At 35.7% G+C, this 72089-nt stretch overlaps 2 protein-coding genes across 3 annotated transcripts; both read left to right on the forward strand.

The window, feature by feature from the left end:
- The first annotated feature begins 9070 nt into the window (after positions 1 to 9070).
- On the forward strand, positions 9071 to 10328 carry LOC131160545 (alpha/beta hydrolase domain-containing protein VTE7-like). The gene is made up of 4 exons (XM_058116347.1): positions 9071 to 9158; positions 9309 to 9404; positions 9871 to 9936; positions 10063 to 10328. Exons 1-4 carry the CDS (start codon positions 9126 to 9128, stop codon positions 10189 to 10191), a joined length of 324 nt encoding a protein of 107 aa, XP_057972330.1. The 5' UTR covers positions 9071 to 9125; the 3' UTR covers positions 10192 to 10328.
- An 18272-nt stretch (positions 10329 to 28600) lies between these two features.
- LOC131160551 (alpha/beta hydrolase domain-containing protein VTE7-like) lies at positions 28601 to 53875 on the forward strand. Of its 2 annotated transcripts, XM_058116361.1 has the most exons (10): positions 28601 to 29077; positions 41052 to 41146; positions 41223 to 41320; positions 41407 to 41456; positions 41725 to 41820; positions 43837 to 43926; positions 52407 to 52499; positions 52651 to 52746; positions 53300 to 53365; positions 53492 to 53875. In XM_058116361.1, exons 1-10 carry the CDS (start codon positions 28838 to 28840, stop codon positions 53618 to 53620), a joined length of 1053 nt encoding a protein of 350 aa, XP_057972344.1. In that variant the 5' UTR covers positions 28601 to 28837; the 3' UTR covers positions 53621 to 53875. The 2 variants fall into 2 exon arrangements, with proteins under 2 accessions (XP_057972344.1, XP_057972353.1); XM_058116370.1 differs by lacking the exon at positions 43837 to 43926 and having other exon boundaries at positions 28610 to 29077.
- The last annotated feature ends 18214 nt before the right edge of the window (positions 53876 to 72089 follow it).

Consider the following 72089-nt stretch of genomic DNA (forward strand, 5'->3'; position numbering starts at 1 on the left):
TATTAACATGACAGATATGAGTATGAAATAGCCATGTATCATTATTTGGAAATATGTCATATGTTATCAGAACCTGGTTGGCTTGGTTTAGGCTTTCACGAAGCACGGTACCGTAGCTATATGATCACGATCATGTTTATGTTAGTGCTACCGCTTGCCATACGAGGCAGTGGGAGATCGGTAGTCGATGTGGTTTACTGTAGCGTAGAAGTCCCTCTGGTGTCCAGACCGGGAGGGGCAAACCCATCATACTTACAGACTTATGTTGATCTAGCGTGATTGGCCAGCCATTGCTAGGTCCCGCCTTTGGGCCGCACAACCCAGTCATGTGGGGGTAAGACATGACATCAGCCAACTAACCATCCAGGATGTTTTCTATGTACAGTTATATGAGATGATTTATGTGTATAGAAATTCAGTATGTTATACCATGATATGATAAAACATGTTTCTCTTAAATATGATACAGACAATTTTATCAAGTATGTTTATGTACTGTTATATGTATAATACGAAAACACTCATGTTGTCACACACTGATATTAGTTTATTTCCCTTACTGAGAGGTGTCTCATCCCAAATTATATAAACATTTAAGGAGCCCCAGATAAAAGAGTCGATAGAGCTCTGCAGCGTTAGGATTCAACTGTTCTACCTTGATTAAAGGGTAAGTCTTTTGCTAGGATCAAACGGATTTTTGGGTGACAACCCTAGGACTTGTTTTTGGATATTTTGGGTTATGTGTAATCATATGAAGGATGTAGTAAACTCTGGTATTGTGTTGAATGATAATTTGATATGTATATGTTATTATGTTTCTGGCTGCTTAAGTATCAGTATTGTATTTCAGGTATACCCCTAGTGCCCTTGGGTTCAGGTGGATTATGATTTACCAGGTTGATTATGATTTGCCAAGGTTATTATATAGAATATTATTATGGAAAAAAAAATAATTTGTAAAATAAGCAGGTCGTTATAGAGTAGGCTACTGTAGTGGAGAACAGTTCGTCAGTTTTTGATGGGGATCTTTTGGCTGTTACTACAGATTCCAATTACTTAGTCGATATTTGCACTTTGGATTCGGCGTGCTCATATCATATGTGTCCATACAGGGACTGGTTTGACCCCTATGAACCAATCTTTGGAGGGACGGTGTTGATGGGTAATGATGCTTCCTGTGGTATTCTTGGTATTGGAACGGCTAGAATCAAGATGTTTGATGGTGTGGTTAGAACCATCAGGGATGTGAGGCATGTTCCAGATTTGAGAAAAGAATCTGATTTCCTTGGGCTCTTTGGACAGTAATGGTTTCTCTTTTTGAGTTAGGGATGGCGTGTCGAAAGTGGCTAGAGGTTCACTGGTAGTAATGAAGGGTCATTTGAGGAACAATTTGTACACTCTAGTGAGTAGCACAGTGACAGGTGGAGCTGCAGCTAGTACCTCTTCAAATACAGATACAGATGATACTACTCTGAGGCATATGAGGCTGGGTCAAATGAGTGAGCGTGGTTTGCAGGAGCTACACAGGCGAAACTTACTAGGAGGTAATTTTTGTTGTAAGCTTAAGTTCTGTAAATACTGTTTGTTTGGTAAACAGCACAAGGTGAGTTTCAGAACAGGAAAGCATTCGAGCAAGGAGGTACTGGAGTACATTCATTCAGATGTATGGGGTCCAATACAGGTACAGTCTCACAGTGGTGCTATTTATTTTGTCTCATTTATTGATGACTTTTCCAATAAAGTCTGGGTTTATTTTATGAAGCATAGGAGTGAGGTACTCAGTAAGTTTAAGGAATGGAAAGCTCAAGTAGAGAAGAAAACAAGGAAACAGGTGAAGTTTCTGAGATCTGACAATGGAATGGAGTACAAAAACAGCCAGTTCATTGACTTCTGTAAGGAAAAGGGGATCATTAGGCATTATATAGTTCCACATGGACCATAGTAGAATGGGGTGGCTGAAAGGATGAACAGAACATTACTAGAGAGGGCAAGGTGTATGAGGAATCCGGCTAATCTGCTTAAGTCATTCTGGGCAGAAACAAAGATTATGGCATGCTACCTGGTAAACAGGTCTCCTTTTGCAGCTATTGACACAAAGGTTCCTAAGGAGGTATGGATAGGTAAGCCAATAAATTACTTTGTGTTGAGAATATTTGGTTATCCATCGTATGTGCATGTGCAGGAACAGGACAAATCAAAGTTGGACTCTAAGACAAAACCGTGCGTATTTCTTGGTCTCCAAGAATGAGTAAAGGGATACTGGTTGTGGGACCCTATAGCACGAAAGGTGGTCATTAGCAGGGATGTGGTCTTTGATGAGGAATCCATGTTAAAGGAGAATGCTGATACGAAGGTGGAGTCTAATTTAGCGGGAGTACCTATTTAGGTGGAGCTGGACAGTATTCAGAATTCAAGTATGGGTAATACTCAGACTACTGTTGTTGATTCTATTGCACAAGATACAGTGAGACATGCTACATTTCCTCAGGAAATTCCTCAGACAGGTGATAGACATAAGCCTATAGGGCTAACCACCGGCAAAGAAAGGAGGAATGTTAAGCCTCCGGTCAAGCATGGGTTTGAGGACTTAGTTGCATTTGCTCTGATTACTAGTAGTGCAGATCCTTTTGATTTTTAGGAAGTAGTTCAGATTTTTGAACGAGATAGTTAGCTTGGAGCCATGGTTGAGGAAAATGGAGTCTCTTTGTAAGAATGGCACTTGGGTGTTGGTTCAAAAGTCCAAGGATAGGAAGTTGATTGGTTGTAAATGGGTTTTCAAAAAGAAAGAACCTACTTCAGAATCAGAAGGAATAAAATATAAGGCCAAGTTAGTAGTAAAAGGATATAAACAGGAAGAAGGTATAGATTATAATGAAATCTTTTCTCCTGTTGTTAAACATACTTCTATTAGATCCATGTTAGCATTGGTTGTCGTGCATGATTTAGATCTGGAACAAATGGATGTAAAGACAGCTTTCCTTCATGGTGAGTTGGAGGAAGATATCTTTATGGAGCAACCAAAGGGGTTTGTGGAACAAGGTAAAGAACACCTGGTATGTAAGTTGAATAGGTCTCTTTATGGTTTAAAGCAATCCCCTAGGCAATGGTATAAGAGGTTTGATTCTTATATGTTGAGGATTGGGTATGTTAGAAGCAATTATGACAATTATGTTTACTTCAGATTGCTTAACAGTGGTGTACATATGATCCTTATGTTATACGTGGATGACATGTTAATTGCCTCTAAGAGTACTGATGGGTTGAATGTGTTGAAAGCCAAGTTACAGGATGAGTTTGAGATGAAGGATCTTGGTGCAGCTAAAAAAATCCTTGGCATGGAAATCTGGAGGGACAGACAACAGAAGAAGCTGTGGTTGTCACAGGGTAAGTATATTGAGAAGGTGTTGGAAAGGTTTAACATCGATAAGGCTAAGCTGGTAAGTACACCTCTAGCTGCTCATTTTCAGTTGTCTGCTAAACTATGTCCTTCTATGGATGAGGATAAGTTGGATATGGCTAGTGTGCCTCATGCCAGTGCAATAGGGAGTCTGATGTATGCTATGGTATGTAGTAGACTAGACTTGTCATATGCAGTTAGTTTGGTAAGCAAATATATGACTAATCTAGGTAGACTGCATTGGAATGCGACGAAATGGATTTTCAGATATTTGCATGACAATTCTAATTATGGTATCCTATTTGAAAGTATTGATGATTGTAATGTTCAGGGTTTTGTGGACTCCGATTATGCAAGTGATTTGGATAAGAGGAGGTCTACTTCTGGCTTCATTTTTACCATGGCTGGTGGTTCCATGAGTTGAAAGGTTATGTTGTAACCTACTACAGTTTTGTCTACTATATAAGTTGAATACATAACTTTGGCAGAGGTAGGTAAGAAGGCTTTGTGGTTAGCTGGATTGATTCAGGAACTTGGTTTTATGCAGGATAGGTTACACGTATTCTGTGATAGTCAGAGTGCAATCCACTTGGCAAGGAATCAGGTCTACAACTCTCGTACGAAGCATATTGACGTGTGGTACCATGCAGTTAGAGGTTGGATTGAAAGTGGTAAGTTCCAGTTATTGAAGATCCACACAGATGGAAATGTTGTAGATATGCTCATGAAGCCTGTTACATTAGCTAAGTTCAAGCGTTGTCTAGACTTAGTTAACGTAGTCTCTTGTTGATTGTTGACAGAGCATCCTAGAGCGTGGGAATGGAATGTTGTGCTTAACTGTGATTAAAAGCCAAGATGGAGATTATTAAAAAATATGTTTATTTGTATTTATTTGTTGTGGCTTTTATCACAGCCGTTGGATTGTCTCTAAATCCAACGGTTGTGTGGTGTCATATATATGTTTATAAGTCATGGAATAATATAGGGATTGCTTGTCATTTTGTGAAAGGAGGGCTAGAGAGGGGTTCTCTCTAGGAAGAACTTTTCTCCAATAGGTTGAAGGTGAAGGGGTGTACAGGGGATCTGGGATCGAGGAGAGACTGGTCAGATCTTGTATTGCCATCATTTCATGGTGAATTTTTCTCCAGGTGCACGCTCCGTGGAAGTAGGCAACTTTGCCAAACCACATAAAATCTCTCGTCTCCATTTTTCTGTGAATGTTCTTTGTGTGATTTATTTTGTTGATCAGAAGATTAAAATCGCTGCGCATCAACAAAGTTGTAATAAAATATTAAAAAAGCGAGGAAGCATCAGAGAAAAGAAAAAGAAAGACTTGAAGAGAGAGTAGAGAAAAAAAGAAGATAATTGGAGGTTGGAGAAAGAGGATTCCTAAAGGTTTTCTGCTAACCTTCACCAAACTCATTCTCCTTCTTTGTGTAAAAGAGGACTGCCTCCTAACCTTTGACCTTTGAAGTCCTTCAATATTGGAGAAAATGCTAAATTGAATTGTTGAAATTATATGCATGCATAGGTTTTTTAATAATGTGATGTTCTTAGATTTTAATTATTCTTTGATTATTATATGAATTACATATGCATCTTGAATTAATTTAGATAAGGATGTGTTAAGAATATAAATAGAACAGAGAGAGAGAGAGAGAGAGAGAGAGAGAGAGAGAGATATGCATCTTGAATTAATTTAGATAAGGATGTGTTAAGAGTATAAATAGAATAGAATAAGGGAAGAAGGGGGAGAGAGAATTACATAAAACCCCAATATAACAGGAAATTACACCACCAAAAAAGTCTAATACGAGCACCAATTTCCTAAATCTATGCCAAAAATAAGTATGCAGAATAAGCAGCCTGAATGATAGAGGCGATCCTCCATCAGAATATATTGTTGCATCCTGCATGCTTATATCAAATGATAATGTGTGAATTTCATGTGCATGTGCATATTCATGACTAATGTGCACGTTCTGGTCACCCTTTTCATCGAGGACCATGAACTATTAGAAACTTGATTCCTGTCAAGAGGGGGATAAGAAGGTAACTTGGGATTTTTTTACCCTAGGTACAAATCTAGGGCCAAAACATTTTTGTGTGTTTTCTTGTTTCTTGGATTGGTTTTATTTTCCCCGCTTTACTATTAGTGTAAGGACTATAGATGGAGAAACTAGAGAATTTCCAATCACCCTAAGTGTACATCAAGGATCTACTTTGAGCCCTTATCTTTTTGTTTTAGTGATTGACCAACTGACTAAGAGTATTCAAAAGGAGATCCATGGTGTATGTTGTTTGCAGATGATATTGTATTAATTGATGAAACTAGGGTTGGAGTAGAGGCTGAGGTAGAGTTATGAAGAGAAGCTTTGGAATCTAGAGGCTTTAGGATAAGTAGAAATAAGACATAATATATGAAATGTAATTCAGTAATGGTAGGAGAAATATTGGAGACAAAGTTAAATTTTGGGTCTATTGCGCAAGCTGAAGGAAAAATTGAAGATGATTTAATGCATCGAGTTAAAGGAGGTTGGGTAAAATGGAGAAGTGCTTCAAGTGTGCTTTGTGATCGTAGAATACCCTTAAAATTAAAAGGGAAGTTTTATAGGACAGCTATAAGACCAGCTATGCTATATGGATTAGAATGTTGGGCGACAAAGAAACAGAATATCCAAAAAGTAAAAGTTGTTGAGATGAAAATGCTTAAATGGATAAGTGGTATGACACTGAAAGATAAATTAAGGAATGAACATATTCATGGTAAGTTGGTGTAGCTCCTATAGAAGATAAGATAAGGGAGGGACGACTCAGATGGTATGGGCACTTGCAAAATAGGTCACATAGTGCGCCAGTGAGGAAGAGTGAGTTACTTACTATGGGGGCAGTAGAAGGGGTAGGGATAGACCTAAAATAACTTGGAAGGAGATAGTGAGTAAGGATTTAATATCCTTAAATCTGTCAAAAGAAATGGTCCATAATCATATAAATTGGTGAAGAAAGATTTATATATCCGACCCCACCTAATGGGACTTAGGGCGTGGTTTTGTTGTTGTTATTGATGTGTTAAGAATATAAATATAATATAATAAGGGAAGAAGGGAGAGAGAGATACATAAAACCCCAATATAACAGGAAATTACACCACCAAAAAAGTCTAATACGAGCACCAATTTCCTAAATCTATGCCAAAAATAAGTATGCAGAATAAGCAGCCTGAATGATACAGGCGATCCTCCATCAGAATATATTGTTGCATCCTGCATGCTTATATCAAATGATAATGTGTGAACTTCATGTGCATGTGCATATACATGACTGATGTGCACGTTCTGGTCACCCTTTTCATCAAGGACCATGAACTACTAGGGACTTGATTCCTGTCAAGAGGGGGATAAGAAGGTAACTTGGGATTTTTACCCTAGGCACAAATCCAGGGCCATAAAATTTTTATGTGTTTTACTGTTTCTTGGATTGGTTTTTTTTTTTTTTCCCTCGCTTTACGATTAAGTTTCTTTAATCATTTGTTTGCTTCTATTCCCATGGCTTTTGCAACTTAAGCTTTTTCAAATAGGTCTAAGCATGAGTAGGGGTTCAGATATGTTATGTACATTGTTTGTTTTATGAAAATTGACGTTAAAGTTTGCATTTTCATTGCTTCTCCACCGATTAGTTATGCTCGGAAGCACAGGATATGTCAGGCACTTCTATTTTATCTTTTTAATGGTATTGATCTCTTTGAATGGTGGAATGTTTGATTTAGTGGATGATTGTGTTCTTAACTTCTTGTTTATTTTCTTATATGTGATGGGTGACTTAAACCGAAGCTTGGATTTGTTATTTTTTAAAAGATCTTTAGATTATCAATTTTCCAATAAGTAGACTGAAAACACAAATTGGGGAGTGGGCCTTTCATGAGACCCATAAACTTTCCTAATTTATAACTTAATTCCGGAACCCTATTTATGATAGATCTGATTCCTATTATTCAAAAATGTCTAAGTTCGAGTTATGGCCCTATTGAGTGGGGGTGTTTTTTTTTTTGGGGTGGGGGTGTGGGTGGGTGGGGCGATGATGGTGCATTAGGATTCCTACAACCTAGAAAAGGGCTTGTGATCCCAACGTTAGGGTGAGTCCCAATTACTCCAAATTTGACCAACTAAGAAGCAGTGATTAAAGCTTCAAAGGCTCTTGGGCCCTTGAATAAAGGTTGATACAACTTGTGCAATTTAGGTAGAGAACTTGCAAGGGAGTGAAAATTTGTTCTCAACCCCAAAAAACATCAATAGAAGGAAAATTTCCAAAAATTTAAAATGAAAATAGCACTTCTATTTTATTAGCAGTCCGAGGGCAGGGTTTGACAAGTAGTACAAGATAGGATTTTCTATTTAGCATTTTGCTATGCAAATCAGCTAGATGCAGGAATGGAAATATGAAGCTTGATATCATATAAGATAATATAGAAAAGCCTAGAATCCACTAGGAAAAAATGTCTAGAATACACCAAAGAATATTAAAGTTGAGAGAAATTTATTTAATAAAGGCTTTGCTGATTACAATATGTTCCTATTTATAGGGAAAAGGAAGTGCAAAAATTCAAGCCTTACTAGGAAATGTTGAAAAATTACAAAAAATTAATTAACATTCTATAACTATGATACTATTCCCGAACCCGTGTTTAACTAGAAAATGATCTATCAAATCCAAAACTCACAGAAAATGGTGGAATTCGACTCCAAAAATGGAACCCGATGTGCTATCTCATATGAGCTTGTTGTAGAGTTCGGAAACCCCTTTTCGTTGATATCCTATCATGTATTGTAACTGATCCTGGATCAGAAGTTACATATGCTTGAAATTTTATCATATTTCTTATGCATTTTTTGTATTTTCCCTTGCTTACCCTCTTGGTACGTCTGGAACTGCTCTGCATGTCAGCCTACAACTTAACAAAAAGAATCCCACAAGCCATTAGACTACTTGAGGGATCAACTTGGCTTGGAGAAGGATTTTAAATTTTCTTTCCATTTGTTGCAAGGTACCAGAGCTCTGCCCCTCCATTGTTGTGTTCTGCTGTTAAGAAACTAAGATTTGAATGGAGAAGTAGCTTGCTAGTGTGAGTCCCCAGAATAAGCATAATAGATATAAATAAAGTAAGCTATCATAGTGATATTGCTGTTTAACTATTTGTTAATTTAGGAATGCTTTCAACCTGCAAGTTGTAGTTCTGCTGAGGAGCAGTCATTAGCATAAGGGGGTTGGAGACTACTTGCATGTTACTTCTGTTTTCTGAAATGTCTGTTCCAGCGAATAGTATGATCTTAGTATAAGTATTTGATAGTTTACAAAAAAATTATATAAAATAATATCTTCACAAAGTTAGTGCCAGTGCAAAATTTTTATGAATCCATGACGCAAAATAACCAAGGAATTGCTATTTTTAAAATTTTCCATAGGAATATCTATTCTTATCCTGTTCCATGTCAGATGGGAACTACACAAACTTCTGCAGGAGTGATTTTTAGCAAATTATTACATCCCTCTACATTTTCTACTCCATTCTGTGAAGGCGTGAACCAAACATAAGCTCGGTTGCTCAGCTTCTTCTTCAAGCTGCAACTCCTCCATTTCAGTTACTAATTGAAATTGTTGTTCTTTGAAACAGGTTTCATTGTTAAAGAGTATCCCAGTACGACTCTTTGCAAGTTTTCTGGCTTTCAATGGTATGCCAGTATCTACAATCATAGACTGGACTAATGTGAGCACATAAATTACTCGTCTTTTATGGTTCACTGTTGCAAGTTGAAGGCTAATGAATGTAAAAATTTCAAACTGGCTAATTTAAAATTTATATAAAGTGCAACATGGATATATATAATGGCAGCTTATTTCTCATTTTGCCATTTAGATTGGCCGCTTACACTGTCTACTGCCTCGATGGAATGATGCAATGGTTAATTTTATGTTCAGTGGGGGCTACAATGTTGCTGCTCAAATAAAACAGGTATAATAGAAATTATAATTGTAATTTTCGTCAGTATTTGCATACATATAATCATCAAAGGAAGTGCGAAGAGCCTATACTAAAGAATTAGGCTGTTTGTCTCTTTTTATTTGATTTCATTTTAATTTTGTATAAGTTGCTATTCCTTACCTTTCACAGGTACAATAGTTCAAAATATTGGATTACTTAATAGAGGAAAGGGGAATATAGAATTAGGGGCTTTGGATTTGGACTTGTCCGGAACTGGGCGAAAGCCTTTTTTTTTTTTTAAATTAATCACTCAGAACCCCAAATCGGGGGAGGCCATGAACGGCCTCACGGCTCCCTCCTGATAAATTGGAATTGGACGAAAACTGGATGCAGTTTAAAGGCCCTAATTCCATGTTCCCTAAAACATAACTGTAATCAAGTTGCGTGATGTTTGTTTGTTTCCATTGAGCTGGAGCTGTTATATTTTGTTCCACAGGTAAAACAGAGAACTCTTGTCATCTCAAGCGAGCATGACCAAATCGTCAGCCATAAACTGGCTGTGGTGAGTTTTGACATTCTACTTAGCAAGATCATAGTCTAATACTACAGATGCACATGCACTTTAAAAAGTGCTACAGCATTTTAAATTCAGGGTTGAATTGATGCCTTCCTGTTTAACATGGTGCAGAGATTATATTCAGAACTGCCAAATGCCATTACGCGTCGCGTGCCAGATTGTGGTCATCTTCCACATGTCGAGAAGCCCCGGATTATTGCAAAGTTAATCTCAGATTTTGCTCGAAGTGATCACTGCTAGGTGCAAAGGTTGTCCATTTGCTTCACCTATACCGATGGGTTTTATTTTGGAGTTGGACAATGAGAGTTTTAATTTACCATTTGTCAAATTATCTAGCTAAGAATTCTGGTGTGACATAGCTTTTTATACGAAAAGACATTGCTACTAGTGCAATTTTAAAGAAAACTTGGTCATTGTTTATAGAAACCCCTTTATTGAATGGATAGGAATATAAAAATTGGGAAGGAAAAACCAAGGACTATGTCCAGATTGTGAGATATATCAGACAGAAAATGGACGACTGTTGTCTAATTGGGAAGATGCCATTAGTATAAACACAACAGGAAGCACAAATGTGAAGAAGATTTGTTATGCAAGGAGAGAATTAACACAAGAAGGGAGAGAAGAGATTAAATAAAGGAGAAAGAAAGCCTATGAAGAAAATCTGAAAGAACAAGATAAGAAAAGAATTTCACTAATGTAAGGAGGAAAAGGAAGAAGATGGTTGTGGGCTAGGGAGTATTTGGTAATTAAGGGGCTTCTTTGTATCATTTATTGTTTTTGTTTTTTGTTTTCATTTCAATATGTTGAAAAAAATAAATTATGACAGCACATTTGTTTACCTTAGTTTTTTTATTTTTCATTTTTTGTTGTTCATTTTCAACTATTTAAAAAAAAAAAAAATACAAAGTAGATTGTATGATTTTTAATTATTTAGGTTTAATTATTTTGACAATTTGTACTTCTACATCAAAACTAACTTTTGTGCTTCAAATAATTCAATTTATGCACTTTCAGTTTATTATTTTTGTTTCTGATTTTTAGTTTTCTTTTTTGGTATTTTTTTTCATAATTTTTTGCAATAAAGACCAAATGACTCTTGTGGTTAGGTTTAATTTATGGAATCTCAATTCTTTGGAATAAAATGGAATCAAATGAGAATGAAAAAAAATAATAAAAATATATAAAAATTTATAAAGGAGGTAACTTTTGCAAAAAATTATATTATCACATCAAACATGGAACATGATATGAATAGACATCCTCATATTAATTCCTTATCTATTTTTTGTTACAGATTCATAAAAATATTTTTTATTGTCATTTACTTTTTGATGATAATGCAATTTCTTATATAAGCTATGAAATCCTTAAATTATGTATGTTTTATTTACAAGAATAAATATTTTGTGAACCAAGTCTTATTTAAGGGGTTGAGATAAAAAATATATCATTATCGATTTGGGGAAATCTCCTCGCTACATTCCATCCATCCTATTTAAATGGGTGGACACTTACTTTTTGTCCAACTTAATAAGAACTAAATCTTCCAATTGATAAATATTCAATATCTAATAAATCATGGTTTAATCTTTTAAGCAAGGGATGTCATGAAAAAAAGTTCAGGAGTCTTGATCTTTAATCACTTCTATTCGTTATCCTATTTAAAAATCTTAATTTTGTTTGCCTTACCTCTTTTCCTTAATTTTGAAGGGGATATTTTCTAACAAAGCTTTTAAACAAGTCAATTTTGATATCAAGCTAACTTAATAGATGTTGGTTGAGTGGTCAGGCTCTCTCCATAGAGCACATTCGTCAAGGCATCTATGTCAAGGTCATTGATTGTTTTGTGCCAACAACCATGTCCCCTACATCTTGTCAATGAAATGTTTGAAGACGAATGTACGAGTAGAAATGTGTTTAACAAAGCATGTAATGTTTGGTTGCCAATTTTACATGTGTGATTTGTCTAACTATCATCAATCATCTTATTTTAAAATAGTAGGGCTAAGCTAGTTGCTAGTAATTATGCATATTTGAAACAGTAGACTTGTATAATGTCAACCACAATGACCCTGCTTATTCCTATTTTGAGGATACTAAATTGACAACAAGTAGGTATAAAATGGTCATCTTCAACCTTCTACTTCATAGTTAATATATAGGGCTCCCTCTTTCTTGCTACAAAGTTCCCTTTTCTATGTTCACCCTTTATTACTTCTTGCCAATTTATCTTTTCCTCTTAAGTGATGCTTAGTGACTCTTATCATTATCTGAGGAACTGTCTAATACACCTCCTTTTTTAGTTTAATAATTCTCAAAACTCTCTCTCTCTCTCTCTCTCTCTCTCTCTCTCTCTCTCTCTCTCTCTCTCTCTCTCTCTCTCTCTCTCTCTCAATAGGGTTTCCTTTCCTTTGCTCTTATTTTCATCCTTGGTATAAGCACTATAGAAATGGATAAGAAGGAAGCTATCCTCTAATAGCCAAAGCCAAAGCCCTTTATTCACAAGAGCGAAAATAAGGTTATGGCAGTCAATGTCATTGATATGTAGGCAAAAAACAAGGTCGAGAATTATGTCACTAGAGAACCTAGACAAGAATCTTATGAAATTTCCTTTCCTCAAGGTGGCAATGGCATCCTTGTCCCAATGATTTTTGATCATGTAGTCTATCTATTTGGGAAACTAATCCCAAAACATTATTATAAGATCCTACTGTCAAATGTGATAATCGTAATACAAACATTTTAAAAAGTGGCAACTCCATGTGTTCGTCGATAGGCATCCTTATAAATTAATGTTTAGCGATTTGACTAAGTTTAGGAAATTGACAACTTATGGAATGAGTATATTTTTATAGTCCTCTAGCTATCCTAAGTTGAGTTCTTGCTACAACTTTTTTTTTTTTAGTGTAACAAGCATATTATAGGCTATAAGTGCCAATGCATTTATCATGACGTTTGGCAATATTTATCCAACTTTGTTTAATATTTGATCCTATGAAGAAGAGGTCTACATAACCATGCCCCTACTTACACTCCTTCCAACAATTAGGGAACCTTGCCATATTTTTTCACTCCATAACTAGGTCATAAGAAATGTAATAGGGTTAGCAATCACCTTGGTGGAACAAAATGACCATTTCTATTTAAATGTGATCACATACTTGGCTAACAGAAGGAAGCTAGCATTAGGGCCTCAAGTCATTTCCTATGTACATCGAGGATTTTTGTGGTTTGGTCTTCCCTTCTAATGGTGAGAAACTCTTTAGTTTCATAGAAAACCTTCTATATATAACATGTTGTTATATAACTATTTTTTGGAGCTCGTGAGGAAACCCACCACCCCTCATCAATAAATTTTTTGCCTCTTCCTATTGCTAGCTCCTCCTTTCTTGCTCTATTTTATTTCTAACTTTGAGAGAACTTCTCAAGGTTATGTTCTATAGAGACCAAAAGTATTAAAATCTCTTGTTTTCTCCCTCTTAATGATCCATGTTGGCTTTGAGATTACAATCTTGCTATGTGGATGAGCATTTTGATCAATAGCATCTTTATTGCCTAAGGAACAACAAGTGTGGAGTTGAAATATATAATATATTTTCATTACTGCACTTACTAGTTTGGCCTTTCTCAAGCAATGCCCTTTTCATATGCACTACCTTTTTCAAGAACTTGATTTAATTGACCACTTTCCTACATCTCATAATAGTTGAGTTGTTCACAAAGATATTTAGAGAGCTAAGGGCTTAATTTGGCTCTAAATTATTTAACTATGAACCCATAAATACTCTTATATTCCAAATGAACAATGTGGGCGAGTCACGTGCCAAAGATTTCCACTCCCCCTTTTAAAGACATTTATCACCTCACCAATTATGAGGCTTAACCTAGCATCAAATATTGACTCAAGAAATTTGTGAATGAATTTGGCCCTAATTCTACCACTTCAATGGCTATCTTGACCACTCTTGTTGGTCAAAAGCTATGAATTGACTATTAAGCAATCTGAAGTAAACACAAATGTCATAACTGCTTCTAATATACCCAATCCTCAACATATAAGAATCAAACCTCTTATACCACTGCCTAGAGGATTGTTTTAAACCATAAAAGGCATATTCAACTTACATACCAGGTGTTCTTTACCTTGTTCCACAAAGCCCTCCAGTTGCTCCATAAAGATATCTTCCTCCAACTCACCATGAAGGAAAACTATCTTTACATCCATTTGTTCCAGATCTAAATGAAGCATGGCAACCAATGCTAACAAGGATCTAATAGAAGCATGCTTAACAACAGGAGAAAAGATTTCATTATAATCAATACTTTCTTCCTATTTGTATCCTTTTGCTACTAACGTGGCCTTATTTTTATCCCTTCTGATTCTAAAGTAGGTTCTTTTCTTTTTGAAAACCCACTTACAGTCAATCAACTTCCTGTCCTCGGGCTTCTGAACCAACACTCAAGTGCCATTCTTATAAAGGGACTCCATCTCCTCAACCATGGCTCTAAGCGCACTGTCTATTTCAAAACTCCGAACTGCTTCAAGAAAATCTAAAGGATCTTCACTACTAGTAGTCAGAGCAAATGCAACTAAGTCCTCAAACTCATACCTAACTAGAGGCTTAACATTCCTCCTTTCTCTGCCCGTGGCTAGCCTTGCAGAATCATGTCTATCACCTGTCTGAGGAATTTCATGAGGAACTGTAGTTTGTCTCATTGTATCTTGTGCAACAAAATCAACAATTTTAGTCTGAGTATTACTCATACCTGAATTCTGAATACTGTCCAGCTCCAATAGGTACTCCCACTGAATCAAACTCCACCTTCTTATCAGCATTCTCCTTCAACATGGCTTCCTCATCGAAGACCACATCCCTATTAATCACCACCTTCCGTGCTATAGGGACCCACAACTAGTATCCCTTCACTTCTTCTTGGAAACCAAGAAATACGCACAGTTTGGACTTAGAGTCCAACTTTGATCTATCCTATCCCTGCACATGCACATATGATGGACAACCATATATTCTCAACACAGAGTAATTTGTTGTCTTACCTGTCCATACCTCCTCAGGAACCTTTGCGTTAATAGTTGCAGAAGGAGACTTGTTTACCAGGTAGCATGTCATACTCACTGCTTCTGCCTAGAATGACTTAGGCAGATTAACCTGAATCCTCATACACCTTGCCCTCTCTAGTAATGTTCTGTGCATCCTTTCAGCCACCTATGGCCCATTCAGAACTGTATAGTGCCTAGTGATCCCCTTTTCCTTACAGAAGTCAATGAATTGGCTATTTTTATACTCCGGTCCATTGTCAAATCTCAGAAACTTCACCTGTTTCCCTGTTTGCTTCTCTACCTGAGCTTTTTATTCCCTGAACTCACTGAATACCTCACTCATGTGCTTCATAAAATACACCCAGACTTTCTTGGAAAAGTCATCAATAAATGAGACAAAATAAATAGCACCACTATGATATTGTACCTGTACTGGACCCCATACATCTGAATGAATGTACTCCAGCACCTCCTTGCTCATATGCTTTCCTGTTTTGAAACTCAACCTGTGTTGTTTACCAAACAAACAGTATTTACAGAACTTAAGCTTACAATAAGAATTACCTACCAGTAAGTTTCGCTTGTGCAGTTCCTGCAAACCATGCTCACTCATGTGACCCAGCCTCATATGCGACAGAGTAATATCATCTGTTTCTGTATCTAAAGAGGTACTAATTGCAGCTCCACCTGTCACTGTGCTACCCACTAGAGTGTACAAATTGTTCCTAAGATGACCCTTCATTACTACCAGTGAACCTCTAACCACTTTCAACACATCATCCCTAGCTGAAAAATAAAAATCATTACAGTCCAAAGAGCCCAAGGAAATCAGATTCTTTTTCAGATCTGGAATATGCTTTACATCCCTAATGGTTCTATTCACACCATGAAACATCCTGATTCTAACCGTTTCAATACCAAGAATACCACAGGAAGCATCATTACCCATCAACACCGTCCCTCTAGAGATTGGTTTAGAGGAGTCAAAACAGTCCCTGTATGGACACATATGATATGAGCATGTCGAATGCAAAGTACAGGTATCGACTATGTAACGACCCGAAGAATAATGGTATTTATATAATAAAAGAAAGGAAAATGGAAATAGGAACAGAAGTAGGTAGTCAACTTCGTCGACGACATTGCATTTTGGATGGCACAATCCCGAAGAATTTTTTAGCTCCTCTTCGATGAACATAGGGGACCCGTTGATGAGGGTATAGGAGGAGCTCGTCGACAAGGACAAGATTCGTCGACGAGAAGATACCGAGAAAGAATTTGTGGAAACCTGAAATTTGTCGACGAGGGTTGAAGTTCGTCGACGAACTTTCTATAAGACTCATCAACGAGGTGACGTGGCTCATCGACGAATCCCGAAGTATAAATAGGGTTAAACAAGAATTTTCAGTCATTTTCTTGCGCTGAATCTCTCTCTCTCTCTCTCTCTCTCTCCTCATACGGTTTCTCCTCCTTCTCACTAAGATTTTGGGCTAGATTTCCGTCGGTTCGACGATCTGAAGCCACCACGACGCTCTTGGGAAAGTTCTCTGCAAGTCTACCGGAGCGGATCGTCGGTGAGGCTGAGTTGGATACCATCCCAAGTCTAGGGTAAGACTTTCTACTCAGTATTTGGTTATTTGACAGTTGTAGGAAGTGTTATACACGTAGAAATACTGAACTTTAGTTTTGGGGAATGTTGTTTCCAGGGTGTTGAGTTGGAAACCCTTCGAGTGTGGGACAAATTTTCTTAGGGCTTTTCAAGAATCAGGTAAGGGGATAAACTAAGATAGTATTTTATGAAAATATATATATTGTTATAGCATTCGATTTCAGAAAATAAATATATTTATATATGATTTATATATTTGGAAAAATACTGTTGAAAATGATGGTACGTTGAATATGCGAAAAACCTGTTAGTGTGGCATGAGTAGAAATTGTTATGAAATACTGTTTTCTAGGTGTGCGTTAATGATACATATTTTTATAATGAAAAACCGGCATACGGGCGGAGATTTTTATATGTTTTGCTGGCGTACGGGCCGTGCTATGTGTATGATTTGCCAGCGTACGAGCTGAGCTATGGATATATTTTGCTGGCATACGGGCGGTGTTATGGATGTGATTTGCCAGCGTATGGGCTGAGCTATGTATATGATTTGCCAACGTACGGGTTGAGCTATGGATGTGATTTGCCAGCATACGGGTTGTGCTATGATATGATTTGCCAGCGTATGGGCTGAGCTATGGTAAAATGTGTAATACCGACATATGGGCCAATGATTTTCATGATATACGTATATATGCAAAATGATATGATTAATTTGATAATTAACGATATGAAATATCCATGTATCATAGTTTCAATATATGTTATATGATATCATAACCTGGTTGACTTGGTCTAGACTAGCACTTGCACGGTACCGTTGCTGTCCATGGTCATCATGATCATGATATCTGTGCTAATGCCACTGTATGGAGTGGTGTGAGATTGGATGGTCGATGTGATTTTTAAGAAGTGTGTGAGCACCCCTGGTGTACGGACCAGGTCTGGCAGACCCATCAGACTTACAGACTATACTTTTGACTTGTCAGTGGTCGGCCAACCATAGTCAGGTCTCGCCTTCTGGCCACACAACCCAGTCATGTGGGGGTAATACATTACAAGAGCCAGCTAACCTACCAGGAATGTTTTTGTATTATTATTATATGAGATGAAATATGTTAATGAAAATGTAGTATGTTCTGCCATGTTTTGATGATATATATGTTTTCCTAGATTTGACAAAACAATTACTGAATATATTATGTATGGTATATGTATAACATGGAATACTTATGTTGCCACACAATGATATTAGTTTATTTTCCTTACTGAGAGGTGTCTCACCTCAAAATTATATAAACTTTTTAGGAGCCCCAGATAGGAGAGCTAGAAAAGCCCCGCTGATCTAGTGCTGTTTCTCTGCCCTCTTTGAAGGGTAAGTTTTAGTAGGGACAATTGGATTTTGTGGGAAATGTCCCTAGATCTTGTTTTTGAGATGTATATACTGAAATACAATGGATATAGTGACTCTGGTATTTATGGTAATGTGATGGATGTTTTCGTATTGATAATACCGTGATTGTATGTTTCCTGCTGCTTAGGCTTCCGTTATGTATTCTGATGTATCCCTGGTACCCACGGGTCCAGGTGGATTATGATCTGCTGAGTTGAGGGTTGTGATTTTGTAATTTGGGAAAAAAAATATGGAAATTAAATAAGTCATCACAGGCTAAGTAATTGGAACCTATAGTAATAGCCAAAAGATCCCCATCAAAAACTGATACAGTGCTCTCCACTATAGTAGTCTGCTCATTTTTCTTCCTGTTTGTTTCCTTTAAATCTCTTTTCCTCCTTAGACAGTCCATCTTCATATGCCTTTCTTTCTCACAATAAAAACAACCAATCCTCCATTTCCCACTCTTACCCCTGGACTTAGATCGAGATTTTTCTCAATTCCAATTACCCCTACTAGAACTCATGCCCCCTTATTGACTAGACTCACCCTTAGCCCCCAACCCTTCTCCATGTCCTGGATGATTTGGTTTGTAAAAATTCTCACTCTCCAAAATGGTAGTAGTCACCTCATCAACTATAAGAGCCTCCTTACCTTGCATTTGTGTGGTTTTCAAAGTATCAAGTGATCTGGGAAGCGGATACAACAAAATCAGTGCTTTATCTTCCTCCTCAATTTTTACCTCAATACGTAGCAACTGCGTAATTATCTTATTGAAATAATTGAGGTGGTCTCTAACTTCTGTCCCCTTAATTATCCTAAAATGATACAACTGTTTCTTCAAATATAGTCTATTAACTAGGGACTTGGATATATAAATATTCTCCAATTTTTTCCAAAGCTCAGCTAGTGATGTTTCATTCAACACACTGTATTTAATTTCCAGAGCTAAACTTAAGCGAATGGTACTTACCACTTTCATTTCCAACTCCTCCTACTGATCATCTAACATGGTCTCTGGCTTATTGTCTTTCTCATACAGTGCCTTAATCAATCTCTGTTGGACCAACACATCCTTCATAGTGTTTTCCCATTAAAGGGCTCCACCTCGAACTTGGTCGTCGAAGTACTAGCCATTTAAAAAAAAAAATTATTTTTTTTTCTTCTCTCCTCTGACGTCAGCACCTGTCAGGATGACGTTAGCAACGATGCTTGCATCAACTTCTACATCAGAGTGACGTCAGAGCTCCATGCGGAGGATCCGCGCCTCAACCTGCGCTTTGACCGATTCTGAATTCTGGTCTGTCACCCAATTCTAGCACTGTTCATCATGTTCTTCATCTGTGAAAAATTTTTATTTTCACACCTTTAATTGAAAAATGATCCTCCTTCCATTAAAAAATTCCAAAATAATTTTTCGGCTTCTGATCTGAATCTTTGCATACCTCAATCTGATCTGAACGAACCGCTCTGATCTTGAGCACTCTCACGAAAAAACTTCAGATCCAAAAAATTTCTTTTGATTTGATCTAACAGATCTGCACCCAATCGAAATCGTGCTCTGATACCACTTGTTGACGTGTAGCAATTTTAATCTTCCAATCAAAAAAATAAATCACTCAAAGAATATTCACCAAAAAATGGAGACGAGGGATTTTACGTGGTTCAGCAAGGTTGCCTATTTCCATGAAGCGTGCACTTGGAGAAAAATTCACCATGAAATGATGGTAGTATAAGATCTGATCAGTCTCTCCTCGATCCCAAATCCTCTATACACCCCTTCACCTTCAACCCATTGAAGAAAAGTTCTTGCTACATAGAACCCCTCTCGAGCTCTCCTTGCACAAAATGACAAGCAATACCTATATTTTCTCATGGCTTACAAACATTTATATGACACCACACAACCATTGGATTTAGAGACTATCCAATGACTGTGATAAAACTCACAATAAATAAAGAAAAACAAACATATTTTTTAACAATTTGCAATTTGAAAACTTTCTAGATACACAAGTAATCCTAGTGCTAGTCATTGGAAAGGAATTTGAAGCATCCTTGGTTATCTTAAAAATAAAATTACTTCAGGATTATTTTATAACCAATTTCCTAGAGCACTAAAAGCTTATACTAATGCTAGTTAAACGACTAGTATAAGTAGTAATAAGCCTATATATAGTTGGGTGTTACACTAGGAGGAGAACAATTTCGTAGGCTTTTAAGAAACAAACGCATATTACACATTCAACAATGGATATAAATTTGTGGCATTGGCTTTATAAGGTAAAGAAGCATAGTGGTTAAGAAATTTGTTGGCTTTAATGTATTCCCAAGGGTGGGGGTGAATTGGGTATTTAAAATTTTGTCATAAGTTTACTAACCTAATAGGGTCTATTTATGCAATTATAAAGCCAATCATTCACAATAGTAAAATATAAACATTTATGTGCTGGAATTTAAAATGCGGAAATTAAAAGCATGCACAAGAAATGTTATCGGGGTTAAGCCAAAATGCCTACGTCCCCACCTTAGCTCTCTAGCACAAGAATTCCACTATGACTCACTTAACGGGTGGAGCAGCACCGTTTACAACCAGGTCAATTAGCGGGACTAACCTCAACCTATACCTTACCAGGATGGTGTACTTAAATTTCCTAATAGGATCTAAGTCAATCCGAAACTATTCAATAGGGCTAGTCTCCCTCTTCAAGCCCATGTCTGGATTTCAACGAATATAAATATATTAAATTTTTGAGTCTGATTCCTATTTTGATGCTGAGAAAGCCATCAGTATCTTATATGTACATTTAGTGTGTGAACATGTTTTCATTTCAACACGAACGTAAGATACCAAAAAATGGATGCCAGCAAGAACATAAAGCTCACACTCTCCTGGTGTTTTCCATGAAGATTTAAGAGTAAAGAAAATAAATAAGAAATTTTTTTTTATTTGTATATGCATTTATTTTTATATTTGGTCTGTAATAATGCATACATCTTGCATGATATGTTTTAAATGCTCAGATGACTGTAGAATGACCATAGGGACCGACTAACCTTAGGATCCTAAATATTGCATAAAAATGTCCCCATAGTCTTGAAAATAAATATTATATAATTAGGGACAATTTAATAAAGGAAAAAAGACTGAAATGCCCAAGGATGGCATGTTCGGTTGACCGAACCCCCATCGAGTCAAAATGTTGACAGCTCGGTCAACCGACCAAAAGTATATAGGTAAGACCTGGTCAACCGAACTTCCCTGGGTCAACAAATTGACCTCCCAGTTGACCAACCAGAATTAAATGGACAACGACCAAATCGACCGAACCCCCACATGGGAATTGCCAACCGCTAGGTCGATCGAACCACCTAGTTCAAATTGATTTAGTCGATTGAACCACGTGGAATTGGAAAATCGCACTTGAACCTTGCAAGTCTGGTCGACTAGCCTTCCAATTCAAATTTCTCTCGGTCGACCGAACCCCGCCACTCGGTCAACCGATCCTTATGTACAGTAGACCAAGCCTCTCGGGTTGTTGAATTTTTTACTGCCGATAAACGAGGTTATTTTTAATTAAACATCATTAATTTTTTCTAAAAAGACCTCCGTGTCCCTAACGATCATAATTTTTAGAAAATCTATAAATACCCCTTCATTTGCTTTGATTAGTAATTTTGACTAACCCAAATCCTTTCTCTAATCCATTGTTAATCAAAGTTCCACCAAAATATTTTTTTATTGTTTAAATCATTCTTTTGGAGCAAAATATTTTAAACAAATCTCTCCAACTCTCTTTCACTTATTTATCTCCAAATCATTTTTAAAGAGAGTATTTTATTTTGAGCATTTTATTTGTATTTACATGCATATACTCTCACTTGTTATTTATCTTTTGAAAATAAATTTTCGAGCATATTGCTTGCATTTCTCTTGGTTATTTAGTTGATAAATATTTTGGGAGAAATTATTTAAAGCACAAATATTTTATTGAGTTTAAATTCCTAGATTCTCCAAATGTTCTTTATTTGCAAAAATATTTATAGGAGAACATAATACTCATATTTTCATACATATTTTTTTGCATTGATTATTTAGAAAACGCACCCTTTACTCTACTGAGCTCAAATCGTATCATAAGAGAGTGCATACATTTTAGAACTTTATTGTGTATATTTATGCTTGTATTTTAGAAGCATTATTATATGTACAAAATGTTTTATTGTATGATTGAGTTCATCCCGTTAATTGAATTAGGGAGTCTCATCCCCGTAAATGAGACCAGTTGGGTTCAACCTGTAATTGAACTGGGGAGTCTCAGTCTCGTAAGTGAGACCGGTTGGGTTCAACCTGAGAAATTGAATTGGGATTTTCCTCACCCGGTAAGGAGAGGATATAAATGGCTTCTGCTCTGCCCATTGAAGTGAGTAGGTTTAGTGGAATCCTTGGGAGGTATGCCCAAGGTAGGGATGTAAGCTAGTTTGGCCGAACCTCGATAACAAATTCGGTGTCGTTCTCTCTATCTTATTTAAATTCCTATACTTTAATTTCACTATGTGTATGAATGTTTATTTAATGTCTTAATTATTTGCATACACACATTTGATTTAAATAAGATATTGCATACGTCTAAGCTTGCTTTTAGTGTTAAACTCATTTTTCATACACGTGCATATGTTGAATGGGATATGATACGTGGTGAATCGGTGAAATGTTTAAATTAGTTGAATTTTTTTTTTTTAAGACCCAATTCACGCCCCCTCTTGGGATCACACCAATTCCAACAAAAATTTACGTACACAGAAATGCTTCTTACACAAGCCGATATGTACCAATATAATCAACACACTACCAAATGATAAGATATGATAAGCTCAATGTAGTTTTAATGTCTACTCTCAAAGATTAATGCAAATATGACAATCAGTTTGTGAGAGTGTATGTGAAAAGATCTGTGTCAAAATAACAGTATCAATCAGAATGCAGCAACAAAGATCTCAAACACACTTCAAATATCCTCAACAAATATTTTTCTCAAAATAAATCACAAGAGATATTTGAAATTGATTTGTAAAATAGTATTTATCTTCAAGCACACTTCAAATACCTTCAACAAATATTTTTCTCAGAATAAACCAAACAAGATATTTGAAATCGGTTTGTAAAATAGTATTTCACAAACAAAACGCAATATGAACTCTTGAGTATTGTAATGAATATGCAAAACTCAGAAATTCTAAGAAATTTTCCTACAAAAAACTTATTTACAAAGCCCCCCTAGAAAAACTAGAAGCTTACTCTCAAAGAAAAATTAATCTCAATCAAAATGAGTAAGTGAGAGTTTAAGCTTTGTGAGATGAACACAAGAGCACTCTTACTAAGTGGTATTTGCAATATGGAAGAGTAAGAATGAGAGTATGAAACTTGAGTATGAAAAATATGCTATTTGAAATTCAGAAGATATTTGCTAGTTATGTTTGCTAATCTCACACTAATTTTTGCAAATGAAGGGGTATATATAGAATTCCCCAAAATTATAACCGTTTGGGACATATATGTCATTTTTGCAAAAGTTTAAGTGAGGTTAATTATATTTAACAATGTTTTAACCTCGGTAAATTCAAAGCAACCCGAGAGGGTCGGTTGATCATTTTCTTGGTTCGGTCGACAGGGTTGCCAGGTTCGGTCGCCTAGGACAATTTTGAACTGAAAAGATGATCGACTAATTAAAGGAAATTCTGAACCCTCTGAGGTTCGGTCGACCGAACTTAGTTTGATTGACTGAACTTCATCTACTTTGGTCGACCAAGTCATTTTGAACTTGGTGGTTCGGTCAATTAGGGTGTTGGGACTTCCCCTGAGGTGGTTCGGTCGACCAGAGCGTTGCAGCTCATTTCTGGTTAGTTGACCGAAGAGTCAACTTGTTGACCTCAGGGAGGTTCAATCGACCAAAGATCTACGCATGTTCTGGTTTGGTTGACCAAGTGGTCAACAGTCAACCCTAGTGAGGTTCGGTCGACCGAAAGTGTTCTGTATGTTTTGGTTCGGTCGACCGAATATACAAAAACTATGCATTTAAGTTTTGATTTCTATATAAAGTCACCCCTTCTCACATAATTCTCATTTCTAAGTTATAGGGGACTTTTCATGTGATATTTTGGGGTCCTAAAGTCAATCAATGGTCTTTGAGAGATAACTCCAAAAATCTTGCGCCGGTCGACCGAAGGCTGCCCTAAGGTCATTCATATCCTTATGGTCATTTGAGCTTATCAGTCCCATCATGCATGCAATGTATTAATTATTACAGACCATTTCTTATTTACTATTACAGACCTGAATAGAGCAATAATTTAAATTACAACAAAGGAAAAGCTTCAAGGTCTTTACACTTTGAGTCCTCATATGCCATCAATTGATCAACTAATATAGAACTGCACACAAACTTGATAACCATCAATTACCAGTATTTGTCATTATCAAAATCGGGGTTTGACCTATAAGGTCAACAAAATTTGCTATTGGGAATTGAGTTGTGGCCACAACTGATGCCAACCATTTATTTGCATTTTGATAGTGAAGCAAGTATGCCTAAAGCATTTAATAAAACCTATAATAGAAAATCTAGACATACTAGTTTGAGACATGAACATATTAGACAACTAATCTCGGAAGGTATAATTAACATTGTATATATATATATATATATATGATAGGTCAAGTAATAATTTGGCAGATCCATTCACTAGTAAAGGCCTCTAAAGGGATTTGATAAAAATCACAATAATTGGAATGAGTTGAAACCCTTTTAAAATCACAAGTAACAAGAACCCAAACTTTTATTGTTTATATTACTTGTTAAATGGTTTAATAGGTAACAAGAAGTTATTGACATGCCACTATGAATTGTAATGTTAATAAGAGAACAAGTGATTTTCTCTTCATGAAATTCATAATTATAATGTGTCTACAATAATGAGTTCATAATGAAAATTTCATCTTTCTAAACATGAGAAGTGGTGCCGCTTCTAGCAAAAAATTGGGTCGATTTTTATAAATGTTCATGAAATGCCGGTGGTAGCACAAGACTATGATAGAGTTAAAATATTGTTCATTGAACTTCTCACAAAAGCATGGCAAATTATAAAGAAATCTTGGTTTAAACTTAAGACACCATTGATTTCATTAGAATTTTAAAATATTTACAATAACATAAAAGTTTAAGTCGGAAGATACCAACTTGTAAGCATGACTCAATAACTACTTTATTTAATATTTATATTACAATCTAAGTGGAGGATTATTGGATAAATTGGAATAAAAAGGGAGATAAATATTACATTGTAAGTGGGGGATTGTTGGAGTTTTCAAGTTTTAGATGGTAATATAAGATTGTCCCTGTAATGACCCGCTTAATTTTCACACATTTTTTTTCCATAATATAATAAAACCAATATCACAAAACTCAGCAGATCATACTTCACCTGGACCTGTGGGTACCAGGGATATAACAGTAACACAATGCGGAAGCCTAAGTAGCAGTAAACATAAAATCATAATATCATAATCACAAGATCATCCATCTCATTACCAGAGTTACTACATCCACTGTATTTAAGTATATACACAATACACAACCCAAAAGATGCCCTAGGATCAGTTCTCAAAAGTCCATCCGACCCTATCAAAGTACTTACCCCTTTAGGAAGGGCAGATCGACAATAACTACCTCAGCGGAGCTTTATCCGCTCTTCTATCTGGGGCTCTTGAAATGTTTATGAAATTGTGGGGTGAGACACCTCTCAGTAAGGGAAATAAACTAATATTAGTGTGTGACAACATGAGTATTTTCGTGTTCTATATATATATAATCATATATAAACATATCAGTATAACTGTCTGTATCATATCTGGGAAACATATAGTCTCATATCATGGCAGAACATACATGATTTTCATAAACATAATTCATCTCATATAATAATAATAATACAAAAACAATCTTGGTAGGTTAATTGATTGTTGTCATATGTTACCCCCATATGACTAGGTTGTGTGGCTCGAAGGTGGGACCTGACAATGGTTGGTTGACCACTGCCAAGTCAAAAGTATAGTCTGTAAGTTCGATGGGTCTGCTAGACCTAGTCCGTACACTAGGGGCACTCACACTTCTTAAAACCACATCAATCATCTAACCTCACGCCACTCCATACAACAACGTTAACACAAATATCATGATGAATCATGAACACATAGCATCGATACCGTGCAAGTGCTAGCCTAGACCAAGCCAATCAGGTTTTGATACCATATAGCATATAATCAAACTGTGATACATGGATATTTCATACTAATATTTGCCAAGTTAATCATCACATCATTTTGCATATTTATATATATCATGAAAACCATCGGCCCGTACGCTGACATTTCATATTTTACTATAGTTCGGCCCGTATGCCGGCACATTATATCCATTGCTCGGCTCGTACGCCGACACATCATATCTATAGCTCGACCTGTACGTTAGAAAATCATATCCATAGCACGGCCCGTACGCCGGCAAATCATATCCATAGCACGGCGTGTATGCTGGCAAATCATATACATAGCACGGCCTATACACCTGCAAATCATATCCATAGCACAACCCATATGACGGCAAATCATATAAAATTCTCGGCCTGTACGCCTTTTTTTTTTTTTCATTATAAATATCCATATCTTTATCATATTTTTAGAAAATAGTATTTCATTATAAATTCTACTCATGCCACACGAAATAGGTTTCATACATATTTAAACATACCATCTTTTACAGCAGTATTTCTCAAACATAAACATATATAAATATATTTATTTTCCTAAAATCAGATGCTGTAATAACGTACATACATTTTCATAAAATAACTAACTTAGTTTATCCCTTACCTGAGTTCTGAAAAGCCCCTAAAATAAACAGTCTCATACCCGCAAGGTTCCCTATTCAACACCCTGAAAATGATATTTTCCAGAACTAAACTTCAATATTTCTACGCGTACTACGCTTTTTACAACTGTAAAGAAGTCAAATTTTGAGTAGAAAATCTTATCCTGAATTTGGGATGAATTCCGAACTCGACCCACTGACGATCCACTCCAGCAGATATGGAGAGAACTTCTCTAGGAGTGTCATGGTGGCTTTAGATCGTCGAACCGACAAAAGATCAGCCCGAAATCTTAGAGAGAAGTGAGAGGAACCGAAGGAGGAGAGAGAGAAAGTTTTTGCAGCCAAATTAAGCTGAAAAATCGCGTTTAACACTATTTATACACTGGACTTTGTCGACAAGTCACGTCACCTCGTTGACGAGGTCATAAAGACAACTTGTTGACGAACTCTCTCCTCGTCGACGAAATTCAGAATCACCCAAAACCTCTTTTGGCATTTTCTCATCGACGAATCACATCCTCATCGACAAGCCCAATATGCAACGTCGTCGACGAACTTTGCCCCTTTTAATTTCCTTTTCTCCCTTCCTTTTATTATTATTTAAATATTATAATTCCTATGGATCACTACAGTCCCAAACATTGAAAGTCTGAAAATAGTGAAAATAAGTTTATAAAGTATTTTCTATTTCATTTGTTCAAACATATGGCACACGTGATCATAAGTAGTTTTTTCTTGGTTTATTTTTTTTATAAAAAAAAATACATTAAATAATACCCTACTTAGGAAAATAATTCCCAGAATGACTGTGACGTAATCTCGCTGGACCAAACAGCGAAATTTACTATGCACTACTAATGCTGCTTTGGATGTGTGGCAAATCTCGCTCATTCATCCAGTGAGATTTGCTTAGGAATACTAATTGCGCATCCATCCGGCATTGGATGTGTGACAAATCTCACTGGTACATCCAGCGAGATTTGCTTCATCCTTTACACAATCCTTTCTCCTTCCATTTTGTGCGTGAACAGAGAGAAGGTCCTATGGCTTCACAGATGTTGCAGAGAGACGGAGAGGGGCAGGTGACCGTTGCTGAGGCAGAGGATAGCAGAGATCGGACATGTTGCAGGTGACCGTTGCTCGTCAGGAGGCTGCTAACATAAAAAAGATTTTTGAAAATAACATACTTTGAATTATTAATAATAAAAAAAAATGAATACATAGTAAATTTCGCTGTTTGGTCTAATGAGATTTGTTTAAATTTTACTGGATCAAAATTATATCAGAGTTGGGAATTATTTTCTTTAAAATCTCGTTGAATTAAACAGGGAGATTACATTAGAGTTATTTTGAAAATTATTTTCTTAAATAGATTATTATTTAATATATATTTTTTAAATAAAGATAAATGGGGAAAAAACTCTGATCATAAATGTCCAAAAAGGAATCAAAACAACGGAATCAAAATGACGCATGTACTTTTGCATCCATCGAACACTGTCCATGAGACGGACAAAAAAGACGGCCCTCGATCGCCACCTGACCCCAAAAGCAAACCCATGATCTTTAAATGCGACAATGTCTGTCGCTCGTGCTTTATGGGACTTCATTTTGGATTTCTTACACCCATTAAAGAGCCGATGAAGTTGTTATCCGTCGCTATCATTCCTTTTCCCGATTATCACTGCCGACCAAACTCGGCTGGCCCAAGCAGCCATGCAGTACTCCTCCTTTTTTATTTTGGGTTCGCTTCTCCTTCGCCAGTTATTTAGGACACCCCATCATTTCCTGCAGAAGCTACCACACGCCAAATCGAACTCCTCCCCGTTGCGTGTATGCCCATTCCTCCCTTTGATTGTAGTGTCCAGTGTCTGAGTGTTAATTAGTTCAAAGCCATGATGGCCGCGGCAGGATTGCCTCCGCCACCAGTTTTGAGACCGGCGACGGAGGGCGGAGATGTGCATGCCCGGGCTTTTAAGTTAGTAGTCGTCGCCGCCGCCGCCGGCCCCACAGTTGGTGCTGGTGTTGCTGGTGGTGGTGGGAGATTTCCGTCGTTTTTGCCCAAAGAGGTTGAGAACATCAAAGACCCGTTTGCTCGAGCTATGGCTCAGAGGATTCAAAGGCTTCCCGTGCAGGTTAGTAGCCTGTATCATATGTGCTTTCTCTCGATCTCTTCTCTTTAATTTTCAATGCGCAATGCCAGGGGTTTTATACTTTATGATTTACCAGTTGGGTTTATTTTATTATCCTTTCCTTTCCTTTCCTTTGTTTATAACTAACAAGGGTTTATATTCTTTGGGAATTCTAAGTCCTCACGTGATGAAACTTCTGACATTCTTCTTAGCTTTAATTTTCATGTCTCTCATGACTTGAAACTTCATGTTCATCATGACTCATAGCTTTAAGTGTGATTTTCATTCAAGCTCTTCAAGTATATCTACTTGATTTTATAAAAAAAACTTAAGCCCTCAAAATTAACTCAAACAACCATACTGAGTAACCTTTTATCATCAAAACGAGAATAAACCTTGTTAGGCCAACAAATTCTTTTCTTCTTCTGCCTGTTACATCTTTGTTAGTACTTGGATAACTAAAAACAAGTGCTATGCTTGACTCTCGACTGGCGAATGCAAGCCATTGCTGGAAGGGTTGTTGTATCCTGGAGGTGGAATCACACAAGCATTCTGCACCATATCAGAGAGGCAAAATCTACCCTAAGGGCAGTGCTTTCGTACACCTAAAACGATAAGTCCTTGTGTTTTTTTGTTTTTGTCTCATATTAGTAGAATACTTCCACATTAGTATAAAAGGTTGTTTTGAATTTTTTATATTATTTGTCCCACATTGGAGAGAAGTGTTTTTTAGACTTGAGGTTGAAGTTATATAAAGAGCTCAACTCTTCATTTGTAAAACACACTTCAAAGTTGTACTTTGTCAAGAAGTAGTGGATTGATCATCGGCGCCCGAGGACGTAGGTAATTCTATACCGAACCTTGTAAATTTCTTGTCTTGTTCTTTTTATTGTTTTATTATTAGTTTCTGCATTACTTTAATTTTCTTATATATTCAATAGCAATAGTTATAGTATTGGTGTTTGGCACAAGTGGGGTGCCCGACACAATAATTGGTATTAGAGTTAGGTTGAATAGTGTTGATACGGAGGTGTTCCTCTGTTAGGATCCTTGATTCCATGTTTGATGCCTAAGAAAGACCTTGTCTAAGCGAGTGCTCAGAGACCATTGCGGCTCAGTCGCTCCCTGGAGGTCGGCCTGGTCAAAGTGGAATTTCATAGGATAAAACAGAGTAGACACAGTTGGTACGTACTATTCATCCTAGGCCTTTTGCTTTGTTGGTTGCTATTGAATATATAGAAGATGGCAGAAACTAGTGCAGCAATAGAAGAAACTTTGTCCACACGAACTCCAACCCCTTCAACTTCGACATCATCATCAAAGACGATAGCTAATACTCGGTTTGAGGTAGAGAAATTTGATGGTACCAATAATTTTGGTATGCGGCAATGTGGGGTGATGGACATCTTGTATCAACAAGAACTAGATATTGCTTTGGATGATAAACCGGTAGATATGGGTGACAGAGATTGGGAAAAGATCAATCGTCAAACATGTGGCACGATTTGTCTGTGTCTCGCCAAAAATCAGAAATATTGTGTTATGAGGGAGACATCTGCAAAGAAATTGTGGAAGATATTGGAAGATACATTTATGACCAAGAGTCTGAGAAATCGGCTTTATTTGAAAAAAAAATTGTTTCGCTTCCAGTATCAACCAGGTATTTCGATTAATGACCACATAAATGCTTTCAATAAAATTTTGGCCGATTTGTTAAATTTGGATGAAAAGGTGAAAGATGAGGATAAAGTCATATTGTTACTGAATTCTCTCCCTGATGAGTATGAACATTTAACCACCACTTTATTGTATGGGAAAGACAAAGTTACTTATGATGCTGTTTGTACTACATTGATTAGTACTGAATGCAGAAAGAAGGATCAGAGGGCCCATAAGGAAACAGAAGAAGCACTAACAATAAGGGGACGTTCTCAGAGTTGTATGCTTGGAAGGAAAAGTAAATCTCATGAGAGGAGTAAATCTCGTGGGAGACTTGCTAAAGATGAATGCGCCTTTTGTCGTGAGAGAAGGCATTGGAAGAAAGATTGCCCTAAATTACAGCAAAAGAATAAGGGAAAAACACATTCTAATGCCAATATAGCCAATGATGATGGAAGTGAGTCAAATTTTTCTTTTGTTGGAACATCTTCATCACATTATTTTGGTGAGTGGATTTTGGATTCTGGTTGTTCCTATCACATGTGTCCCAATAGGAAATGATTTTCTAATTTTGAAGAATTAGATGGTGGGGTTGTTTCAAGGTCTTAAATTTCAATTTCAACTCAAATTTCGAAGCTCCAAAAGTACTGAAATTTCGACGGAAATTTCAATTTCGATTTCGATTTGAAAAAGTAACTGAATTTAGTAATAAAGCATGGAATTCTTTATGAAGCTTTAGAAATGGTTAACAAACATGATAATATAAGTTTTAGGACTAATATATTACAAATTAAATACATCTATGTTTTGTATGAGGTGGAAAAGTTGTAAAATAGTATGTGTATCAAATATATTTAAAATAATGTACATTAAGCATATTCAGTTAATACAAATGAAATTCATAAATCATTTAAATATTATTTATTATACAAATAATGATAATTTAGACATGAATGGTTAGATAAAATGTTATTATAAGTTTATTTTTTCATATAATTTCAAAAACACTTGTAATAATCTTTTGTTCCGACAAAATAAATAAAATAAATAAAGATAGAATTTTACTTCACTCCTAAATTTCGCATTTGAATTCTAAGGAAATTTTATTGTATAGTTAAAATTTCAACAAGTTTCACTAAAATTTTGAGATTTCGATAAATTTCGAATGATTCATTGAGATTTCAACGGAAATTATGCAAGACGGAAATTGAATGCCATTTCGATTTCGAGGGTGACAGAAATTGGAAATTTCGACGAAAATTTCGACAATTTCGTGGAAATTTAAGACTATGGGTTGTTTTTATGGGAAATGATAATACTTGTAAAACAACTTGAATAGGATCAATACAGTTGAAATGTCAAGATGGAACTATTAAGACCTTGACTGATGTTAGGTATGTTCCAAGCCTAAAGAAGAATCTAATTTCATTGGGTGCCTTAGAATCTAAAGGGTTCACTATCACTTTGAAAAATGGAACCTTAAAGATTAAATCAGGTGCACTGGTGGTGATGAAAGAAATAAGGAAAAATAACTTATATTATTTACAAGTTAGTACAGTTATTGGCTCAGCATCTGTTGTTTTTGAGAAAGATGCAGGTTCAAATACAACCAGGTTATGGCATATGCAATTAGCACATGTAAGAGAAAAATCTTTGCAACAATTAGCTAAGCGAGGTTTGTTAAAGGGTGCAAAGGTGTGCAAACTTGAATTTTGTAAACATTGTATTCTGAGAAAACAAATTAGAGTGAAATTTGGCACAGCAATCCACTAAACTGAAGGTATTTTAGACTACATCTATACAGATGTATGGGGGCCCACCAAAATGGCTTCGTTGGGTGGTATGCATGATTTTGTCACTTTTGTTGATGATTTTTCTAGAAGAGTTTGGGTGTATTCTATGAAGCATAAAAATGAAGTGTGTGGTATTTTCCTTAAGTGGAAAAAATTAGTTGAAACTCAAACTGGCAAAAAGATTAAACGGCTCAAATCAGATAATGGTGGTGAATACACGAGTGACCCGTTTATGAAGGTATGTCAGGATGAAGGTATTACTCGACACTTCACAGTTCGAAATACACCACAGCAGAATGGGGTGGCAGAGCGCATGAATCGGACTTTGCTGGAGAAAGTTCGATGTATGTTGTCTAATGCTGGGTTAGACAAAAGGTTTTGGGCTGAGGCTGTTAGATATGTGTGTCATCTCATCAATCGTCTACCATCATCTGTAATAGCGGGAAAAACACCCTATGAGGTATAGTCTGGAAAGCCTGCTAGTGATTATGATTCTTTACATGTATTTGGTACTATGACTTATTATCATATTAAAGAATCTAAGTTGGATCCAAGAGCCAAGAAAGCAATATTCTTGGGGATAAGTGCAGGAGTCAAAGGATACCGTCTTTGGTGTCTAGAGACGAAAAAATGATTTTAAGTAGAGATGTAACTTTTGATGAACTTGCGATGATGAAGAAAACAATACGCAAGGAGTCATGAGTTGAAGAGAAGACTAGTGGTACTCATCAACAGGTGGAGGTTGAGACAATTTTGGGAAACCCAGTGAGAAATGAGACTACACAAGGTAATTCTCCAGTTAAGGTGGAGAATAGTGTACAAGAAGAGGAGATTTCAATTCGAGAATCTTCACAGCAACAAGAATCAATTGTTTCTCAAAGGCCAAGATGAGAAATTTGAAAACCTGCTCGGTATACTGATATGGTGGCCTATACACTTCCAGTTATGGATGATAATGTTCCTTACACTTTCAAAGAAGCAATGAGGAACTCTGAATCAGAGAAGTGGAAAAAAGCAATGGATGAAGAAATGCAGTCTCTTCATCAGAATTAGACTTGGGAGCTAGCCCAGCTGCCCAATAGTAAGAAAGCAATTGGTTGTAAATGAGTTTATGTAAAGAAAGAAGGATTTCCATATGCAAATAATGTTCACTTCAAAGCTAGATTGGTAGCTAAGGCCTATGCACAGAAGGAAGACATTGATTATAATGAGGTATTTTCTCCAGTTGTTAAACATTCTTCCATTCAAATTTTGTTGGCTTTGGTAGCACAATTTGATCTTGAACTAGTTCAACTCAATGTAAAAACTGCATTTTTACATGGTGATTTGGAAGAGGAAATCTATATGACTCAGCCAGATGGATTTCAGGTTGCTGGAAAAGAAAATTGGGTATGTAAACTAGGTAAATCGTTGTATGGTTTAAAACAGTTTCCAAGACAGTGGTACAAATGATTTCATCAGTTTATGATGGGTCAGAAGGACATCAGAAGTAAACATGATCATTGTGTTTATTTTCGCAAACTACAAAATGGATCTTTTATATATTTACTCTTGTATGTTGATGATATGTTGATAGCTTCAAAGAATAGGGAAGAAATCAACAAGTTGAAAAGTCAGTTAAATTAAGAGTTTGAGATGAAAGATCTTGGTGAAGTAAAGAAGATACTTGACATGGAGATTCGCAGAGATAGAATGAGAGGAAGAGTTAGTTTGTCTCAAAAACAATATTTGAAGAAGGTAGTACAAAGTTTTGGCATGTCTGAGCAGTCAAAACCAGTAAGCACTCCTCTTGCTCCTCATTTCAAGTTTAGTGCGGCTTTATCTCCTAAATCAGATAAGGAACATAAGTATATGTCACAGGTTCCTCATGCAAGTGCTGTTGGTAGTCTGATGTGTGCAATGGTTTGTACTAGACCTAATATTTCACAAGCTGTTAGTATGGTGAGTAGGTATATGCATGATCCGGGTAAAGGACATTGGCAAGCTGTGAAATGGATTTTGAGATATATTATGAATACGATTGAAGTTGGTATAGTATTTGAAAAAAATAATACTATTGATCAACGTGTTGTTGGATATGTGGATTCGGATTTTGCAGGTGATTTGGATAAAAGTCGATTAACTACTGGATATATTTTTACATTTGCTAATGGTCCAGTGAGTTGGAGGTCTACCTTACAGTCAAGGACTTAAATTTTGATTTCGATGGAAATTTTGATGGTCTCAATTTACGGAAATTTTGATTTCGATTTCGATTTAAAGAAAGTACGGAAATTTATAGTAAATGATGGAAATTTAAAATAAAACTTTAGGAAATATTAGAATAGATGATTATGCTTAATATGGTATCAAAATACATTAAAAAAATGCATATATGACAGGTTTCTAGTGTGTAGGATATTAAACTGCATATCGTGAAACAAACTATGAACTGAAGAACATTCAAATGATTATAAAGTTTTGAAGCTATTCCTTTAAGATTTAAGGCAACAAATTATCATTTAAACAACTACATTTTTAATAAAAATTTTACATTTAATGATCTAATACCACATGGACTTTCTTGGTGGCTCAAAGTCATCTCTCCTATCCCTATCATTAGGATTTCGAGATGACATATATTGTTTACAATAATCACTCCATGTCATATAATTTCCAATATATTGAGTATAGGTGTACATGTGTTGTTCATACTCCTCCGTAGTCATCTGGTTCATGGTAGTTTCTACTCTGCCAGAAGATCTTCATGTGCTAGGATTTCTTCTTGCAGGTTCTACTTGTTGTGTATGTCTATAGTATTGTTTTGCATTTGCATTCTGGTCATACTCATACCCATATTCTTGACTTGTTTGTCCATACCCATGGACATGTGGTTGCCAATTTCCATATTGTTGTGCCTGCTCATTTGCATGTGAAAATGGTTGGCCATATGTAGATTGTGAGGAGCTGTTCTGTGTAGATTCATAACCACTATAATTATTAGAGTCGTGCTCTATTCCTATACTCATAGATTCCATACTAAGATAATATGTATCCTCTTCTATTTGATGCATCTTCCCTTTTCCTTTTCTACGACTGTACTGCCTATCAACTGGATGTATTTCTTTTTGTGGACCCTCATCTTCTAGTTGGGAAGGACGTGTATATTCCACTTCTGGTCTATAATCTTGCCATCCTTCATTTCCTCCATAGTCCCCACCATCACCACCTTGCCCACTGCTACTGCCGGGGTTAGATCCGTCACCACCAGCATCATCGTCGTCATTATCATCATCACCACCAGAGGGCATAGTGGATGAAGTTCCATATCTAGATCCAAGATTCATTTGAGAATCATCACTACTAGATATTACTTCTTCTACCATTACTTGATTAACATCGATGCCAAAGTCATCTTGTGCATGTTTGGCCATTTGTGGCTGGGGACTTCTGTCTCGTTCATCAAGATGGGATGGCCTAATCCATTGAAAAAGTGGATACTCATCCTCATCACCTAATTCAACTAATATGTCAAGAAGGTCCAAGGGATCTTGTTCAGCCACTTTGTCCATTTCGGCTTCCATATCTCTTATTCGAATCTTCATCTTGTAATAACAAAAAACAAGCTGCTGAAGTTTGCTGTAGGCTAGTCTATTTCTTTGCTTTGTGTGAATGAGTGCAAATGTGCTCCAATTTCGTTCACAAGCTGATGAAGATGCGGTTTGTGACAAAATGCACAATGCTAGCTTTCTTAGGATTGGAGCACTTGATCCATACATCATCCACCAATTAGCTATGCAAGATGTTTTAAGAACACAAGTTAGTATTTACTACTTAGTATTGTACTTGAAGTTTATAACTTTGTATTGTACATTTATATGAAAATACTTACCAGGTGCCATGGTTGCCCTAGCTGCTTTAGCAACTGCTTCTCCAAAGCTTCTTTTAGCATCTCTAAATATAATAATCTAAAAAAAAATATTGTTATTGAATAATTAAACATGGATTAAGACTTATTTTATTTAAATTTTATTTTAAAAATATACCTCATTTCCAATTTGATCCAGGCCCGAGGAATGTGGCTCAAGGATGTTAAAAACTTTGTGAACTGCATCAAGAAAATAAGGATCTTCCCCAACACCTTCTTTGTATTGACATTTTGGATTTAAGAAATAAGTTGCCAATCAAATAAAGTAAAATATAAATATGTAATAAGTATTTTGATATATGAATTTCTTGAAATTTATAAATATTTTATACCTGCTGCATGAAGAGGATGTTCAAGGGTTCATTCCCACCGGTCATTGATAACTTTGAGAACCCATCTTGCACTTTTTGCACATATTTCAATGGCCTCTTTCATCACCCTTATTGCTTCAAATACAACTCCTAATTTTGGCCACACTTCACTGTCAACTATACGCAATACTCGATATATACGCTCATAAATGTTACAAACTTTTGCCACTCTATCCCAAAATTGATGGTTAAGAACTGTACTTTCAATTTCTGTACCCATTTTTGTTCGACTAAGAGCATGCTCAGCCCATTCATCAGATGTGAATAGAGATTTTAAACCTACTCTTTTTTTTTCGTAGGCTATCAAGTGCAATGTAGTTTGTAGAAAATTGTGTGGCCCCTGGACGCACAATATCCCCTTGACAGTGCTCCCTCATTTTAGCAAGCAACCATCCATGATTATATATAAAATTAGTGATCTGTCTCCCTGCAAGATCACTATGCTTATTGCCTCTCTTTTTCCGATTTCTTCAAAAATGAGATCAATACAATGAGCGGCGCAAGGAGTCCAATACAAGTTGAATTTTTTCATTAATTTTAGACCCGCTTTCTTGTAGGCACTACCTTTATCGGTCACCACTTGGACAACATGTTGCTTTCCTAGCTCTTGCACAACATGTTTTAATAAGAAATATATGTATTCATGGTCTTTTATTTTGTCAGAAGCATCTACCGACTTTAGAAAAATTGTGCTTCCTTTCGAGTAAATTATGAAATTTATGATGAATAATTTTGTAGGGCCTGTCCATCCATCACACATTACAGTGCAGCCATACGTGGCCCACTTTTTCTTCAATTCTTGTACGTGGTCTTCCATTTCTTTTACCTCTAAATCAAGGTATTTTGTTCTGATTTCATAGGGTGTCGGTGGATTGACTCCCGTTCCAACTGATTGGCAACCCCATACCATGTTTTTAAAATGAGGTGATTTTGCCTTCTCATGTAGAACATTATCATATATAAAAAACTTCGAAACCAACCTATTCATTTCTTCTTTTATTTTTCCTCCTTTGAACAAAATTTTCAAGTTTCTTTATTTTGTTGCATCTGACTTGTAATGTTGACAAGGCTTTGAAATATATGGCTCTATTTCTGGCTCTCTCACACTTTGAGATTGCCTCATCTGAGGTTGCCCTGCACTACTACCAGCCCCTGAACTGCCTCCTTGTTGCCTACCTGCAAACCTACGAGATTGGTCTCTTTCCCATTCCGTCTGTTTTGAAGCATAGAATGCTTGACGATATGCAGACCTTTCATAGGAAGAAATGTCAGGCGGGTATGCAATATCGTCAACATCATCAACTTCATCAATTTGTTGTGATTGCATCAAGTTCCCACGCAATTCATTTTTTATTTGATCCATTCTTTCAATTTTTTTGGCCTTAGCTGTTGTTTTTCTTTCTAAAACAATTCTCATTTCCTGCTTAACTTCTGGAGGTACTTTGTCGCAGAATTTTATATTATGCTGCGGGTCGTAATTTGCTAGGTGCATTTTTAATCTTGTTGCACCACCACTTTTCATTTGTATTCTGCAATATTTACAAATAAATTCATTCTTGACATTGGGCATCGGGTATCCATGTTCCCATACTGGATCTTGTTTTCTTCCTTCAGACATTTTTGTAGATAATTTTACTTTCCTACAAGGTAACAATGAATCAAAAATTAGGTGTTAAATTGGTCAACAATTTTAAAATAAAATTATTTGAGATGTTTTATTATCAATATAATATCAATAAATAAGACAAACATTAAAATATTGAATTAAATTTACAAAATTTAATGATAATGTACAAAATTACCAATAAATTATGAAAATTAAATTAGTGAAATAAATGAAGTAATTTAAACTATATTAAGCTAATAAGTACTTTATTTTATTTAATTACTAGGCTATACTGATTAGATGTTAAATTACTCTAAATTTGTAAAAAAAAAAAAAAAATTATTTGGATGTTACTCTATAATTTTAAAATAAAAATATTTAGATGCTAAATAAAGATAAATTAATTACTAAGAGAAATATTAAATTATTAAATTAAAATTACAAAATTAATGATAATTTTTAGAAAATTATTATTAAGTAATAAATATTTAAATGAATATATTTAAATAAATGAAATAATTTATTAATTTATACTATAATAAGACAATAATAGTAAATTATTCTAATTTTATTTAGTTATTAAATTTACTAGTTATTAACTAATTATTTATTATACATTTATACTAACTTATTATTTAGTATACTAGTAAAGTAGTAAGTAGTAACTAGTAAGTTAGTAACATTAACTAAGGGGTAAATAGTAAATGGGAGAGGAGGGCATTGCTGTAAATATATTGGGGGCAAGGGGGATTTTGAGTAAATGAAAAAACTTAAGAGTTAAGACATCTTATTTAAAATATAAACCAGCCTTTAGGCAGCCCTTTTATTTTGTGGAGCTGCTGCTGCTCGTGGAGGGAGGGGCGACAGAGGCTCTAGACTCTCGTCCCTCATTTCTCGTCTCTCTTCTCTCGGTTTCTTGCTTGCAGCTCCGCGAGAGCCTCGGCAAAAAGGAAGATTGCAGGCTGGAGTTCTTGCGGCTGGCTGCGACTGTGTGTGACGCCGACAACGATGGAGGTGGAGGGTGAAGCCGAAGGCTAGAGGCAGAGGCTCGAAGGGCTGGAAGGAGGGGATTCAAAGGCTAGGGCTTTTCGGAGTTTAAACTTCAAAGGTAGAGAGGCAGGAGGCAGCAGAAATTTGGAATCTGGGGTTTTTTTTTTTTTTTTGAAGTTTGAAGATGGAAGAAGAAGAAGAAGGCTTTGAGAGTTTGAGCTTGAGGTATGTATCCAAATGCATGTTAATTTATACAAATAATTTGTGTAGTGGTCAGTGGAATTATTTGGTTGAATAATGGATCTGCAGAGTGCAGAGTATCTTTGCGAGATTTTTTTTTTCACTGTATAAGCTCACGGGTTTCACAACGTGCACAATCACGTGGGAAAAGGCAAAAAAAAATATGAGAATACTCAAAATAGTGCTGAAATTCCTCCCTCCAATTTATTTATTTTTCTTCCACATGATTTCCAGAAAATTTCGGAAGAACAACCGAAATTTTTGAAATTTTCAAAATTTCGAACGAAATTTGCCAAAAGCTCGAAATTTCGGTCGAATTTTTTCAAAATCGAATTTGTCTCTCAATTTCCTTTCGAGACCCCTTGAAATTCAAAATTTCGGTCAAAATTTCAACATTTCGACCGAAATTTAAGTCCTTGCTTACAGTCTACCATTGCTTTGTCTACAATAGAAGCAAAGTACATGGCAACTTCAGAAGTTGTTAAGGAAGCTATTTGGTTGCAAGGTTTACTTGAAAATTTGGGAGTTGTTCAGAAACACATGGTTGTATTCTGTGATAGCCAGAGTGTTATTCATTTGGCAAAGAACCAAGTCTACCATGCACGAACGAAGCACATCGACGTTCGGTTTCATTTTATGCGGGATATTATTGATGGAGGCAAGATACTTCTTCAGAAGATTGCTACAACTGAAAATCCCACAGATATGTTAACCAAGATTGTGACAACAATCAAGTTCAAACATTGTTTGGACTTGATCAATATCCTGCAAATTTGAGTATTTTTGGAAGGCGCCGATGATGTGGAACTCCAAAAAATGTTGGTGACTGAAAAATTTGTTGAATTTATCGTCAAGGTGGAGATTTGTTGTTTTTGTTCCACATTGGTAGAATACTTCCACATTAGTATTAAAGGTTGTTTTGAATTTTTTATATTATTTGTCCCACATTGGAGAGAAGTGTTTTTTAGACTTGAGGTTGAAGCTATATAAAGAGCTCAACTCTTTATTTATAAAACACACCTCAAAGTTGTAATTTGTTAAGTAGTAGTGGATTGATCATCAGCACCCGAGGACAGGTAATTCTATACCGAACCTCGTAAATTTCTTGTCTTGTTCTTTTTATTTTTTATTATTAGTTTCTGCATTACGTTAATTTTCTTATATATTCAATAGCAATAGTTATAGTATTGGTGTTTGGCACAAGTGGGGTGCCCGACACAACATGTTTTATTTCTTGCATCCTGGTTATTGTATATTGAACTTAACAAGTTACATTGAATTGTAATTCATTACCTTATCTTTTTCTAAACCAAATCAAGTGGTTTAAGGTCCACATATAAAAGATCGGACTAGGTTGAAAATATCATTTTATTACCTTTTGACCATTGTGGTTTGCATGTAATAATTGCAGACTGGATTCTCAGACAACTGTATTATGAGTAGTTGTGTGAAGCCACTGACTCAAAGAGAGGACAATCCAGCAGTTCTCCTCCATTGTTTTGACAGGTTTGTAGTATAATGCAGGATATACTATTGTTACAAAAATGTATTCCCTGTTAAGCTGTGTTCATTCTATTGCTAGCTCTTGCTTAGAATGGAGGCGTGCATTTCCCTTGCTTGAGGAGGCTGGTATGGAGGCTTGGGCCATTGACATTCTTGGATGGGGCTTCTCTGATTTAGGTTCTTACACCTTAACCCTGTTTTAACTACACATGTTATACATTACATATCCATGTATCCTTGAACTATTTTCATACCTTGACTAGAAATGCTTCCACCTTGTGATGTGGCATCCAAGGGTTACCACCTCTACCAGGTACTTTTATATATCCGTTAAGCTTTGATTCTTGGAAATGTTACTTTGTTCACTCAAACCTGTTAATTCTCTGCATTTCTGGAAATGCTTTGATACATTTTCTGCATATCTTGACAGCATTTATTCATGATATTTATATATTTTGATAGTTGGTTGCATTCAGGCCTGAGAATGTGGGTAGATTGAAAATATCATGATGGAAGATGATAGTAGAATTTTGTCCCGTGAGATTAGAGACTGATTTGATTTTATCTTAACTGTAACATAGTTTTGGAAGTCCTATATAAAGAGGCCAATGATATTAGTTGGACCGAGCCTTGGTGCTGCAGCAGCCATTGACTTTGCAGTCAAGCATCCGGAAGCTGTAAGTATATTCCTTCAGTTTTGCAAACTATCAGGATGCATACACTATGGACGGTTTGTGTAAAATGTTACAGCTTTATATTTTTAAGCTCATTGTCTTTAATCTTTTTGTATTTTCATATCAAAATATTCATGCTATTCAGTTAGTTACTGGTTAAGTTTTTTGGACCTGCCAAATGGTGTAAACCATGCACTGATAATACAATGCTCAAATGGTAAATCTAAAAATGGTTTTTGTGGAATTCTGGCACTACTACTTTGTATCAAGTCTTTAGAAGTTTTATGAACTTCGTTTTTACTTGATTGAGTTGGGATTTATCAAGTGTATTACCCTGCGTTTTCAAGAGCATGGAATTGAGACTTTGGATTTGGATTTGGATTTGTGTGGATCTGAAATAAAGTCAATACTAATTTGTGTTGTGTTTTATCCAAATCCATACAAATCCAAATCCAAACTTTGAAAACCATGCTCCCAAACACTACCTTAGAAGTTCTATGAACTTTATTTTGAATTGATTGAGTTGGTTTTATCAAGTGTATTTGGAAGTTCTATGAACTTTGTTTTTACTTCATTTAGTTGGGATTTTATTGGGATGAAGAACCTAGTATGAATGGAATAGTCAGTCCTTAATTTAATACATATGCTAACAGTGATCAAATCCTTCAATATGTAGCCCACAACATAGGTTAACGGTGATCTTATTTCAATTTTTAAGTTGGAAAATTTGGGGTTTGAATTTGAATCCACAAATCTAATCCATAGATCAAAAGTTTTGGGGGTTGTGAATAGTTTCAGGATAAAAGGCTGATTAGCCTTTTCAGCAGAATCAACAAACAATATGGACAACAAAACAGTCTCAGCAAGAGAACACAACTAACAGAAAAAACAGCTCAGTTTGCTGATGTAGCATCGCTTCCTTTTGAGCATTGTAATCTGACTTCCTGGGCAATTCTCATACTAAAAAGATGAGGCTGAAAAGGATTATTATCAAATGGTTGAACATTTTCTGGCTGTCTAAGTGCAATAGACAGCAGCTGTCCAAACCAGCTCACAAATAGTATCAGAATTAGAATTTCCTTTTCTTGACAACCAAGACAGATTTGAATCTCATTCCATATGGACCCTCAATATATTCATCTTCAGCATAGAATCTTTGTAGATTTGTTTCGTTGTCATTGTAGGCAATCTATTCAAAATAGCCGATCATGCAATAAAGAAAAATTTGGGTACATGGTATTTAGCCCTTAAGATATTACTCCAAGGAGCAGGGCTACCTCTTCTTCTTATAGCATGCCAAAAATTGTAAAGAAAACTTCCTATTTGTATTTAAACTCCATAAAATTTGATCCTCACATTCAGAATTTGGATTGTAGTCAGTGTTGACCTTTATTGAATTCATATTAGCAGCTAATTTTCTGTTCCAAAACCAGCTTCTTCCATCAATTATAGAATCAAATTTGTCAAACTTTTGAAGGCCAAACTCAGTAGGCAAATTCTTTCGAACTCAATAGGCAAATGCAGTCCATATTATGATGTCCATATCATAAAATAGGAAAGTTGAATGCCCTTTACCTATTTTATACTTGATATGCTTGTAGGCAGTTTTTCTCTTTTTTAGAAAAATGGGAAAATTGAATGCCCATTACCTATTTTATACTTGATATGCTGGTTGGCAATTTGTCTCTTTTTTAGAATCATTCTCCAGGACCATGTACAGTCTGATGGAATCTGAATTGTTTTAGTTCCTCAGTTTTCCTCCATCTGTTCAAATATTATTATAGCTATGTGGTTGATGAGCTGAAGCCAAGGGGATATTTTGTACTAATTGATCTTAACAAACAAATGGCAGTTACTAATTGCATGTGCACATGTACTAGAAAGAACTTGTGTCCAATGCAGGCAAATATTTTTCTGCTTCATCGCTGTTGTGCTCGACCTGCTCTGTGATATGGTTTCTTGGCAAATTCTGTTCATTTCCTGCCCCTAAAATGACATTTTTTTTAAAATGCCCTCCAGGTTGAGAAGCTGGTACTGATCAATGGAAGCGTATATGCAAAAGGCACAGGACGTCTAACAAAACTACCTAGAATGGCAGCATATGCCGGGGTTAGTCTCTTTATTCAAAGTCTAGCTCTTGATAGTCATAAAATGTTAGAAAATCATCTCTTCTTTGTTAATGTTATGCACATACCGATGATAGAGATTCATACTTCAGCGATGCATTTTATATGACAAGACATAAACCTGCGGCTGTGAAGGCAAATCTAAAATTTTAGCAATTTTAATCATCATCCAAGACAGAATGAATTTCCAAGAATTTCTTATTTTTAAAACTAAATTCCTGGCCTTTTTGGATCTCTTTTTTCTAGTGTAGACACCTCATTTTTAACCATGAGATCTTTCTGTAAATTTCAAAAATATTGGGGCCTCTGGTGCAGTTTGTCAAAATTGGCAGCCCCAGGATGCATTGGTAATTATGAAGGGTTTCTAAGTGGTATTTGGATGTCCAAGACAAAGGAATAAGTATAAGACTCGGCGATGGGCCTGGATCAAGGAATTGGGAGGTCAAAATAGCCCAAATGAAGGAAGAATCAGCAGAGCATGTCACTGAGCGGCACCTGCTGCTGCACCAAGCCCTGCACCAGTGTCTTTCATCACTTCGCACAATTTGAGCCTTTTTATTAAATTTAGAAGGATCCCAGGTCATTACGAGCTGTTGGATTGCTCTAGTGGAAACGAAACTTTTCCCCTAGTTGGCCTATATAGATAGACCCCTAGGTGCTCTGTGCTCCTTTAGGACACCTAGGATTGGGAGAAAAGAGGGCACCAAGGATTAGAGAGGAAAGAGGGCATCTAGCACTGATCAAGTTGCAATAAAATATTTAAAGAGAGAGGAAGCATTAGAGAAATGAAAAAGAAAGACTTGAAGTGAGAGTTGAGAAAAAAAAGAAGATAATTGGAGGTTGGAGAAAGAGGATTCCTAAAGGTTTTCTTCTAACCTTCACCAAAATCACTCTCCTTCTTCAAGTAAAAGAGGTCTGCCTCCTAACCTTTGAAGTCCTTTGATATTGGAGAAAATGCTAAATTGAATTCTTGAAATTATATGCAGGCATACATATGCATCTTGAATTAATTTACATAAGGATGTGTTAAGAATATAAATAGAACAGAGAGAGAGAGAGAGAGAGAGATGTTGTGTCAGGCACCGCACTTGTGCCAAACACCAATACTACAACTATATCTATTGAATATATAAGAAACTAAAGTAATGCAGAAACTAATAATTAAACAGTAAAAAGAACAAGACAAAAAATTAACGAGGTTCGGTATAGAATTATCTACGTCCTCTGGCGCCGACGATCAATCCACTACTTCTTGACAAAGTACAACTTTGAAATGTGTTTTACAAATGAAGAGTTGAGCTCTTTATATAACTTCAACTTTAAGTCCAAAAAACACTTCTCTCCAATGTGGGACAAATAATACAAAAAATTCAAAACAATTTTTTATACTAATGTGGAACTATTCTACCAATGTGGGACAAAAAACAACAAATCTCCGCCTTGACAATAAATTCAACAAATTTTTCAGTCACCAACATTTTCTGAAGTTCCACATCATCGGCACCTTCCAAAAATATTCAGACTTGCAGGATATTGATCAAGTCCAAACAATGTTTGAACTTGATTGTCAACATATCTGCGGGATTTTCAGTTGTAGCAATCTTCTGAAGAAGTATCTTGCCTCCATCAATAATATCTTGCATAAAATGAAACTGAACGTTGATGTGCTTCATTCGTGCATGGTAGACTTGGTTCTTTGCCAAATGAATAACACTCTGGCTATCATAGAACACATCAATGTGCTTTTGAACAACTCCCAAATTTTCAAGTAAACCCTCCAACCAAATAGCTTCCTTAACAACCTCTGAAGCTGCCATGTACTCTGCTTCTGTTGTAGACAAGGCAGTGGTAGACTCTAAGGTAGACCTCCAACTCACTGGACCATTAGCAAATGTAAAAACATATCCAGTAGTTGATTGACGTATATCCAAATCACTTGCAAAATCAGAATCCACATATCCAACAACACGTTGATTAATAGTATTATTTTTCTCAAATACTATACCAACATCTATCGTATTCATAATATATTTCAAAATCCATTTCACAGCTTGCCAATGTCCTTTACCCGGATCATGCATATACCTGCTCACCATACTAACAGCTTGTGAAATATCAGGTCTAGTACAAACCATTGCATACATCAGACAACTAACAACACTTGCATGAGGAACTGGTTTTGACTACTCAGACATGCCAAAACTCTGTACTACCTTCTTCAAATACTGTTTCTACGACAAACTAACTTTTCCTCTCATTTTGTCTCTGCGAATCTCCATGCCAAGTATTTTCTTTGCTTCACCAAGATCTTTCATCTCAAACTCTTGATTTAACTGACTTTTCAACTTGTTGATTTCTTCCCTATTCTTTGAAGCTATCAACATATCATCAACATACAAGAGTAAATATATAAAAGATCCATTTTGTAGTATGCGAAAATAAATACAATGATCATGTTTATTTCTGATGTACTTCCGACCCATTATAAACTGATGAAATCATTTGTACCACTGTCTTGGAGACTGTTTTGAACCATACAATGATTTACCAAGTTTACATACCCAATTTTCTTTTCCAGCAACTTGAAATCCATCTGGTTGAGTCATATAGATTTTCTCTTTCAAATCACCATGTAAAAATGCAATTTTTACATCGAGATGAACTAGTTCAAGATCAAATTGTGCTACCAAAGTCAACAAAATTCGAATGGAAGAATGTTTAACAACTGGAGAAAATACCTCATTATAATCAATGCTTTCCTTCTGTGCGTAGCCCTTAGCTACCAATCTAGCTTTGAAGCGAACATTATTTGCATCTGCAAATCCTTCTTTCTTTACATAAACCCATTTGCAATCAATTGCTTTCTTACCCTTGGGTAGCTGGGTTAGCTCCCAAGTCTGATTCTGATGAAGAGACTGCATTTCTTCATCCATCGCTCTTTTCCACTTGTTTGATTCCGAGTTCCTCATTGCTTCTTTGAAAGTGTAAGGAACATTATCATCCACAACTAGAAGTGTATAGGCCACCATATCAGCATACCGAGCAGGTTGTCGAATTTCTCATCTTGGCCTCTGAGAAACAATTGATTCTTGTTGCTGTGAAGATTCTCGAATTGAAATCACCTCTTCTTGTAAGCTATTCCCAATCGTAACTAGAAAGTTACCTTGTGTAGTCTCATTTTTTACTGGGTTTCCCAAAATTGTCTCAACCTCCACCTGTTGTTGAGTCTTCTCTCCAACTTGTGACTCCTTACGTATTATTTTCTTCATCATCGCAAGTTTATCAAACGTCACATTCCTACTTAAAATCATTTTTTTTCGTCTCTAGACACCAAAGAAAGTATCCTTTGACTCTTGCACTTATCCCCAAGAATATTGCTTTCTTGGCTCTTGGATCCAACTTAGATTCTTTAACATAATAATAAGCCATAGTACCAAATACATGTAAAGAATCATAATCACTAGCAGACTTTCCAGACCATACCTCATAGGGTGTTTTCCCCCCTATTGCAGATGATATTAGACGATTGATGAGATGACACGCATATCTAACAACCTCAGCCCAAAACCTTTTGTTTAACTCAGCATTAGACAACATACATCGAACTTTCTCTAGCAAAGTCCGATTCATGCGCTCTGCCACCCCATTCTACTGTGATGTATCTTGAACTATGAAGTGTCGAGCAATACCTTCATCCTGACATACCTTCATAAATGGGTCACTTATGTATTCACCACCATTATTTGATCAGAGCTGTTTAATCTTTCTGCGAGTTTGAGTTTCAACTAATTTTTTCCACTCAAGGAAAATATCGCACACTTCATTTTTATGTTTCATAGAATACACCCAAACTCTTCTAGAAAAATTATCAACAAAAGTGACAAAATAATGCATGCCACCCAACGAAGCCGTTTTTGTGGGAACCCATATATCTGTATGGATGTAGTCTAAAATACCTTCAGTTTGGTGGATTGTAGTGCCAAATTTCACTCTTGTCTATTTTTCCAAAATGCAATGCTCACAAAATTCAAGTTTGCACACCTTTGCACCGTTTAACAAACCTCGCTTAACTAATTGTTGTAAAGATTTTTCTCTTGCCTGTGCTAATTGCATATGCCATAACCTGATTGTATCTGAACCTGCATCTTTCTCAGAAACAACAGCTGCTGAGTCAATAATTGTACTACCTTGTAAATAATATAAGTTATTTTTCCTTATTTCTTTCATCACCACCAGCGCACCTGATTTAATCTTTAAGGTTCCATCTTTCAAAGTGATAGTGAACCCTTTAGATTCTAAGGCACCCAATGAAATTAGATTCTTCTTTAGGCTTGGAACATACCTAACATCAATCAAGGTTTTAATAGTTCCATCTTGACATTTCAACTGTATTGATCCTATTCCAGTTGTTTTACTAGTATTATCATTTTCCATAAAAAAAACCCACCATCTAATTCTTCAAAATAAAAATACCATTCCCTATTGTGACACATGTGATAGGAACAACCAGAATCCAAAATCCACTCACCAAAGTAATGTGACGAAGATGTTCCAACAAGAGAAAAATTTGACTCACTTTCATCATCATTGGCTATATTGGCATTAGAATGTACTTTGCCCTTATTCTTCTGCTGTAATTTAGGGCAATCTTTTTTCCAATGCCCTCTCTCACGACAAAAGGCGCATTCATCTTTAGCAGGTCTCCCACGAGATTTACTCCTCCCATGAGATTTATTCTTCCTTCCAAGCATACGACTCTGAGAACATCCCCTTATTGTTAGTGCTTCTGTCGTTTCCTTATGAACCCTCTGATCCTTCTTTCTGCATTCAGTACTAATCAATGCAGTACAAACAACGTCATAAGTAACTTTATCTTTCCCATACAACAAAGTGGTGGTCAAATGTTCATACTCATTAGGGAGAGAATTTAGTAACAATATGACTTTATCCTCATCTTTCACCTTTTCATTAAATTTAATAAATCAGCCAAAATTTTATTGAAAGCATTTATGTGATCATTAATCAAAATACCTGGTTGATACTGGAAGCGAAACAATTTCTTTTTCGAATAAAGCTAATTTTCTAGACTCTTGGTCATAAATGTATCTTCCAATGTCTTCCACAATTTCTTTGCAGATGTCTCCCTCATAACACAATATTTTTGATTTTTAGCGAGACACAGACGAATCGTACTACATGCCTGATGATTGATCTTTTCGCAATCTCTGTCACCCATATCTACTGGTTTATCATCCAAAGTAATATCTAGTTCTTACTAATACAAGATGTCCATCACCTCACATTGCCACATACCAAAATTATTGGTACCATCAAATTTCTCCACCTCAAACCGAGCATTAGCTATCATCTTCGATGATGATGTCGAAGCCGAAGGGGCTGGAGTTCGTGTGGACTGAGTTTCTTCTATTGCTGTATTAGATTTTGCCATCTTCAATATATTCAATAGCAACCAACAAAGAAAAATGTTTAGGATGAATAGTACGTACCAACTATGTATACTCTGTTTTATCCTATGAAATCCCACTTTGACTAGGCCGACCTCCACAGAGCGACTGAATCGCAATGGTCTCTGAGCACTCGCTTAGACAAGGTCTTTCTTAGACATCAAACGTGGAATCAAGGATCCTAATAGAGGAACACCTCCGTATCGACACTATTCAACCAAGCTCTGATACCAATTGTTGTGCCGAGCACCCCACTTGTTCCAAACACCAATATTACAACTATTGCTATTGAATATATAAGAAACTAAAGCAATGCAGAAACTAATAATAAAATAATAAAAAGAACAAAACAAGAAATTAACGAAGTTTGGTATAGAACTAGCTATGTCCTTGGGCGCTGACGATCAATCCACTACTTCTTGACAAAGTACAATTTTGAGGTGTGTTTTACAAATGAAGAGTTGAACTCTTTAAATAGCTTCAACCTCAAGTCCAAAAAACACTTCTCTCCAATGTGGGACAAATAATACAAAAAATTCAAAACAACTTTTTATACTAATGTGGAACTATTCTACCAATGTGGGACAAAAAATAACAAGATATGCATCTTGAATTAATTTAGATAATGATTTGTTAAGAATATAAATAGAATAGAAGAAGGGAAGAAGGGAGAGAGAGAATTACATAAAACCCCAATATAATAGGAAATTACACCACCAAAAAAGTCTAATGCGAGCACCAATTTCCTAAATCTATGCCAAAAATAAGTATGCAAAATAAGCAGCCTAAATGATATAGGCGATCCTCTGTCAGAATATATTGTTGCATCCTGCATGCTTATATCAAATGATAATGTGTGAATTTCATGTGCATGTGCATATTCATGACTAATGTGCACGTTTTGGTCACCCTTTTCATCGAGGACCATGAACTATTAGGGACTTGATTCCTGTCAAGAGGGGGATAAAAAGGTAACTTGGGATTTTTTACCCTAGGCACAAATCCAGGGCCAAAACATTTTTGTGTGTTTTCTTGTTTCTTGGATTGGTTTATTTTCCCCGCTTTACTACTATTCCCATGGGTTTTGCAACTTAAAGATTTTTCAAATAGGTCTAAGTATGAGTAGGGGTTCAGATCCATTGTTTGTTTTGTGAAAATCGAGGTTAAAGTTTGCATTTTCATTGCTTATCCACCGATTAGTTATGCACGGAAGCATAGGATATGTCAGGCTCTATTTTATCTTTTTAATGGTATTCTCTTTGCATGGTGGAATGTTTGATTTGCTGGATGTTTGTGTTCTTAACTTGTTTATTTTCTTATATGTGATGGGTGACTTAACTGAACCTTGGATTTGTTAGTTTTTAAAAGATCTTTAGATTATCAATTTTCCAATAAGTAGACTGAAAACAAAAATTGAGGTCTGTAATGGGCCTTCCATGAGACCCATAAACTTTCCTAATTTATAACTTAATTTCGGAACCCTATTTATGATAGATCTGATTCCTATTATTCAAAAATGTCTAATTTGGAGTTATGGCCCTACTGCAGGGTTTTTTTGGGTGAGTCCCAATTACTCCAAATTTGACCAAGTTAGAAGCAGTGATTAAAGCCTTAAAGGCTCTTGGGCCCTTGACTAAAGGTTGATACAAGTTGTGCAATTTAGGAATAGCTCACCTACACCTTAGAGAACTTGCAAGGGAGTCAAAATTTGTTTTCAACCCAAAAAAGACATCAACAAAAGGAAAATTTCCAAAAATTTAAATTGAAAGTGGCACTTCTATTTTATAAGCAGGCCGAGGGCAGGGTTTGACAAGTAGTACAAGATAGGATTTTCTATTTAGCATTTAGCTATGCGAATCAGCTAGATGCAGGAATGGAAATATGAAGCTTGATATCATTCAAGATAATATAGAAAACCCTAGAATCCACTAGGAAAAAATGTCTAGAATACATTAAAAAATATTAAAGTTGAGAGAAATTTATTTAATCAATACTTCTTTGCTGATTACAATGTGTTCCTATTTATAGGGAAAAGGAAGTGCAAAAATTCAAGCCTTACTAGGAAATGCTGAAAAATTACCAAAAATTAATTTACATTCTATAACTATGGTATTATTCCCGAACCATGTTTAACTAGGAAATGATCTATCAAATTTAAAACTCATAGAAAATGGTGGAATTTGAGTCTAAAAACGGAACCTGATGTGCTATCTCATATGAGCTTGTCGTGGAGTTCGGAAACCCCTTTTCATTGATATCCTACAACTTAACAAAAAGAATCCCACAAGCCATTAGACTACTTGAGGGATCAACTTGGCTTGGAGAAGGATTTTAAATTTTCTTTCCATATGTTGCAAGGTACCAGAACTCTGCCGGTCTGCCCCCTCCATTGTTGTGTTCTGCTGTTAAGAAAATAAGATTTGAATGGAGAAGTAGCTTGCTAGTGTGAGTCCCCAGAATACGCATAATAGATATAAATAAAGTAAGCTATCATAGTGATATTGCTGTTTAACTATTTGTTAATTTAGGAATGCTTTCAACCTGCAAGTTGTAGTTCTGCTGAGGAGCAGTCATTAGCATAAGGGGGTTGGAGACTACTTGCATGTTACCTAGGTTTTCCGGAATATATATTCCAACGAATAGTATGATCTTAGTATAAGTATTTGATAGTTTACAAAAAATATTAAAAAAAAAAAAACATCTTCACAAAGTTAGTGACAGTGCAAAAATTTTTATTAATCCATAACGCAAAATAAACAAGGAATTTCTATTTTTAAAATTTTCCATAGGAATGTCTATTCTTATGCTATTCCATGTTAGATGGGAACTACACAAACTTCTGCAGGAGTGATTTTTAGCAAATTATTACATCCCTTTACATTTTCTAGTCCATTCTGTGAAGGCGTGAACCAAACATAAGCTCAGCTGCTCAGCTTCTTCTTCAAGCTGCAACTCCTCCATTTCAGTTACTAATTGAAATTGTTGTTCTTTGAATCAGGTTTCTTTGTTAAAGAGTGTCCCACTACGACTCTTTGCAAGTTTTCTGGCGTTCAATGGTATGCCAGTAACTACACTCGTAGACTGGACTAATGTGAGCACATAAATTACTGTCTTTTATGGTTCACTGTTGCAAATTGAAGGTTAATGAATGTTAAAATTTAAAACTGGCTAATATAAAATTTATGTAAAGTGCAACATGTATACATATATAATGGCAGCTTATTTCTCATTTTGCCATTTAGATTGGCCGCTTACACTGTCTACTGCCTCGGTGGAATGATGCAATGGTTAATTTTATGTTCAGTGGGGGCTACAATGTTGCTGCCCAAATAAAACAGGTATAAGAGAAATTATAATTGTAATTTCTATCAGTATTTGCATACATATAGTCATCAAAGAAAGTGCGAAGGGCCTATAGTAAAGAAGTCTGCTTCCTTCCTGTTATATACTCGTATGGCACGCAAGGGCTGGATGTGTCATGGACACGTGTATTTTTTCAGGACTTTTATAGTTGGTGCTGATTATGGCTGTTTGTCTCTTTTTATTTCATTTCATTTTAATTTTGTAGAAGTTGCTATTCTTTACCTTTCGTGTGTTACAGGTACAACAGTTGAAAAGATTGGATTACTTAATAGAGGAAAAGGGAATATAGAATTTGGACTTGTCCGGAATTGGGCGAAAACTTTTTTATTTTTTAATCACTCAGAACACCAAATCCGGGGAGGACATGAACAGCCTCATGGCTCCCTCCTGGTAAATTGGAATTGGAAGAAAACTGGATGCAGTTTAAAGGCCCTAATTCCATGTTCAGTAAAGCATGACTGTAATCAAGTTTAGATTTGCGTGATGTTTGTTTCCATTGAGCTGGAGCTGTTATATTTTGTTCCACAGGTAAAACAGAGAACTCTTGTCATCTCAAGCGAGCATGACCAAATTGTCAGCCATGAACTGACACTGGTGAGTTTTGACATTCTACTTGGCAAGATCATAGCTTAATACTACAGATGCACATGCACTTTAAAAAGTGCTACAGCATTTTAAATTCAGGGTTGAGTTGATGCCTTCCTGTTTAACATGATGTAGAGATTACATTCAGAGCTGCCAAATGCCATTATGCGTCATGTGCCAGATTGCGGTCATCTTCCTCATGTCGAGAAGCCCCAGACTATTGCAAAGATCATCTCAGATTTTGCTCGAAGTGGTCACTGCTAGGTGCTAAGGTTGTCCATTTGCTTCAACTATACCGATGGGTTTTATTTTGGAGTTGGACAAGGAGGAGAGATTTAATTTACCATTTGTCAAGTTATCTAGCTAAGAATTCTGATGTGACATAGCTTTTTAGATGACTATTCTGTCTAATTGGGAAAACGAGATTGCTACAAGTGCGAGTCTAAAGAAAACTTGGTCAATTGTTTATAGAAACCCCTTTATTGAATGGATGAGAATATAAAAATTGGGAAGGAAAAACCAAGGACTATGTCCAGATTGTGAGATATGTCAGACAGAAAATGGATATGACTATTCTCTCTGATTGGGAAGATGCCATTAGTACAAACACAATAGGAAGCACAAATGTGTAGAAATAAGTGGAAGAAGAAGAATTGTTATGCAAGGAGAAAATTATGACAAGAAGGGAGAAAGGAGATTAAAAGAAAGGAGAAAGAAAGCCTATGAAGAAAATGACTGAAAGAACAAAATAAGAAAAGACTTCACTAATGCAAGGAGGAAAAGGAAGAACATGGTTGTGGGCTAGTGACCATTAGGTAATTAAGGGGCTTCTTAGTATCATTTTTTGTTTTTCTTTTTTGTTTTCATTTCTATATGGTGAAAAAAAGAAATTATGATAGCACATTTGTTTACATTAGTTTTTTCTTTTTTATTTCTTTTGTTCATTTTCAACTATTTAAAAAAAAAGAAAAAAAGAAAGTAGATTGTATGATTTTTAATTATTTTGACAATTTGTACTTCTATATCAAAATTAACTTTTGTGCTTCAAATTATTCAATTTATACACTTTCAATTTCTTATTTTTGTTATGGATTCATAAAAATAATTTTTATTGTCATTTACTTTTTGATGATGATGCAATTTCTTATATAAGCTCTAAAATCCTTAAATTATGTATGTTTTATTTACAAGAACAAATATTCTGTTAATCAAGTCTTATTTAAGGGCTTGAGAAAAAAAAGTATCATTATAAATTTGGCGAAATCTCCTCCCAACATTCCATTCATCCTATTTGTTGTAATATGTGACTCATATATCGAGTAGAATGCATGTACAAAGAGAAAACATGGTGGAAAACAGAATGCTGGTCTGTAGGAGGAAATCGTTGACGGTTTCCCTGTAACCATCGACGGTTTGACACAGTTTAATAAAACAGTTGATGGTTTTGAGTCTATTTTTGTGACTATTTGCTCTTGATATTATTCCGTTGACGGTATGTTTGAAACCGTCAATGGTTTGGCTCAGGTTACCAACATTGATTTTCGAATTTTGGGACGTTGGATAGGTTGGGTTACGAGGGGAAAACCTATGAGAGAGTTATATATATGTTGTATGTGTTGTAACTCTGAATGTTCGTGTATTTGGACAAGAAGATAGTGAAAAACACTACTGTTTGCTCCTGTGGATGTAGGCATTACCGAACTACGTAATTATTTGTATCATTGTTTTATTGCTTTCATATAATCTGTGAGATTTTTGTTCTGTGTATTCTACCGTTGAGTGCTGTGTTGTAAGGTTAATTTATTCTATTGTGCATTCGATTTTCACAACAAATTGGTATAAGAGCATTGTTGTAATGGCCTTGGAACTTCTTCTGCAAAGTTCGTTATTGTAAAGTTGATGGAATGGAAAACTTCAGTTTATGGCAAAGAAGGGTGAAAGATCTGTTAGTGTAGCAAGGTATGGTGAAGGCTTTATATGAAGTTCAATCGGAAAGCATGGATGAAAGTTGGAATGAATTGGAAGCAAAGGCAGTGTCAACTATTTAACTTTATTTGGCTCATAACGTGTTGTATCATGTCATGGATGAGGACTCTTCGACAGTAGTTTGGCAAAAATTGGAAAGCCGGTATATTTCTAAGTCTTTGTTGAACAAATTATTTCTTAAGTAAAAGTTGTATTGGCTTAAGATGGTGGAGGGTTCGGATTTGAACCAACACATCAATACATTCAATCAGATTATAAGTGGTTTGATGCGTGTTGGTGTGAAGTTCGAGGAGGAAGATAAGGTGCTGATGCTATTGAATTCCCTTCTTGCGTATCACATGTATGAGAATTTGGTTACTACTCTAACATTGGGCAAAGATGATGTAAGATGGGGATGGTCGGCCTAGTCCTACGATCAACCCTCATGCAAGCACGTACAATCGAACGCTTTGATTTAAGAATCCAATTAACCAAACATAAACACCATAAATTATGCAACTTTTCACATGTAAGATTTTTGAAAAGGTGTATGATTTAGTCCAAAAATCAAGTCCCAAGGGTTCCTTATCAAGGAATCAAGTTTTTATGTGGAAAGATGTTAATTTCAAAGTAAAGATTGCAAATTCTAAGCTAACAAACTAATATTCTTACAATTGATCTTAGATAGCAAGTGACAATATTGAAATTGTTGACCTAACAAGGTCTTTCTATTGATTTTGGAGATAACAAACAAAGGATGATTTAACTTGAAAAAGGTTGAGTTTTGATGTTTCAGGAAATATGGATCAAGTATGGTTCAAAGCAAAGCTCAAATTGAGATCAAGTAGGATAAGTAAAAGTCAAATATAAAGATATCTTCTCAAAGATTCATGAAGAGTATGATATATTTGAAGCTCAAGAAAATTGAAAACATCCCAAGAGCTGAAAAGGACTCAAGCTTAAAGGCCTAGGAAACATATATGTAAGTATTTCAAAAGGCAAAATATCTTTGAAATATTTTTGAAACTTTAAAGAGATTATCAAGGCTTAAAGACTTATTTAAATAAAAGTATTTATTAAATTCATGAGAGAGCAAAAGAGTTTTAAAAAGTTTTCTTTTAAAAACAGATGTTAGTAAAGATCAGTTGACTGAACTTTTTAGTTCAGATGACTGAAGTAGAGACTTCAGTTGACTGAACATTGAGTTCAGACATCTGAAGAATTACTTCAGTCAACCGAAGAATAAGTTCAGCTGACTGAAGAATTTCCAGAATAGGCAGAAAGTTGTAGCAATGAGTTCAGTAGACTGAACTTGTGACTTGAGTCAACTGAACATACGACATCAGACATCTGAACTCTGACTTCATATGACTGACCCTGTATCCAACTTTATTTTTTTAAAGTATAAGAAACTTCAGTTGACTGAACCTATGACTTCAGTTAACTGAACTTGCGACTTCAGTCATCTGAACACTGACTTCAGTTGACTGACCCTGTATTCAGTTCAAATTTTTAAGGGTTTAAGGAACTTCAGTTAACAGACCACGATACTTCAGTCAACTGAACACTATTCAACGGGCAAAAATTTTAAAATTCTAATATTTTAAAATATAGTCGTTTGAGCTCCAAACTTTCTATAATTTTGGGAAACACTTAAAGGAAACTTTTGCAACATGAAAACAAGTTTAAAAGCTTATAAATACATGGTTTTGCAAATCAAAACTTATCCAAGTATTGAAAACTCTCTCAAAGCTCTCTTGCTCTAATATCTCTTATTCAATCTCTTGTAAAGCTGAAAGTATTGTTGTTCTAATATTTTTCATCAAATTCTAAAGAATAACTGATTTATCATCTGGAGAAAAGGAGTTTGGTGAATTCCTTGAAAAGCTTCAAAAGTTTATTTCATTTTTGATATTTTATCTTTTGAAGTACATAGTTTTTATCTGTACTAATATGCTCTTTGAGTGAGCTTCTCTTGTACATCAGGTTTTGATATTTCTCTTGTAGATTTTGAACGTTTCCAGGCTGTTGGAACGTTGACCAAACAAGGGCATATTGTTTGGAGAAAGCGGGCTTTAGCCTTGACCAAAGGAGTGATTGTAAATAGGCTTTATTCCACTCGGTAATGGAACTACTATAGTAGAAACCTTTGGTATTTTGCCAAGGGCGAGGACGTAGGCTGTGTTGAAGCTGAACCTCGTAAAAATCTTGTGTCTTTCTCTCTATTTTATATACTTTATTTGCTGTGTTGTATGATTTCAAAGTGCATGTTACAAGTTTCAAAGAGAAAGAAATAAAGAATCTTGGTATTTAGAAAGTACGTTTCGATTAACCGTTTGCAGAAACCCAAAAGGGAGTACGTTGGTTAATCTGGGAAAATCTCAATCAAGAGAGGTACATACTGAAAGTTAATTCAAAGCAGGTGATACATACTCACAGGGAATTCAACAAAATAAGAATTATTCTTGATCAAGTGATTAAATTGTTTAAGTTTAATTAATTATCTTGTTTGTTTAAATTACAAGTATTCTAAGGAGTATATATATTATCTGTTGTGCTCTATTCAGTATCTAAAAAGATTAAAAAAATTATTAAAAATTAAAAAGATTCCAATTTACCCCCCCTCTTGGGAAGTTATTACTAATTTCAATTGGTATCAGAGAGGGTTATAGAGATTCCTAAAAAGAAACTATTAAAAGATCTAATGGCAAATATTGGAGTAGCACCCTTTGGTGAAGGCCAATCCTCAACTCGTCCACCAATCTTTTGTGGACACAATTATACTTTCTAGAAAAAAAGAATGAAAATATATCTCCAACATATGGTATTTCAGAAATCTAAGGATTCAAATGGGCTCAAAAATTTGGTATTTTAGGCTTCAAGCAATGACTTACACAATCAAGTAAAGATTCAAGAAAAGGAACGAATTTACCAAGAGAATCGTTGGATGATTTGATGTTGTTCAACACGAGCTTAGACCATGCTGGTAGTCATTCAACCAAGCTTTGAAACGCAAAGATGAACAGGTATTTCCGTATAGGGAGAGAAAGCCTTGTGGATATAGAGGGGGAGGCCATGTGGATGAGAGGGAAGAGGGGTTGTTGGTGGTGTTGGTTAGAGTGGTCTCTCACCACTTGATCTTTGGAGAGAATGCTATAGCCCCATGCTATGTCAAGCTTCAAACTTTTAGCAAAGAAATTCTCCTTCAATATTAGAAAACATAAATTGATTTTAGTTCTTACAATGATAAAGGATATAAAGACTAGCATGGGGGGGACAATACATTAATCACTCACACAAGTCTCACACGAACATGGGGGGACAAAGCATGAGAAACAAAGCATGGGAGACAAAGCATTAAATCCTAATACAATAAATATTCTCTCAACTTACTAAACACACGTGCAAGCTTAGTTGTCTTGCATTATTACAAATTAAATGTGAGACTCAAGCATGTGCCAAAAGGAGGCCGAAAATTGTGTGGGGCCCATGGAGCATAACCATGTGGGGTCCACATGACCGTGTGGGGCCCACATAGGTCTTGGACTTGATTTTTCTTCAATATGTTGACTTTGGTTTGTATGCACATAAAATATTTAAAAATAAATACCTAAGTCTTCACAAGTCTTCAAGTAGTCCATGTGTACCTACAAAACAATTTGAATGATAGTGGACATCGCGAGGTCGTCCACGTGTCACCATATCGGCAAAGGAAACAGTCAAGACATGTTGATCCCCATTATCTCTCTTGGGCCTAAAAGAATTCTTCTCTAAAGAATGAGAAAAGATGTATTGTGAATACAACTCCCGGTTGAGACAAAGGAGGTCCTCTTTAAGAATCTCACTCCTATTGGAAAGTGGTTTGCCTCTCCACTTGACCAAGAACTTTTGGTATGATCTTGCTCGAGTGAATGTTCTCTTGTCACCTAAGATCTTTTCAATCTCATCAAGTTTCTTTGGTATGTGTGAAGGTGGAGGCAAAGGTAACTTTGGGTTTCATGCTCATAAGGAGTGGGGAATGAAGTAGGATCGCCTACAAGGTTAGAATTGGAAGGCTTCACAAAAGATGATGCTTCAAGAAAGGGGGTTAGATCTTCAACATTAAACACATTGCTTATACCAAAATAAATAGGAATATCAAGCATGTAAGCATTAGAACTAATTTCTATAAAACTTTGAAAGGTCCTATCTTTTTGGCATGCAACTTTTTTACCTTTCCTATAGAATTTGCTCGAGACGAATACGAACCATAACCACATCGCCTTCTGAAAATTCTTGCAACGCACTAGATTTATAATGCTCATTGTTCAAGTTAATTTTCATTCTTATTTTAGAGTGTAAATAATGTATATGCTTTGCAAAAGCATCAGCTTGCTCATTCACTCTAGCTTGTGGGGTTAATGGGATGAGATCAATGGGCTTCCAAGGTTGGTAACCGGTGACAACCTGAAAAGGACTCAATCCTGTGGTTTTATTCATTGAACTATTAATTGTAAATTCAGCCATAGGAAGACAAAAATCTCACAAACCTATGTTTTCACCTACTAGACATCTCAATAGGTCACCCAAGCTCCTATTTGTTGACTCTATGAGTCTAATCTTGTTTTGATAATGACAAATCACTTGTTATTTTACCTGTGCATTGAGATTTTGAATATAATCATGACTTATCATGCACAGATGGTAAGTACACTATGGAAGCCATGAGGAACACGGAGTACGTACCACTTGACTCAATCCATGGAAGCCGAAGAGCAGAAGGATAAAGTCAATCCAAATTTTCAGCTATAATTCGTATTACGTTTGATTGTATTTGCATAACTCATAAATTATGATTTAAAACTCAAAATGACATATAGATTGACCTTAGGATGCATATTTTTTCATGACATATTCATATGCATTGATCTAGGTTGAATAGGGCTGAATAACAAGCAACTCGTCAACGATTCCCTTGGTCTCGTCGACGAATGACTGAAGGCCACTCGTCGCCGAACGCTTTGCTCTCGTCGACGAGAAAATACCGAGACCATGAAAATCTCAGACAACCTAGTCGTCGATGAATCCCTTGGTCTTGTCAACGAACTCATAAAGGATACTCGATGACAAATGGATTCACTTGTCGATGAGTACGTTGCACTAAACGATGCTCTAGCACGGAAACAAATGAAAATTCTTTATTTTAAATGATCCAATGGCCAGAAATTTTCCAAATGGCGAGAACACTTATAAATACAAACTCTAAACCCTAGGTCATCACCTTTTGCATACTTCTTGAGAGCTTTGAACTTATTGCTAAACTTTTGCCTGCACTCAAAAGCATTCACATCAAGTTTGGGCATTTGTCACCATCATCTTTAAGATCCAAGTTCTTACATTCATATCATCTTACGAAAAAACTGGTTTCATCTTGAGGTTTGGTTAAAGTTATTATTGAGCATTCAAGTTTATTTTTATATAAGTTCATCTACTCTCATATTTTTATTTAAAATATTTGTTGGGAGCAAAAATCATAGAGTTCTATATATTTGTGTGAAAAACCCTTTGGATAAAGTTCTTATAGAGTTCAGATTTTTGTGTTATTCAAAGCTATATTTTTATATAAAGATTTCGTATATTATTATTCTTGCAAAAGAGTATTTGAAAGTAAATCTTAGGATCTCTAACATACATATTTTCAATAAATATTTTTTGGAGAAATCTTGAATACACACACACACACACACACACCCCTTGTGAGAGTGCTTAGGACTGATTGTATTCATTAGCTTAATGAGAAGTATTTGAGTGTTCAGAAATTCATTATTCATTATTTGTATTAATGGTTCGGTTTGTGAATTGTGAGGAAGAAGTTACGCCTTTTGTAAGCAGCAGGTTGTAAGGAGGAAGTTGTACCTCTTATAAGTAGCGGATTGTAACAAGAAGTTCCATCCCAAGTTAAGGAGCAGTATAGTGGAATCCTTGGGTAGTGTACCCAAGGCGAGGATGTAGGCTGGGTTGGTTGAACCTCGTAAAAACCGTGTTTGCATCTCTCTTATCTTAACTCTTTTAATTTCCATTTGCACTTAATTATCTGTTTGTAATGTATGTTAAGTAATTGGGTAATTTTGTTTGCTTGATAAAGTCACACATTAAATTGATGAGTTGAGAAATACTAAACTGCTTGTCATCTAATTTGTGCGTGTGTGGTTGTTATTTTTTTTTTTTTCAAAATTAGGACTTAAGAGACCTAAATTTTAAAATACCCAATTCAGCCCACTTTTAGGATTACACATAAATTTATACTATTAACTACCTTAGTTTGCCCATCAGTTTGGGGGTGGTAAGCACTAGAAAACTGGAGTTTGGTGCCTAACATGACCCATAAGGTTTTCCAAAAATAACTCACAAATTTCACATCCCTATAAAAAAACAATGGTCTTGGGAAGACCATGTAGCCTTACAACTTCCTTGAAAATGATAGGGGCAATTTTATATGCTTCATGTGTCTTGTTGCATGGAATAAAGTGTGACATTTTAGAAAATCTATCCACAACAACAAACGCAGAATCATTCCTTCTAGTAGTCCTAGGGAGTCCTAAAACAAAGTCCATACTAATGTCCTACCAAAGGGTATAAGGTACAGGTAAAGGAGTATACAATCTAGTGTTTTGCTTCCTACCCTTTGCAGTTTGACATGTACCACAATGAGATACAATTCTAGCAACATCCCTTTTCAAACTAGGCCAAAAGAATCTATCCTCTACATTGACAATGGTCTTATCTCTACCAAAGTGACCTGCAGCACCACCTACATGCAATTCCTATATCAATTGGTCACATAGAGATGTAGAAGGTATGCACAATCTAGTTTCTTTAAATAGAAATTCACCATGGATCACAAAGTTAGGATGAGATTTAGGAAGTCCATATAATAAGTCAGAAAATATATCACAAAAATTAGGACATTGGGAATATTTTTTCTTAATGCTCTCAAAGCCTGCGACTCTCACCTCTAGGGTCTATAAAGTTGCCACAACTCAGCTCAAGGCATAAGAAACTTTGTTTTCAACACCGGCTTAGTGTTCGAGCACAAAAGTGTACAGCTAAATTTATTCAACCCACTTTATATGCCTGTGATTCAATTTCTTTTGGGTGCTCAAATATCTAAGGGTTTGGTGGTCAGAAAAGAGTACAAACTCCCATAGAAGCAAGTAATGTCTTTAGTGCCTTAAAGATTGAACCATAACATAGAATTCTTTATCATAGGTGGAGTAACATTGTTTTGCATAATTCAATTTCTCACTAAAGAAGCCAACATGATGACCCTCTTGACTAAGCACTCCTCTTGTGCGTACACCAAAAACATCACAAGCTACTTCAAACGATTTTTGAAAATTAGGAAGGTAAAGCACATGTGCTTTAGTCATCATGTCTATTATGTCTAAGAAAGCTTTGGTTATAACTTTAGGCCATATGAATTCACCTTTCTTAAGAAATTTGTGATGGGTGCCATGATGGTACTAAAATTCTTAATGAATCTTCAGTAAAATGTGGCTAACCCATGGAAGCTTCTTGCTTCATGAATGTTCCTAGGAGTAGGTCACTTTTGAATGACCTTGACCTTTTTAGGGTCAATAGAAACTTCACTTTCAGTCACAACAAATCCTAAAAAGATTACATGTGAGGTCATGAAAGTACACTTTTTCAAGTTTGCATAAAGTTTTTGCTCTTTTAGCACTTCAAACACTCTTCTCAAGTGAACTAGATTCTAATTCCTTGTTTGACTATAAATCAGGATATCATCAAAATAGACAATAAGGAATGCCCAATGAAAGGTCTCAAGATTTGGGTCATTACTCTCATGAATGTGCTAAGTGCATTAGTGAGACCAAATGACATCACCAACCATTCATACAAGCCATCTTTGGTTTTGAAAGCAGTCTTCCATTCATCTCCAGGTCTTATTCTTATTTGGTGGTATCCACTCTTAAGATTAATCTTTGAAACGATTTTGGAACCAACCATTTGATCTAGCATGTCATTGAGCCTAGGTATAGGAAACCTATACTTGACAGTGATGTTATTAATTGCTCTAGTATCAATACACATGCTCCATGTTCTATTTTTCTTAAGAGTGAGAAGGGCGGGACATGCACATGGGCTCATACTCTCTTGAATAAAACCCTGACCTTTTAACTCATCAACTTGTCTTTTTAATTCATTATATTCTTTGGGATTTATCCTATAATGAGGCAAATTAAGCAAAGATGATCTTGGAACAAGGTCTATGACATGTTGAATGTCTCTCATGGGAGGCAATTCATTTGGATGCTCACAAATAACATTCTTAAACTCAAAAAGTATGGGTGACACCTCAAGCGGTGTCTCATGTTCATGAATAAATGAGCTATTCTCTTTGGTCACCACAACATAGACAACTTGTGTTTCTTTGCTTTCTTGTTCAAATTGCTTTCTATTTAAAATGTGCAATGAATTCCCAACCTTTTCTTTTCCTTTCAAGTCTTTCTTTTTCTTGTCTTGCTTGTCCCTTTTATCAATTTTAGGTTCAAGGGGACTCAAGACAATCTTTTTCCCATTACACCTAAAGGTATAGGTGTTGGCACGACCATTATGTGAAACATCAAGGACATAAAGCCAAGGTCTTCCTAAAAGAATATATGCAACATCCATAGGAAGGACATCACACCAAATTTCATCTACAAAGTTTTTTAATCTTGATGGGGACTAAGCACCTATGGCTCACAGGTATTGTTGCTGCATTTACCCAAGTAACTTTGTAAGGATGGGGATAAGGTTTAACTTTCAAATTCAATTTTTTCAAGACTGATTTTGAAACTACATTCACGCAACTTTGCCCATCAATGATCATTTTGCAACTTTTATTCTCACACTTAATGTAAGTATGAAAAATAGAAGTGCGGCGCCAATCCTTTTGTTCTCGAAGGGTCACCATGATGCATCTCATGACATTTAAATTAGAAGTCTCGTTTTCCTCAATTGACAACTCATCCTCACTTGCTTCTTCCTCGGGGATATAAGGTTGTTCTTCTCCTGAATCTTCCTCATCATCCTCTCTTTCAATTGCCAAATTTATAGTTGGACATTATTTAGTAAAACATTTATTGTACACATCATTCTTAGAATTTTGTTTTGAGGATCCATTCATGGGTGTCTTTCCTTTGTCTAATGGTTGTTGGAAAGTGGGATTGTTACCTCTAGAAGTCACTTGACCCATGTTGGTGGGTCTAGTCTTCTCATATCATGTGACCTTTCTTTGGTAATTATCATTGGAAGTGTTCTCAAATTTTCTTCCCATTTAAGCTTTACTCATTTGCTCATAGTCATGTGCCAAATTAAATGCACGCTCAAGTGAACCAATATGATGGAGAAACAACTCTTTTCTCAACTCGGGTATCAAGCCGATTCTAAAATGGGAAATTTGTTGACTATTACTTTCTTCCACACCACACCTAATGGAAAATTCATCAAATTTTCTTATGTATTCAGTCACACTCAAACTTCCTTGCCTAAGGCTATAGAGTTGGTCCATAAGGCATTTTCTATAAGAGATTGGGACATACTTTTCTTTCAACCTTTCTTTCTTCAAATCCCACTGCTCTATAGGTTTATGACCAATGTGAGGTTCTTGTCTTTCAACATTCACCTAATGAAGCTTTGCTTGCCGTCTCAACCTCATTTTTGAAAATCTCACATGACGTGAGTCATTTATTTTATACCAATCAAAATATGAATCCATTTTAGCCAACCAATCCTGAAAAATTTTTGGGTCCATTTGACCATCATATGTAGGCTTCAATTTTCACTCTCTTCATCACATCCACATCCAGATCATGATTTTCCCTACGATATGGTCTCCTTGGTTGAAAATCATCTTTATCATAATCCTCATCATTCTAGTTTGGAACATATGGGTCATGACGTTGGAACCTTCTAGGAGCATTTGGTCTTTGTTGGGGAGGAATGGGAGGTCGTTCTTGAGGTAGTGTTCTCTCTCTTGGACTGTGGTTTTGCCCCCTAGAATGATGAGAAATAGCCTCATTGTCAACCTCAAGGGGCTGTCCCAGATTTTCTTGGAGTGGGTTAGGAGCAAAACTATCTTCCAACCTCTCAATTCTTGCGAGTGCATTGATCAAGTCTTAGATCAAGTCATGGACTTGGTCATGCAGGTTATCTAAGAGTGTCACAGTCCATATCATTCCTATGACCACCATAACTATTCTCGACGTAGTTCGCCATCAAAACACAATCATCCTCCTCGGAGGGTTTTTCCCGAAACCCAACCAAACTAACATTCCAAATATCAAAATTCAAAATCTGTTTAGGCTATTTTGAGCCAAACCATTGAATGTTTGGGTCAAATGGTCAACTATTTCCGACAGAAAGTAAATTGTCTGAATTCTGGAGCAGAATAGTCGACGGTTTGGGCCAATTAGTTGACTTTTTCAAATAAAGACTATTTTTCCTGCTGCTCTAAGGGAAAATGGGACTTTGAGGGTTCGCCTAATCTGACCTAGGCTCTAATACCAAGATGATGTAGGATAGGGATGGTTGGCCTAGTCCTATGGTCAACCCTTACGTAAGCACATACACTCGAACACTTTGATTTAAGAATTCAATTAACCAAACATAAACACCATAAATTATGCAACGTTTCACATGTTGTAAGGTTTTTGAAAAGGTGTATGATTTTATCTAGAAATCAAGTCCCAAGGGTTCCTTATCATGGAATCAACCTTTTATGTGGAAATATGTTAATTTCAAAGCCAAGATTGCAAGTTCTAAGTTAATAAACTAATATTCTTACAGTTGATATTAGATAGCAAGTGACAATATTGAAATCTACGGATTCAAATGGGCTTCACAAATTTGGTATTTTAGGTTTCAAACAATGGCTTACACAATCAAGTAAAGATTCAAGAAAAGTAACGAATTTACGAAGATAATCATTGGATGATTTGACATTGTTCAACACGAGCTTAGACCATGCTGGTAGTCCTTCAACCAAACTTTGAAACGCAAATGTTGATTTTTTGAGTCCTATTCCGTTTTGATAATGAAAAATCGCAATATCTTATTTGTGCGTTAAGTGTATGAACAATTTTATGTTTCTATAAGTACAAATGATAGATGCAAAATGGAAGCCATGAAGTGCTTAAACGATCACAGTCTCGGCGTATTCCATGGGAATCAGAAGAGTAAAAACTTGAAGACTTATGTTTTTAAGTTGTATTGTTTATTAGGTTTTAATTGTGCATGCATGATCATTTGATTTAAATTGAAGCTCTCCACACTGAAATTAGACTGACCTTAGGCACTCTATATTTCATGAAAAATTATTTTACAAATGTGCAAAAATTATTTCAAGTGAAAAACTCCAAACCAAGTTTTTCAAAATCCCTTTCATGTTTCTGCAATCGCATTGATGAACAATTTTATCAATTAATTAGTTCTCATCTTAAAGTATGTTCAACATGAAAATTTTTGGATTTTCACTTAGCTTTCTTTTGATATCAAGAACGTCCCATTTGGAATTTTCTAGAAAAAGTAATGCCCAAAATACTGAAAGGCGTCTGCAGGAGAAAATTCCATTCATATTTCTTCTGTCTCATTGATGAGTGATTTTATCAATGAATAACTTCTTATCCTAAAAAGTGTTCAACATGAAAGTTGTGAGATTTTCTCTTAGATTTCTGTTGATACCAAGAATGTCCAATTTGGAGTTGTATAGGAAAATTTATGGCCAACAAACTGAAGGGGGTCTTCGTGCAAAAAGCCCATATCTGGTTGATCGGATCATTGGTCAATCAACCAAAACTCGCAAATTTGAAGATCCAATCAACCAGATCTTCACCCCAGTCAACTAGACCTCTCAGGAAAGCACCCCAATGGCCGAAAAACTGCTAGTTTTTCAAATAAACTATTATTTTAAAGCTCCAACGTCCATATAACGGCTATATGTGATTTCTGCCTATATATGCTAAGCCTAAAAACTTGGAAAATTTTAGAGAAATAGATTGAAAGCTTATTTACATACTCTTTGATTCTTATTCATTTTTGAAACCCATTTTGAAGATCAAGTTCATATTTTCTCCTTCTTTCTATTTGAAAAATCTTTTGGGGGGAAATCTTTTGGGTTATTCAAGGAAGCTTGAAGCATATATCCTCTCATATATTTTTGCTTCAATGGCTTCTTATTCTTGAGATAATCTTGAAAGCTTGAGCATATATTCACACTCATATATATATTTCTTGAAAGTTTTCTTGAAATTTGATTTTTCAAAGGTTAATCTTGAAGAAATTATTTTCTCCTACTCTCTCTTTGAAAACATTTTTGGAGAAAACATTTTGAGGTAGTCTTGGAAGCTTTTAGCATAATTACACTCATATTTATTACATTAAAGCAATTCTTACTCTTGGTATTTCAAAGGTCAAATTTTGAGAAAATCATTTCTATCATCAAACTCTATTAAGCTTCATTTTTAAAATCATTTGAGAGTGCATATAGATTATTTTCATTGTACAAATCAACTTTTGAAGAAGCATCTTATTTTACACAAAACTTTTCAAAATCAGCTCTTCGCGGTTCGGGTTGTGAACCGTGCCAAGTGAGGATACATCACATGGAGAGGCAGCTCCACCTAAAAGGAGTGGACCAAACAAGGGGGTATTGTTTGGAGAGGTGGCTCCGCCTAGAAGGAGTAGACCGAGCGTGGGTTATCGCTTAGAGAGGTTAGTTTGCCAATAAGGATCGGTGTAATGGGGGGCTCCACCCGAGTGAAGGAATGTGTATAAGGTAACTCCGCCTTATTTGAATGAGCGGATAGTGGAATTCTCAAGCAGGTTGTCTTGGGGCGAGGACGTAGAGGGGGTGTGACAACCCGAATAAAAATGGAATTTAGATAATAAAGTGGAAGGGAAATGAAACCAGTAACAGAAGGAGGAAGTCAACTTTGTCAACGAATACAGGGGATTCGTCGACAAGGACTTAAGAGAATTCGTCGACGAAGACTGAATTTCGTCGACGAAGAAATACCGAGAAGAGTTTTGAGCTGATTGAATTTCATCGACGAGGATTGAATTTCATTGACGAAGTTAATAAAGGATTCATCGACAAATGACGTGGCTTGTCGACGAATCCAGTTCTATAAATAGAAAAATCCAGATTTTTAACTTCACAACTAAGTAAACTCTCTCCTCTCTCTCTCTCTCTCCCCTTCGGCCCTCTCTCTCTCTCATTGATTTTGGGCCTGATTTACGCTAAATCAACAATCCGAAGTCACCACGATGCTCCTAGGGAAGTTCTCTCCAAATCTGCCGGAGCAGATCGTTGGTGAAAGCAAGTTGGAAATCATCCCTAAGTTAAGGTAAGACTTTTTAAGCCAAATTTGGTCTTGTGGTAGTTATAGGAAATGATGTACACGTAGAAATACTGAAGTTTAGTACTGTGAGTTTTCAGTTACAGGGTATTGATTAGGAAGTTCTACGGGGGTTAGACCAGGATATTTTAGGGGCTTTCTCAGTAGCCAGGTAAGAGAATAAACTAAAGCAGTTACTTTCTTGCAAATTATTATTAATTATGAGAAAAGTTATTTTCAGTAAAAAACATATATTATATCTGTATATTACGAAGGAAATGTACGTTTGAGAAAAATACTATTACTATGTTGGAAATGTATTTATATATGTATGAGATACCAGAACTATGATTTTAGAATACAATGCATGGTTTTTATATAGCAAATGTGTGGCATGAATATTATTTTACACGGAAGAATATCATGATATGATAAATATACAAAGGGAATATGTTTTGAGAACTTATGAAAGAGTACAGTACATTACAATGTTGAAATACATGATAAATGATTTATTTTCAGTATGATACTATGATATGTTCTGCGCAAGGCCGTAATTTATGATATGTTTGGCACAAGGCCGTAATTTAAGAAATGTTCGGCGCAAGGCCGTAATTTTTGAAATGATCGGCGCAAGGCCGTGATATATGAAATATTTGGCGCAAGGCCATATTTATGTAATTATGAAAGATGCTATATGATTATGTAATATATGTTATCAGAACTCGGATGTTAGTTTAGTTCAGTTCAGGAGCTCAGTATCGTAGCTATTTATAGATCAGATATCTATGTTCAGACTTGTGCTAACCACCTCACAAGGAGGTGGGAGATGGATAGTTGATGTGGCTTTCAATGTAGAGTTGTAGACGTCCACGTGGCAGTCCGGACCAGGGTGCGGCAGGCCCATCCTACTTACAGACATATTTGACTCGGCAGTGGTCGGCCAGCCATTGTCGAGTCCCACCTTCGGGCTGCACAACCCGTCATGGGGGTTAATACATGACATTAGCTAGCTATTCATCCTGGGTATGTTTTCAGTATTATTAGTTATAATAGATGCTTTATGTATGTTATGGTTTATTAATAAATATGGAAGTATATGAGAATTTAGTATGTTATAATGAATGTTTACCGATATATGAAATGTCCTGTATATGTATAATTGCATTAAATGTTCATATTGCCACACAACTGTATTTAGTTTATTTTCCCTTACTGAGAAGTGTCTCACCCCCGAACTAAATATATTTTTCAGGAGACCTTGAGTGACCAGCGGGTCATAGCCGCCGTGGAGTCAGTGGTATTACCCCGCTAGGAGGGTGAGATTTTGTACTAGGGTCAGAATTATTTTGTGTTTGATCCTAGAGTTATTTTGACGTTTATGAGGATGTATATAAAATACAATTTTATAATGTAGTAGTAAACTCTGGTATTATGTTTTATGGATGGATGACTTAGATTTTATGTTTACTGCTGCTTAGGTTTTCCGCTGTGATTGACAGGTGTCCCCATTACCCACTGGTTCGGGATGAGATTGTTATTATTTATGTTTCATTTATGTTAAATTAAGCAGGTCGTTACAGGGGGGGATAGCCGAACCTCGTAAAAAATCACGGTGTCATTCTCTCGTACCCTACTCTTTTATTTTTTCCACACATGTATGTTTATTTATTTATTGTTGTAGTTGGTTTACATACACACATTTTATTTTGATTGGGATATTGTTTGTGAATGAGTAGAATAGTCTGCAAAAGTTTTTAAATTTCCAATTTACCCCCTTCTTGGGATTACGCCAATCCTCACAATTGGTATTAGAGCTCGGTTGCAATAAGTTTAACCATTTTTACATAAAGATTGCATGGCCCACATTGGTGTTTCCCCATTTTGTAAGGGTCAATCCTTTACAAACCCTCTATTATTTTGTTGTGTAAATTACACTTCATGGAAACAAAAATTGAGCATTTTTATCAAAGCAATGGATTGGTGGGCTTAGAAAGTAATTGTTAAAGGAAACTATTTCCCTTAGAAAATTGTTCATGATAAAGAGTTTCCCAACCTAGAAAATGAAATGAATAATCATGATATACATTTAATGCAAATCAATTCTATTGCCATGAATATTTTATATTGCGCTTTTGACACTATGTTATTTGATGAGATCATGACTTGTACAAGTGCAAAAGAAATATAGGAAGAACTTGATAGGAGATATGGAGAGACTAAGGAGAAGGAAACCACCACTCCGGATGCGTCGAGCTCAAATGTTCACGAAGGAGAAAAGTGTTGTTTTATTGCACTAATCGAAGAAGAGGTACACTCCTCTCCTTCCACTTTTTAAATGATTCATGTAATGATTCCTATAGTGCATCTTGTGATAGATATAGTAGTGAATATTGTGATGAATCTGAGGGTGATAATATGCCAACTTATGAGGAACTTCAAAAAGAATATATTAAGTCTCGTAAGTTTTTAGTCAAGATATCCAAGCAATACAATGCATTGAAAAGTGAGAACAAAATTTAAGTGAAAAATATAGAATCCCAAACTTCTATTGGAAAAGAGAAGGATTTGAAAAATTATAGTTTGGAAAGAAAATTGAAGAGTATGATGAAGTAATTTCCAAATTTACTAGTAAAAAGGAAAACTCCAATAAATCCTTAGGAATTAAAAGAAGTAGATTTTTTTTAAAAGGATCTGAGTTCATCTTATAAATCTCATAGTCATTTTTATGCCTTATCAAGTTAAAATAGGTTTAATAAGCCAAATCTTTCACATGAAAACAAAATATGCTCATATTGTGAAAGAAAAGGGCACATTTGATACACTTGCCCATTTAGAGGTGCTAAAGGCAAAGATAGGAAAATGATATGGGTAATCAAGAGAATCAAACCCTTAAGACCTAAGGAAAAATGGATTCCAAAAGGAATTATATAATTGTTTAGAACAATTTTTCCTTTGATCTTAGGATTAATTATTTACATACAAGGGGGTAATGATGACTAGATGCATGGGAAGTGATTTGTGTTTAAAAGATCAAATCTTAGTATACACTGTTGTTATACTAAGAACCATAGAAAAGCAAGCAAATATGAAAAAAATTTAAGTGATATATCCAATTTGATTGCTTAATGTATGGTTCATTATAATTGGTTAGAATATGAAAATATTGGCTATAGCATGCTAACCTTTGAACTGAAAAGGAATGAATTAATCTCTGATTAAATGAGACTTTTGTCTCCACACAATCCATATCATTCCTCCAAATTGTTCAAAGTGAAGGTTAAGGGCTTAATTGATTACAGTATTTGGAACATTATATTTCTGAGATAAATTACATAAATCATAAAACTCTTAAATATAATCTTAGAACCATGCTAGAGAAAATCCAC

The sequence above is a fragment of the Malania oleifera genome, chromosome 1, assembly GCF_029873635.1.
Source record: "Malania oleifera isolate guangnan ecotype guangnan chromosome 1, ASM2987363v1, whole genome shotgun sequence".
In the NCBI taxonomy this organism is placed as follows: Eukaryota; Viridiplantae; Streptophyta; class Magnoliopsida; order Santalales; family Ximeniaceae; genus Malania; species Malania oleifera.

What these genes read in the sequence shown, in the direction of transcription:
- LOC131160545 (XM_058116347.1), top strand. Translation starts at nt 9,126, where the DNA reads ATGCCAGTATCTACAATCATAGACTGGACTAAT. An exon ending in CAATCATAGACTGGACTAAT is followed by an intron (nt 9,159 to 9,308) that starts GTGAGCACATAA and finishes TTTGCCATTTAG; the next exon opens with ATTGGCCGCTTACACTGTCT. An exon ending in TTGCTGCTCAAATAAAACAG is followed by an intron (nt 9,405 to 9,870) that starts GTATAATAGAAA and finishes TTTGTTCCACAG; the next exon opens with GTAAAACAGAGAACTCTTGT.
- LOC131160551 (XM_058116361.1), top strand. Translation starts at nt 28,838, where the DNA reads ATGATGGCCGCGGCAGGATTGCCTCCGCCACCAGTTTTGAGACCGGCG. An exon ending in AGGGTTACCACCTCTACCAG is followed by an intron (nt 41,457 to 41,724) that starts GTACTTTTATAT and finishes ACTGTAACATAG; the next exon opens with TTTTGGAAGTCCTATATAAA. An exon ending in CACTCGTAGACTGGACTAAT is followed by an intron (nt 52,500 to 52,650) that starts GTGAGCACATAA and finishes TTTGCCATTTAG; the next exon opens with ATTGGCCGCTTACACTGTCT.